At 41.4% G+C, this 72,089-nt stretch overlaps 1 long non-coding RNA gene and 1 pseudogene across 1 annotated transcript; one reads left to right on the forward strand and one right to left on the reverse strand.

Annotated features, from left to right (window-relative positions):
• The first annotated feature begins 9,579 nt into the window (after positions 1–9,579).
• Positions 9,580–58,277, forward strand: LOC115670816 (oligopeptide transporter 1-like; annotated as a pseudogene).
• On the reverse strand, positions 36,352–37,881 carry LOC130138255 (uncharacterized). Its single transcript, XR_008816649.1, has 2 exons — positions 37,746–37,881; positions 36,352–36,989 (listed from the first exon to the last, which is right to left on the reverse strand). It is a non-coding gene; the product is annotated as an uncharacterized LOC130138255 (long non-coding RNA).
• Positions 58,278–72,089: the final 13,812 nt, after the last annotated feature.

A 72,089-nucleotide genomic window follows, 5' to 3' on the forward strand; every position in this document is an offset into this window, starting at 1 on the left:
ATTTTCACAATTATCAAGGTTCTCTATCACGGAAGCATCCATATTATTATAGTCTTCATGTTGTTACAGATGACTCATGCACTTCAATTTCTTCATGTTATATAGTTACTATATTTCCTTACTTGCTCATTCCCCTATATTTAAGTGTCTTCTTACCGAATGAATTTCAGATGCTTGTGACACCGCCCAAGGGAACAAAGGGCTATGAGCCCATCCGTGAACGATATATGGCGTCTTACGTGCATTGGACGTGGCCCATTCGTGCATGGGACGTGACCCATTCGTGCATGGGACGTGTGTTGACACCTGACTTTTAGCTGATTTTTTTTTCATATTTTCAAAAATATCAAAATTAGGATTAGGAATCTTGGTCAAACCTAAAAACATATTTCTAGACCAAAAATAATTTTTTTAGCTTTTTCTGAATTTTTCTTTAATTTCTTTTAGTCAAAATGAGTGAGAAAATCAAGAAAAATGGCAAATGGAATCAGAAAAGTCAGCCGGCCGGCGTCCACGTCAGAGCCGGCCGGATGAACTGAATTGACACAATTGCAAAAGGTTTAGGATAGAATTGGCACAATTACAATAGGTTTATGACTTTTTTGGTAATTTTCCCTATCACACCCACTTAAAGAGCGAGTCACGTCCTAGAGACCAATCTTAGAGGCTGTTCCTACTTAATCATGCATTATGGATTTTAAGCGTTCTTTGAACGTTCACACTGTAAAAGCGAATATTTCTCAAACTGCACGATCGCAACAACCGACATTTTGTTGTGGACTAAATTGATTCATTAAAAGTGATAAAGTGATTCATTATGCATCTTCCCCACGCCACTTAGTCGAAAGCTCGTTCATCTAAATTAAATGCTAGCAAACCAATACTCTCCTCACTTGTGCATATTAGTATTAGTAGGTGGTTTTACCTATAGGCAACATTCTGGAGAAGATCAAGTGTACAGTGATTATTCGGACGAAGGGGCTTCAAACTGATCTTAGAAAGGATGGCGGGAATCGTGGTGGAAGGTGCAAAGTCTGCCGAAAAACTATCCGGTAAGCACATCGCCCGTCACCACCGAAATCATTTACATTTGTTGTTATGGTTTTGTGACTGAATGCTACTAACTTACCACGCGGGAGGAGACAGAATAACAGATGATTGCCACATCGAAGAGGTGCGCCTCACCGTTCCACCGACGGATGACCCATCGCTGCCCGTCTTAACATTTAGGACATGGGTTCTCCGCGTGGCCTCGTGCGTGATCTTGTCCTTCACCAACCAATTCTTCAGCTATTGGACTAACCGATACCGCATTTCGGCAATTTTAACACAAATTGTTACACTTCCCCTAGGACGATTGATGGCTGCAAAAATCCCTTCGAGGCCGATCTAGGTCCCGTTCATAAGATGGGCATTCTCACGAAATCCTGGACCTTTCAATTTGAAAGAACATGTCCTGATCACCATCTTTGCTAACCTTGGGTCGTGCGGAGCTTATGCAGTGCAAATTTTCACAATTACCAAGGTTCTCTATCACGGAAACATCCATATTATTACAGCATTCATGCTGTTACGGACGACTCATGCACTTCAATTTCTTCATGGAATCAGAAAAGTCAGCCGGCCGACGTCCACGTCTGCGCCGGCCGGCCAAAAGTGACCGGATGAACTGAATTGACACAATTGCAAAAGGTTTAGGACAGAATTGGCATAATTACAATAGATTTATGACTTTTTTGGTAATTTTCCCAATCTCACCCACTTAATGGGCGAGTCACATTCTAGAGACCAATCTTAGAGGTTGTTCCTACTTAATCATGCATTATGGATTTTAAGCGTTCTTTGAACGTTCGCACTGTAAAAGCGAATATTTCTCAAAGTGCACGTTCGCAACAACCGACTTTCTGTTGTGGACTAAATTGATTCATTAAAAGTGATAAAGTGATTCATTACGCATCTTCCCCATGCCACTTATTCGAAAGCTCATCAATCTAAATTAAATGCTAGCAGACCAATACTCTCCTCACTTGTGCATATTAGTATTGGTAGGTGGTTTTACCCATAGGCAACATTCTTGAGAAGAGCAAGTATACAGTGATTATTCGGACGAAGGGACTTCAAACTCATCTTACAAAGGATGGCGGGAATCGTGGTGGAAGGTGTAGAGTCTGCCAAAAAACTGTCCGGTAAGCTCCTCGCCCGTCACCACCGAAAGCATTTACATTTGCTGTTATGGTTTTGTGATTGAATGCTACTAACTTACCACGCAGGAAGAGACAGAATAACAGATGATTGCCCCATCGAAGAGGTGCGCCTCACGGTTCCACCGACGGATGACCCATCGCTGCCCGTCCTGACATTTAGGACATGGGTTCTCGGAGTGGCCTCGTGCGTGATGTTGTCCTTCACCAACCAATTCTTCAACTATTGGACTAACCGATACCGCATTTGGGCAATTTTAGCACAAATTGTTACACTTCCCCTGGGACGAGTGATGGCCGCAACAATCCCTTCGAGGCCGATCTAGGTCCCATTCATGAGATGGGCATTCTCACTAAATCCAGGACCTTTCAATTTGAAAGAACATGTCCTGATCACCATCTTGGCCAACCTTGGGTCGCGCGGAGCCTATGCAGTGCAAATTTACACAATTACCAAGGTTCTCTATCACGGAAGCATCCATATTGTTACAGCCTTCATGCTGTTAAAGACGACTCACGCACATCGGTTTCTTCATGTTATAAAGATACTATATTTCCTTACTTGCTCATTCCCCTATATTTAATTGTCTACTTACCGAATGAATTTCAAATGCTTGTGACACAGCCCAAGGGAACGAAGGGCTCCGAGCCCATCCGTGAACGTTATATTGCGTCTTACGTGCATTGAACGTGACTCATTCGTGCATGGGACGTGACCCATTCGTGCATGGGACGTGGCCCATTCGTGCATGGGACGTGTGTTGATACCTGATTTTTAGCTGATTTTTTTTTTCATATTTTCAAAAATCTCAAAATTAGGATTAGGAATCTTGGTCAAACCTAGAAACCTATTTCGAGACCAAAAATAATTTTTTTAACATTTTCATGAATTTTTCTTTGATTTCTTTTAGTCAAAATGAGTGAGAAAATCAAGAAAAATAGCAAATGGAATCAGAAAAGTCAGCCGGTCGGCGTCCACGTCAACGTCGACCGGCCAGAAGTGGCCGGATGAACTGAATTGACACAATTGCAAAAGGTTTAGGACAGATTTGGCACAATTACAATAGGTTTATGACCTTTTTGATAATTTTCCCTATCTTACCCACTTAAAGGGCGAGTCACATCCTAGAGACCAATCTTAGAGGTTGTTCCTACTTAATCATGCATTATGGATTTTCAGCGTTTTTTGAACGTTCACACTGTAAAAGCGAATATTTCTCAAAGTGCACGATCGCAACAACCGACTTTCTGTTGTGGACTAAATTGATTCATTAAAAGTGATAAAGTGATTCATTATGCATTTTCCCCACGCCACTTAGTCGAAAGCTCATCCATCTAAATTAAATGCTAGCAGACCAATACTCTCCTCACTTGTGCATATTAGTATTGGTAGGTGGTTTTACCCATAGGCAACATTCTTGAGAAGATCAAGTATACAGTGATTATTCGGACGAAGGGGCTTCAAACTGAACTTAGAAAGGATGGCGAGAATCGTGGTGGAAGGTGCAGAGTCTGCCGAAAAACTGTCCGGTAAGCTCATCGACCGTCACCACCGAAAGCATTTACATTTGCTGTTATGGTTTTGTGACTAAATGCTACTAACTTACCACGCAGGAGAAGACAGAATAACAGATGATTGCCCCATCGAAGAGGTGCGCCTCACGGTTCCACCGACGGATGACCCATCGCTACCCGTCCTAACATTTATGACATGGGTTCTCGGCGTGGCCTCGTGCGTGATCTTGTCCTTCACCAAACAATTCTTCACCTAATGGACTAACCGATACCGCATTTCGGCAATTTTAGCACAAATTGTTACACTTCCCCTAGGACGATTGATGGCCGCAACACTCCCTTAGAGGCCGATCTAGGTCCCGTTCATGAGATGGGCATTCTCACTAAATCCAGGACCTTTCAATTTGAAAGAACATGTCCTGATCACCATCGTTGCCAACCTTGGGTCGCGCGGAGCTTATGCAGTTCAAATTTTCACAATTACCAAGGTTCTCTATCACGGAAGCATTCATGTTATTACAGCCTTCACGCTATTGCAGACGATTCATTCACTTCAATTTCTTCATGTTATATAGTTACTATATTTCCTTACTTACTTATTCCCCTATATTTAATTGTCTTCTTACCGAATGAATTTCAGATGCTTATGACACAGCCCAAGGGAACGACGGACTCCAAGCCCATCCGTGAACGATATATGGCGTCTTACGTGCATTGGACGTGACCCATTCGTGCATTGGACGTGACCCACTCGTGCATTGGATGTGACCCATTCGTGCATGGGACGTGGCCCATTCGTGCATGGGACATGTGTTGACACCTGATTTTTAGCTGCTTTTTTTTTCATATTGTCAAAAATCTCAAAATTAGGATTAGGAATCTTGGCCAAACCTAGAAAACCTATTTTTAAACCAAAAATAATTTTTTTAGCATTTTCCTGAATTTTTCTTTAATTTCTTTTAGTCAAAATGAGTGAGAAAATCAAGAAAAATAGCAAATGGAATCAGAAAAGTCAGCCGGCCGGCGTCCACATCAGCGCCGACCGGCCAAAAGTGGCCGGATGAACTGAATTGACACAATTGCAAAAGGTTTAGGACAGAATTGGCACAATTACAATAGGTTTATGACTTTTTTGGTAATTTTCCCAATCTCACCCACTTAATGGGCGAGTCACATTCTAGAGACCAATCTTAGAGGTTGTTCGTACTTAATCATGCATTATGGATTTTAAGCGTTCTTTGAACGTTCGCACTGTAAAAGCGAATATTTCTCTAAGTGCACGTTCGCAACAACCGATTTTCTGTTGTGGACTAAATTGATTCATTAAAAGTGATAAAGTGATTCATTACGCATCTTCCCCACGACACTTATTCGAAAGCTCATCAATCTAAATTAAATGCTAGCAGACCAATACTCTCCTCACTTGTGCATATTAGTATTGGTAGGTGGTTTTACCCATAGGCAACATTCTTGAGAAGAGCAAGTATATAGTGATTATTCGGACGAAGGGACTTCAAACTGATCTTAGAAAGGATGGCGGGAATCGTGGTGGAAGGTGTAGAGTCTGCCAAAAAACTGTCCGGTAAGCTCCTCGCCCGTCACCACCGAAAGCATTTACATTTGCTGTTATGGTTTTGTGACTGAATGCTACTAACTTACCACGCAGGAAGAGATAGAATAACAAATGATTGCCCCATCGAAGAGGTGCGCCTCACGGTTCCACCGACGGATGACCCATCGCTGCCCGTCCTGACATTTAGGACATGGGTTCTCGGCGTGGCCTCGTGCGTGATGTTGTCCTTCACCAACCAATTCTTCAACTATTGGACTAACCGATACCGCATTTCGGCAATTTTAGCACAATTTTTTACACTTCCCCTGGGACGATTGATGGCCGCGACAATCCCTTCGAGGCCGATCTAGGTCCCGTTCATGAGATTGGCATTCTCACTAAATCCAGGACCTTTCAATTTGAAAGAACATGTCATGATCACCATCTTTACCAACCCTGGGCCGCGCGGAGCCTATGCAGTGACAATTTTCACAACTACCAAGGTTCTCTATCACGGAAGCATCCATATTATTACAGCCTTCATGCTGTTACAGACGACTCATGCACTTCAATTTCTTCATGTTATATAGTTACTATATTTCTTACTCGCTCATTCCCCTATATTTTAGTGTCTTCTTACCGAATGAATTTCAGATGCTTGTGACACCGCCCAAGGGAACGAAGGCCTCCGAGCCCATCCGTGAAGGATATATGGCGTCTTACGTGCATTGGACGTGACCCATTTGCGCATGGGACGTGACCCATTCGTGCATTGGACGTGGCCCATTCGTGCATGGGACGTGTGTTGACACGTGATTTTTAGCTGATTTTTTTTTCATATTTTCAAAAATATCAAAATTAAGATTATAAATCTTGGCCAAATCTAGAAACCTATTTGTAGACCAAAAATAATTTTTTTAGCATTTTCCTGAATTTTTCTTTAATTTCTTTTAGTCAAAATGATTGAGAAAATCAAGAAAAATAGCAAATGGAAGCAGAAAAGTGAGCCGGCCGGCATCCACCTCAGCGCCGACCGGCCAAAAGTGGCCAGATGAACTGAATTGACACAATTGCAAAAGGTTTAGGACAGAATTGGCATAATTACAGTAGGTATATGACTTTTTTGGTAATTTTCCCTATCACACCCACTTAAAGAGCGAGTCACATCCTAGAGACCAATCTTAGAGGTTGTTCCTACTTAATCATGCATTATGGATTTTAAGCATTCTTTGAACGTTCATACTATAAAAGCGAATATTTCTCAAAGTGCACGATCGCAACAACCGACTTTTTGTTGTGGACTAAATTGATTCATTAAAAGTGATAAAGTGATTTATTACGCGTCTTCCCCACGCAACTTAGTCGAAAGCTCATCCATCTAAATTAAATGCTAGCAGACCAATACTCTCCTCACTTATGCATATTAGTACTGGTAGGTGGTTTTACCCATAGGCAACATTCTTGAGAATAGCTAGTATACAGTAATTATTCGGACGTAGGGGCTTCAAACTGATCTTAGAAAGGATGGCGGGAATCGTGGTGGAAGGTGCAGAGTCTGTCAAAAAACTGTCCGGTAAGCTCCTCGCCCGTCCCCAACGAAATCATTTACATTTGCTGTTATGGTTTTGTGACTGAATACTACTAACTTACCACGCAGGAGGAGACAGAATAACAGATGATTGCCCCATCGAAGAGGTTCGCCTCACGGTTCCACCGACGGATGACCCATCGCTGCTCGTCCTGACATTTAGGACATGGGTTCTCGGCGTGGACTCGTGCGTGATCTTGTCCTTCGCCGACCAAGTCTTCAGCTATTGGACTAACCGATACCGCATTTCGGCAATTTAAGCACAAATTGTTACACTTCCCCTGGGACGATTGATGGCTGCAAAAATCCCTTCGAGGCCGATCTAGGTCCCGTTCATGAGGTGGGCATTCCTACTAAATCCAGGATCTTTCAATTCGAAAGAACATCATCTTTACCAACCTTGGGTCGCGCGGAGCCTATGCAGTGCAAATTTTCACAATTATCAAGGTTCTCTATCACGGAAGCATCCATATTATTATAGCCTTCATGTTGTTACAGATGACTCATGCACTTCAATTTCTTCATGTTATATAGTTACTATATTTCCTTACTTGCTCATTCCCCTATATTTAAGTGTCTTCTTACCGAATGAATTTCAGATGCTTGTGACACCGCCCAAGGGAACAAAGGGCTACGAGCCCATCCGTGAACGATATATGGCGTCTTACGTGCATTGGACGTGACCCATTCGTGCATGGGACGTGACCCATTCGTGCATGGGACGTGTGTTGACACCTGACTTTTAGCTGATTTTTTTTTCATATTTTCAAAAATATCAAAATTAGGATTAGGAATCTTGGTCAAACCTAAAAACATATTTCTAGACCAAAAATAATTTTTTTAGCATTTTCCTGAATTTTTCTTTAATTTCTTTTAGTCAAAATGAGTGAGAAAATCAAGAAAAATGGCAAATGGAATCAGAAAAGTCAGCCGGCCGGCGTCCACGTCAGCGCCGGCCGGATGAACTGAATTGACACAATTGCAAAAGGTTTAGGATAGAATTGGCACAATTACAATAGGTTTATGACTTTTTTGGTAATTTTCCCTATCACACCCACTTAAAGAGCGAGTCACGTCCTAGAGACCAATCTTAGAGGCTGTTCCTACTTAATCATGCATTATGGATTTTAAGCGTTCTTTGAACGTTCACACTGTAAAAGCGAATATTTCTCAAACTGCACGATCGCAACAACCGACTTTTTGTTGTGGACTAAATTGATTCATTAAAAGTGATAAAGTGATTCATTATGCATCTTCCCCACGCCACTTAGTCGAAAGCTCCTTCATCTAAATTAAATGCTAGCAAACCAATGCTCTCCTCACTTGTGCATATTAGTATTAGTAGGTGGTTTTACCTATAGGCAACATTCTTGAGAAGATCAAGTGTACAGTGATTATTCGGACGAAGAGGCTTCAAACTGATCTTAGAAAGGATGGCGGGAATCGTGGTGGAAGGTGCAGAGTCTGCCGAAAAACTATCCGATAAGCACATCGCCCGTCACCACCGAAATCATTTACATTTGTTGTTATGGTTTTGTGACTGAATGCTACTAACTTACCACGCAGGAGGAGACAGAATAACAGATGATTGCCACATCGAAGAGGTGCGCCTCACGGTTCCACCGACGGATGACCCATCGCTGCCCGTCTTAACATTTAGGACATGGGTTCTCCGCGTAGCCTCGTGCGTGATCTTGTCCTTCACCAACCAATTCTTCAGCTATTGGACTAACCGATACCGCATTTCGGCAATTTTAGCACAAATTGTTACACTTCCCCTAGGACGATTGATGGCTGCAAAAATCCCTTCGAGGCCGATCTAGGTCCCGTTCATGAGATGGGCATTCTCACGAAATCCTGGACCTTTCAATTTGAAAGAACATGTCCTGATCACCATCTTTGCTAACCTTGGGTCGTGCGGAGCTTATGCAGTGCAAATTTTCACAATTACCAAGGTTCTCTATCACGGAAACATCCATATTATTACAGCATTCATGCTGTTACGGACGACTCATGCACTTCAATTTCTTCTTGGAATCAGAAAAGTCAGCCGGCCGACGTCCACGTCGGCGCCGGCCGGCCAAAAGTGACCGGATGAACTGAATTGACACAATTGCAAAAGGTTTAGGACAGAATTGGCATAATTACAATAGATTTATGACTTTTTTGGTAATTTTCCCAATCTCACCCACTTAATGGGCGAGTCACATTCTAGAGACCAATCTTAGAGGTTGTTCCTACTTAATCATGCATTATGGATTTTAAGCGTTCTTTGAACGTTCACACTGTAAAAGCGAATATTTCTCAAAGTGCACGTTCGCAACAACCGACTTTCTGTTGTGGACTAAATTGATTCATTAAAAGTGATAAAGTGATTCATTACGCATCTTCCCCATGCCACTTATTCGAAAGCTCATCAATCTAAATTAAATGCTAGCAGACCAATACTCTCCTCACTTGTGCATATTAGTATTGGTAGGTGGTTTTACCCATAGGCAACATTCTTGAGAAGAGCAAGTATACAGTGATTATTCGGACGAAGGGACTTCAAACTCATCTTACAAAGGATGGCGGGAATCGTGGTGCAAGGTGTAGAGTCTGCCAAAAAACTGTCCGGTAAGCTCCTCGACCGTCACCACCGAAAGCATTTATATTTGCTGTTATGGTTTTGTGACTGAATGCTACTAACTTACCACGCAGGAAGAGACAGAATAACAGATGATTGCCCCATCGAAGAGGTGCGCCTCACGGTTCCACCGACGGATGACCCATCGCTGCCCGTCCTGACATTTAGGACATGGGTTCTCGGAGTGGCCTCGTGCGTGATGTTGTCCTTCACCAACCAATTCTTCAACTATTGGACTAACCGATACCGCATTTGGGCAATTTTAGCACAAATTGTTACACTTCCCCTGGGACGAGTGATGGCCGCAACAATCCCTTCGAGGCCGATCTAGGTCCCATTCATGAGATGGGCATTCTCACTAAATCCAGGACCTTTCAATTTGAAAGAACATGTCCTGATCACCATCTTGGCCAACCTTGGGTCGCGCGGAGCCTATGCAGTGCAAATTTACACAATTACCAAGGTTCTCTATCACGGAAGCATCCATATTGTTACAGCCTTCATGCTGTTAAAGACGACTCACGCACATCGGTTTCTTCATGTTATAAAGATACTATATTTCCTTACTTGCTCATTCCCCTATATTTAATTGTCTACTTACCGAATGAATTTCAGATGCTTGTGACACAGCCCAAGGGAACGAAGGGCTCCGAGCCCATCCGTGAACGTTATATTGCGTCTTACGTGCATTGAACGTGACTCATTCGTGCATGGGACGTGACCCATTCGTGCATGGGACGTGGCCCATTCGTGCATGGGACGTGTGTTGATACCTGATTTTTAGCTGATTTTTTTTTTCATATTTTCAAAAATCTCAAAATTAGGATTAGGAATCTTGGTCAAACCTAGAAACCTATTTCGAGACCAAAAATAATTTTTTTAACATTTTCATGAATTTTTCTTTGATTTCTTTTAGTCAAAATGAGTGAGAAAATCAAGAAAAATAGCAAATGGAATCAGAAAAGTCAGCCGGCCGGCGTCCACATCAGCGCCGACCGGCCAAAAGTGGCCGGATGAACTGAATTGACACAATTGCAAAAGGTTTAGGACAGAATTGGCACAATTACAATAGGTTTATGACTTTTTTGGTAATTTTCCCAATCTCACCCACTTAATGGGCGAGTCACATTCTAGAGACCAATCTTAGAGGTTGTTCGTACTTAATCATGCATTATGGATTTTAAGCGTTCTTTGAACGTTCGCACTGTAAAAGCGAATATTTCTCAAAGTGCACGTTCGCAACAACCGATTTTCTGTTGTGGACTAAATTGATTCATTAAAAGTGATAAAGTGATTCATTACGCATCTTCCCCACGACACTTATTCGAAAGCTCATCAATCTAAATTAAATGCTAGCAGACCAATACTCTCCTCACTTGTGCATATTAGTATTGGTAGGTGGTTTTACCCATAGGCAACATTCTTGAGAAGAGCAAGTATACAGTGATTATTCGGACGAAGGGGCTTCAAACTGATCTTAGAAAGGATGGCCAGAATCGTGGTGGAAGGTGCAGAGTCTGCCGAAAAACTGTCCGGTAAGCTCCTCGCCCGTCACCACCGAAAGCATTTACATTTGCTGTTATGGTTTTGTGACTAAATGCTACTAACTTACCACGCAGGAGAAGACAGAATAACAAATGATTGCCCCATCGAAGAGGTGCGCCTCACGGTTCCACCGACGGATGACCCATCGCTGCCCGTCCTGACATTTAGGACATGGGTTCTCGGCGTGGCCTCGTGCGTGATGTTGTCCTTCACCAACCAATTCTTCAACTATTGGACTAACCGATACCGCATTTCGGCAATTTTAGCACAATTTTTTACACTTCCCCTGGGACGATTGATGGCCGCGACAATCCCTTCGAGGCCGATCTAGGTCCCGTTCATGAGATTGGCATTCTCACTAAATCCAGGACCTTTCAATTTGAAAGAACATGTCCTGATCACCATCTTGGCCAACCTTGGGTCGCGCGGAGCCTATGCAGTGCAAATTTACACAATTACCAAGGTTCTCTATCACGGAAGCATCCATATTATTACATCCTGCATGCTGTTATAAACGACTCACGCACTTCGGTTTCATCATGTTATAAAGTTACTATATTTCCTTATTTGCTCATTCCCCTATATTTAATTGTCTTCTTACCGAATGAATTTCAAATGCTTGTGACACTGCCCAAGGGAACGAAAGGCTCCGAGCCCATCCGTGAACGATATATTGCGTCTTACGTGCATTGAACGTGACTCATTCGGGCATGGGACGTGGCACATTCGTGCATGGGACGTGTGTTGACACCTGATTTTTAGCTGATTTTTTTTTTCATATTTTCAAAAATCTCAAAATTAGGATTAGGAATCTTGGTCAAACCTAGAAACCTATTTCGAGACAAAAAATAATTTTTTTAGCGTTTTCATGAATTTTTCTTTAATTTCTTTTAGTCAAAATGAGTGAGAAAATCAAGAAAAATAGCAAATGGAATCAGAAAAGTCAGCCGGCCAGCGGCCTCGTCAGCGCCGACCGGCCAAAAGTGGCCGGATGAACTGAATTGACACAATTGCAAAAGGTTTAGGACAGATTTGGCACAATTACAATAGGTTTACAACTTTTTTGATAATTTTCCCTATCTCACCCACTTAAAGGGCGAGTCACATCCTAGAGACCATTTTTAGAGGTTGTTCCTACTTAATCATGCAGTATGGATTTTAAGCATTTTTTTAAACGTTCACACTGTAAAAGCGAATATTTCTCAAAGTGCACGATCGCAACAACCGACTTTCTGTTGTGGACTAAATTGATTCATTAAAAGTGATAAAGTGATTCATTACGCATCTTCCCCAAGCCACTTATTCGAAAGCTCATCCATCTAAATTAAATGCTAGCAGACCAATACTCTCCTCACTTGTGCATATTAGTATTGGTAGGTGGTTTTACCCATAGGCAACATTCTTGAGAAGATCAAGTATACAGTGATTATTCGGACGAAGGGGCTTCAAACTGAACTTAGAAAGGATGGCGAGAATCGTGGTGGAAGGTGCAGAGTCTGCCGAAAAACTGTCCGGTAAGCTCATCGACCGTCACCACCGAAAGCATTTACATTTGCTGTTATGGTTTTGTGACTAAATGCTACTAACTTACCACGCAGGAGAAGACAGAATAACAGATGATTGCCCCATCGAAGAGGTGCGCCTCACGGTTCCACCGACGGATGACCCATCGCTACCCGTCCTAACATTTATGACATGGGTTCTCGGCGTGGCCTCGTGCGTGATCTTGTCCTTCACCAAACAATTCTTCACCTAATGGACTAACCGATACCGCATTTCGGCAATTTTAGCACAAATTGTTACACTTCCCCTAGGACGATTGATGGCCGCAACACTCCCTTAGAGGCCGATCTAGGTCCCGTTCATGAGATGGGCATTCTCACTAAATCCAGGACCTTTCAATTTGAAAGAACATGTCCTGATCACCATCGTTGCCAACCTTGGGTCGCGCGGAGCTTATGCAGTTCAAATTTTCACAATTACCAAGGTTCTCTATCACGAAAGCATCCATGTTATTACAGCCTTCATGCTGTTACAGACGATTCATTCACTTCAATTTCTTCATGTTATATAGTTACTATATTTCCTTACTTGCTCATTCCCCTATATTTAATTGTCTTCTTACCGAATGAATTTCAGATGCTTATGACACAGGCCAAGGGAACGACGGACTCCAAGCCCATCCGTGAACGATATATGGCGTCTTACGTGCATTGGACGTGACCCATTCGTGCATGGGACGTGTGTTGACACCTGATTTTCAGCTGCTTTTTTTTTCATATTTTCAAAAATCTCAAAATTAGTATTAGGATTCTTGGCCAAACCTAGAAACCTATTTCTTGACCAAAAATAATTTTTTTAGCATTTTCCTAAATTTTTCTTTAATTTCTTTTAGTCAAAATGATTGAGAAAATTAAGAAAAATAGCAAATGGAATCAGAAAGTCAGCCGGCCGCCGTCCACATCATTGCCGGCTGGCCAAAAGTGGCCGGATGAACTGAATTGACACAACTGCAAAAGGTTTAGGACAGAATTGGCAGAATTACAATAGGTTTATGACTTTTTTGGTAATTTTCCCTATCTCACCCACTTAAAGGGCGAGTCACATCCTAGAGACCATTCTTAGTGGTTGTTTCTACTTACTCCTGCATTATGGATTTTAAGCGTTCTATGAACGTTCATACTCTAAAGGCAAATATGTCTCAAAATGCACGATCGCAACAACCGACTTTCTGTTGTGGACTAAATTGATTCATTAAAAGTGATAAAGTGATTCATTACGCATCTTCCCCATGCCACTTAGTCGAAAGCTCATCCATCTAAATTAAATGCTAGCAGACCAATACTCTCCTCACTTGTGCATATTAGTATTGGTCGGTGATTTTACCCATAGGCAACATTCTTGAGAAGAGCAAGTATACAGTGATTATTCGGACGAAGGGGCTTCAAACTGATCTTAGAAAGGATGGCGGGAATCGTGGTTGAAGGTACAGAGTCTGTCGAAAAACTGTCCGGTAAGCTCCTCGCCCGTCACCACCAAAAGCATTTACATTTGCTGTTACGGTTTTGTGACTGAATGCTACTAACTTACCACACAGGAGGAGACAGAATAACAGATGATTGCCCCATTAAAGAGGTGGGCCTCACAGTTCCACCGACGGATGACCCATCGCTTCCCGTCCTGACCTTCAGGACTTGAGTTCTCGGCGTGTCCTAGTGCGTGATCTTGTCCTTCACCAACCAATTTTTCAGCTATTGGACTAACCAATACCGCATTTCGGCAATTTTAGCATAATTTTTACACTTCCCCTGTGACAATTGATGGCCGCAACAATCCCTTCGAGGCCGATCTAGGTCTCGTTCATGAGATGGGCATTCTCTCTAAATCCGGGACCTTTCAATTTGAAAGAACATGTCCTAATCACCATCTTTGCCAGCCTTGGATCGCGCGGAACCTATTCTGTGCAAATTTTCACAATTACCAAGGTTCTCTATCACGGAAGCATCCATATTATTATAGCATTCATGCTGTTACAGACGACTCATGCACTTCAATTTCTTCATTTTATTTAGTTACTATATTTCCTTACTTGCTCATTCCCATATATTTAATTATCTTCTTACCGAATAAATTTTAGATGCTTGTGACACGGCTCAAGGGAACGAAGGGCTCCGAGCCCATTCGTGAATGATATATGGCGTCTTACGTGCATGGGATGTGGCCCATTCGTGCATGGGACGTGTGTTGACACCTGATTTTTAGCCCTTTTTTTTCATATTTTCCAAAATCTCAAAATTAGGATTAGGAATCTTGGCCAAACCTATAAAACTATTTCTAGACCAAAAATAATTTTTTTAGCATTTTCCTGAATTTTCTTTTGTTCAAAATGAGTGAGAAAATCAAGAAAAATAGTAAATGTAATCAGAAAATTCCATAAAAATAGTCATTAGTCTTATTTTAAATCCAATTTCATTAATACATCATCAATTTTGAAAAATTTCAATAGGGTATGTGTTTTTCCGAAAATTGGGCATAATCAAACCCGAATTAAATCAAAAATGCAATTAAATCTTTTCTAGTCACTGTTAAGTCATAGTGTCTTCACAACAAATGATTTTTGGGCCTTGAATTACATGTTGGTCTATCCAATTGCACATTTTTTAAAGAAATCAGAAAACCCCAAAATTCAATTGAAAATTAGAAATTTTGAGCCCAATTTGGGAATCGTGCCGAATTCGAAATTGTCGAACCATGAGACCATCATTTCTAGGGTTAATCAGATGTGGGTAATTCAATTTTGGTACCAATTTTTCCGAATCAGGTCGTTAAGGTATTGAATTGAACAAAACCCTATTAACCCGAGTACAAAAATTTAAAAATCTTGGACATGATTATGACAAAAATTGGGGAAAATCACATATTTGGGTTCAAAATGTGATGAGGAATTCAATTTTGGGGTTTAATTTTTAAAATTGGATCAAAATCGAGCTTAATTTGCGAATTTAGTCAAAATCGGGCTTTCCCGGTCGATCGGGTCAACCCGACCCGACCCGGGAACCCATCTTCTTCGCCCGACTTGCCCAGAATGCATTAAAACCCAGAAAAAACAGTTCAAACCCATGACTTTATTGACTAAATTCCTGATTTCCGTCACGTGTTAAACAAGATGGACAGTTGGAGATTCTCCAGCTGTCCATCCTTATCATTCCTAACCGATTCTAAATCGGTTAAGAGTGATAAACCGACTCGAAATTGATCAATAAAAGGAAGAGAAAAAAACTGATCATTGAGAAGAACGTATTCGACGAAATGCCAGAGAGAGAAAAGAGAGAGAAACGAGCAAAACTAAAGACAAATATCTAGAGAGAGAGAGGGTCGAGGGTCCCCTCACAAGTGTCCGGCACTGCCGTAAACGGCGGAACGCCGGCGAATCGTGGATAGGCCGTGAACCTCCCCTCATCGTTCTGGCCGAACCAGCTTGTCACGAAGGCCTGAAACTCAAGCTCAGTCGGTGTGATTAGGTGTTCTTCGGCGAAGCCAAGCTTACCAGTCTGAAGTTCAAGTGATGAGGAACAATTCCGCAGGCTCCGATTAGCTTGAAAACCTCATCTGATCATCAAACAAAACAGGTAAAGTATGATCTTCATCATATTTTTCCAGAAATTCCAGAAAACGAAAATGAACTTGATATTGTCAAATCGGTGATTTCTTTGTTGATCTTGAGTACCTTGATGTCAAAAACGAATTTCTGATTATGTTTCTCTTGTTTGATTGCAAAACATGGATTGAATATGCATCGAATGAGTCGGCCTCCATTTTTAAAACATGCCGGAACTTGAAGAACCCTCGCCGGAGCATCGCCATGGCCATAGGCCAGTCAAGTTAGCATTCATTTACCTTGTTTGATGTTTCTTTAAATGTTAGGATCGTTGTAGATGGCTAAGGCGATCAGAATAAGAGTTTAAGTTTTAGAAGAAATGGAGTAGGTCAGTTCTGATCTGGTGTTTTCGAGATCGGTTTTTCGCCGACCGGCAGAGGTCCGACGGCGAAGCTATAGACTAAGATTGATAGACGGTAATACAAGGAAGACATAGGATCATAATTCAAACAAAATGGTCATCGGAAGGTCGCCAGATAAGGGCTTGAAGTGGCGGCCTCAAGAACTTAGAACTAGGATTCATGCACACCATGTGCTTGGCGAAATGCGGAAGAGAAAATCGCCAGAAATGGCGCCGTTTTGGCGCTTTTTGGGGGCTTTCGGGATATGCGCGCTAAGGAGGTATTTCCGTGTAAGGGTCTCTCCCAGACCATACCTCACATGACAGTGGAAGGTGATTTCTAGATTTTGTGATTTTGGAGTCGACACTAGTCATTATTGGTAGGTAGACTAGAAACCTAATCGAGATACGGAAGAAATACCACAATTCTATGAACCAGAGATTCTGAGTACAGGGACTTGGTTACGTTATTGATCCCGAATCGAGATCCCTAACGCCCTTTCAGTACTTAAGAACGATATGATGTCTAACGTGTCATACGAATTACCGAGGCTCACCCACTAATCCTATCTGTTCTAATTGCAGGAAAGACCAAACAAGTATTAAATGCACAATCAAAATCAATCAAGTCAATCAATCCTAAGTGGTCTCTAAAACGAAAGTCAATCAAAACACCCAAACCCTAATGAATCTCTAAAAGCTTATTCATTTCATGATTTACACATTTTTAGGGTTTTAGGGTTTTTTAAGGGTTATAACCCCTGAATTTGGAATTTTCTAAAAATGCCACTTGCGCACTTCAGAATATTCAAATTTCACATTTTATGGCTGGCCACGATGATTTTGGACCATTCTGTGAATTTTCAAAATTTTTGATTTTTTTCTTTTTTTTCGAAAAAGTTTTATTAAAGCCTAGAATTGATTTTTTATGGTTTTCCGAAAATTTTTATGAATTTTCCAATTTTTCAATTTTTTATTGATTTTCCAAATTTCTCAAAATTTTTATTTGTATTTTCCAAATTTTCGGAATTTTTATGAATTTTCTGAAAATTTTTGGATTTTTCTGAATTTCCTGAAAATTTTTGAATTTTTCTGAATTTTCTAATATTTTGATTTTCTAAAAAAATTCTAATTTTTTTATGATTTTTGTGATTTTATATATTTTTTTTTAGAATTTTCTGGTTTTTTATTTTTTTAGAAATTTTTTAAATTTTCCCGCTGGGGACGATCCGGACCGGCCCGATTCAACCCGGTTCAGCTTGGCCGAAACGGCGTCGCCGGCGCCGGTCGCCGGTCATCTTCTCCGGCGAGACCAAGACCAAAAACGGCGCCGTTTTGATTGATTTTCATTGAGGCATTTTCACAAACACCTAATATGCACAATTTCCAGTTTAAGGTTTTCGAGGCCGCCGGTTTGAGCTCGTCGCCGACAAGCCTCCGGTGACCTTTTGACCATTTTGACAATCCACGATGAAGTCCATGTTACCTATTACCAATCTAGCCTAATCGTTGTGCCGTCGGACGTTCGCCGGCCGGCAAAAGACCGATCAGAAAATGTCAATTTACTATTATTCCTGACCTAACCTTACCAGAAGCTCCGAGTTCCTATTTTCATCGCCCTAGCCGTCTACATCGATTAAAATGATTTTCAGAACATTAAACAAGGTAAGAACAAACTGACTTGATAGGCCTATGGCCTCAGCGATGCTCCGGCGACGTCACCTGAGCTCCGGCGAGATAGTTCACGGGGGGGGCCGACTCGGTTCATGCATTTTAATTCCCAAAAATGCAATTAAACAAGATAAAAAATGATCAGAAATTGATTATAAGCATCAACAAACTCAGTTTCACAAAAGAAAACACATAAACATGCATATCAAGATTGAAATTGAATTCTGGAAAATTTTAAAAAAACTGACCCTGAACCGACTTTACCTGCTTCGTCCGATGATCAAACGAAATTGTCGAAGTGATCCGCGCCCCAAGGGTTGTTCCTCGACACTTGGTCTTCACCCTGGTGGCCTTGGCCTCGCCGAAACAGGTTTGGATCGGCTGAAAAATACTCGTTTTCAGGCGTTCACAGTCAGCTTCGTTCTGGTCTACCCGAGGAGGAGATCCTCCCTAGATTGTCAATTTGCCGGCGCCGATCACTCGACCTGGGGATCTCCACTCCTCTTTCTCTCTCTAGATTTCCGGTTTTTCCTCTCTGATTCTCTCTCTCTCTCTCTCTCTAGCAATCTATCGAACACCATTCTTTCTCTCGGGTCAGTTTTTTTCGTTTTTTCTCTACGATTTTTCCCGCTCAAAATTTGTTGGAACCGAACTCCGATCGGTTGGGATGAATAACTGGTGCCAGCTGGATATTTTCCAGCTGGCCAAATCAATTAAAACGTGCTAATTTGATCGGGAATGATCGGTGAAGTCACGGGTTTCATTCGTTTTTTCTGGGTTTAGTGCACGTTTTGGCAAACCGGGTGAAGAAGATGACCTACCCGGGTCGGGTCGGGTGGACCCGGTCGACCCGACAGACCCCGGTTGGTCTAAATTCACAAATTCGACCCGATTTTAACCCAATTTTCCAAATTTAATCCCAAAATTGAATTCCCTATCATATTCCGAACCCAAATATATATTTTGCCCCAATTTTTATTATAATTGTGTCCAAGATTTTCTCATTTTTATATTCGGGTCAATAGGGTTTTGTTCAATTTGATGTCCTAATGACCTGATTAGGCAAAATTGATGCTAAAATTGAATTACCCACATCTGATTAACCCTAGAAATGATGATCTCATATTTCGAAAATTTCATATTGGGCACAATTCCCAATTTGGGTTCAAAATTCTCAATTTTCAATCAAATTTTAGGGATTTTTTATTTTTATGTCAAATTGTGCAATTGGACCGACCATTATGCAATTCAAGATCCCTGAATCAATTGTTGTGAAGACACTATGACTTAAAAATGACTAGAAAAAACTTAATTGTATTTTTGGTTCAATTCGAGTGTAATTTTGCCCAATTTTGGGAAAAACATATACTCGATTGAGATTTTTCAAAATTGACAATGTATTCACGAAATTGGATTTAAAATAAGACTAATGACTATTTTTATGGAATTTTCTGATTTCATTTTCTATTTTTCTTGATTTTCTCACCTATTTTGACTAAAAGAAATTAAGGAAAAAAGCTAAAAAATGCTAAAAAATTATTTTTTTCGGTTTAGAAATAGGTTTCTAGGCTTGGCCAAGATTCCTAGTCCTAATTTTGAAATTTTTGAAAATATGAAAAAAAAATGAGCTAAAAATTAAGTGTCAACGGATGCCCCTCTTTGAGATTGAGCTCGTTAGAGGTTGATCTCAAAGACAAGGTGACACCTGAATTTTTAATCGACTCACTGAACGAGATAAGATGGAATTTTCACAACAACTGATTAGGGATCTTGCTTTTAAAATCCGTGATCTAATCCAAAGGTTCTCTTTTGAAGACGTATTTTGAAAGATTCTTAATGATTGAGGAAGAGAAAGTTACCTGTTTGTGAGAGTTTCTTTGTTGCTTATCCAAGGGCATGAATTGATGGTGGTGATGATTCTGATGGTTATTCGGATTTCGTGGTTTAAGGACGAACTCACGAACCATGAACGCCTGAGGCTCTTCGCCTGAGGATTTTGAAGACTTGCCAAGTGGTTCCTCACCCATAGGATTTTGGAAATTGCCTAGGGACTCCTCGTTTGTAGGACTTTGGATTTGTCTAGTGGTTCCTCACCAGTAGGACTTGAATTTGCCTAGTGGTTCCTCACCAGTACGACTTTGGATTTGCCTAGGGGCTCCTCGCCTGTAGGACTTTGAATTTGCCTAGTGGTTCCTCACCAGTAGGACTTTGGATTTGCCTAGGGGCTCCTCGCTTGTAAGACTTTGAATTTGCCTAGGGGCTCCTCGCCTGTAGGACTTTGGATTTGCCTAGGGGCTCATCGTCTGTAGTACTTTGAATTTGCCTAGGGGCTCCTCGCCTGTAGGACTTTGGATTTGCCCAGGAGCTCCTCGTCTGTAGGACTTTGGATTTGCCTAGAGGCTCCTCGCCTGTAGGACTTTGGAAATTGCCTAAAGGCTCCTTGCCAATAGGACTTTAATTTTGGAGACTTGCATGTGGTTCCTCACCCGTAGGATTTTGGAAATTGCCTAGGGGCTCCTCGCCAATAGGACTTGAATTTTGCCTAGTGGTTCCTCACCAGTAGGACTTTGGGAAGACTTCAAACAATGAATGTCTTAACCGTAAGTTTTGTGATTTTGAGGTTTCACTAACCTTTGTATGGTTTTTTAGTTGACCAAAAACTATTTTGGAAAGTAGTTTTGAAATTGATTAAAACTGTTTGAAATGTGGTTTTTTTTTCTCCTTAGCTTACCACAAACTGTTTGAAAATTTGATTTTAAGTTGACCAAAAACTTTTGAAACCTGGTTTTGAAATATGCATTATTTGTATCAAATGCATTTCAGGCAATCAAATTTCCTTTTCGAGAAATTATTTGAACAAAATGCTTTGCAATATTTCAAGAAATGCTTGAAATAATCGTTTGGAAGACCTTCATTAGAAAGGATTTGTTTCAATCTATGAATTTGGTCTTTTCTTCATTTGATTGAAAGGAGACTGATATGATATCCCTCAATTTTATCTCTCGTAACCAATCCTTAGGTGTTCGGAGATGTTCGCAATGTATACAATCCAATTGATCCGATAAGGTCTTTCGGAGGACTGTAATGTGTCGCGACCTACCTCTCGAGGGCCGAACTCGATAAGGTGGGTTTAGAGGTAAGTGTTCATGAAACGGTCCATACAGTACATCATAAAGATGGTTCATCCGTACAGTCCATTATTCATGAACGTGAATCTTCCCTAATTCATACCTCGCGTGACAGCGGATCAATTTTATCTTTTTTAGGAGTCGCCACTAGCCTAGGTCGGAGGTCGGCTAGAATACCTAACCAATACGTGGGAATTTCGTATTGGTTTCTACGAAAACCAGAGATCAAAGGTTCGGGGACTAGCTTACGTTAATATTTCTATTAACGCCCTTTCGGTACCGCTAAACTTACCATGGTTGTTATCTAAGTTATCATGCATTTGTTCTTTACCATTTTCATGTCAAATTTTTAGTCCACAATGTGATTATGCATCTTGTTTTTTGTGTTTTCATTTAAGATTCTAAACTAATCCTATCTTAGTCTAGAAAAGAAAGAAAGAAACGATTGTATTGAAAGGCATTACGTAAAGTAAACACTCAAAGTATTGAAAAGACGAGCTAATTCTAAGTGCGACAAAGTAAAAAACCCGCAACTCGTTGGGTGTTTATTACAACACAAATTGAAAACCCGAGACATGATCGGGGATGAATGAATTGAATACGAATTGAAACCGGATCGGACATCGGTCTATCGCCATCATCAAATGAATACAAATTGAGACCGGATTGGACATCGGTCAATCGTCTTGGTCTTTTACAACTTTGGATTATCCTCCCATGGACCGTCTCTCGGGTGTCGGCATTTATATTCACAACATACATTCATGACAAACAATATCCAAAAGAACAACCAAAGAAAAACAATGGTGCAAACAATTCACTAATCAAGCACGGGCCTCGGGATCGGCCTTTGTTTTTCATGCATTTCGATTCACCACCCACCTAATCATCTAATATTATTTGATTAATGGTTAACGATAATGGGCTACCATTTGCATTCACAAAACGGCAACTCATATCAATTAACCCCTAAAGTCGGGTTCTAAATGACCATAATGGGCTACTCGCCGAACATGCACCGGGCCTAAAATTCATCTAACAAACATATGCATAGCAATGAAATAAGCATGCATGCAGGCCCATGGGTCTTATTTCAAATCCAATCAAACAATGAGAAGTGGGTTTCATAAGGAGACCACTTATTCAGTTATTATCTAATTCGAATTGCTTCTGTTCAGATGTGATTAACTAACCTAATGATGTCCAAATGAAGTGATTCATGTGTCATTAGAAAGCTTATGACATGAGGATCAAAAGTTAAGAAGACCATTTTTTTCTAAATCCTCACTGATATTCACGAAAATGACAAATTCACTCTCGGCGACAGACTGGACCCGGTTCTGTTAGGGATTTCAAAATAATGGTGGGAAAAATAACAAAACTTATCAAAACCGTGTGAAAATTTTTATGCAGTTATGATTCTCCGTTTGTAACAACTTTCATGTTTTGATTTTTTGCTAAAAAGTCCTCCAAATGTTTATAAAATTCGGTTTTCACAGAGGACTCAACTGCAAATCAAATTTTAACTCGAGAAGACCTTTTATAAAATTTTAAGAAAATTGACCCTCTAATAATTGCTATTAGGCCCTCAAAATTTTCAGTCAACATAATGAGACCCCAATGAACAACTTTGTAATTTTGATTTTTGTCAAAGTAGTACTCTAACTTTATCAAATTCGGAAAAACATCTTTTGGATTCCAAAGGAATGAAAATCAGATCTGAACACAGATACTGATTAGATCATAAAAATTCCTTTTGAAAATCCAAATGAGCTCTGCTTTTGATGAAATTAGTATCAATGAAAATATCTCGATCTCAGTGTGAACTTTTGTGAAGAAAACGTTTTCATATTTCGAACACATGAATTTATGAAAATCGAAGAACACACGAAGGTCAGTCAGAAACTAGTCTGTCACCAGATTTATGCATAGATGACGTTGCAGATCGTACAATGCTAACATGCTTGGAATTTTATGAAAATTTTATGATGAACAGATTAAGATGTGCTTTACGACTTTCGTGAAGAAAGTTTTTTCATAAAAACGATTGTAGAAAATCAGAAAAATCATAGAACAGCACAACGTCAATCAGGAATACATCAGAACAGACTTGAACATCACATTCCAGATTCTGATCCTAACTTTCGAAAGAGTTTTGACATAGCAAACTAAGTCCGATTGAGGCATGCAATATATCAAATCGAAGCTTGAGACGTGTTTTACTATTCTCTAGTTCGTCACTTCGCAAGATTTCGACATAACGAGCTGAAATCAGCATCTCAAACATGCAGGTTTCTCTGTATACGAATTTACAGAACAACATCCAAGTTTACTTACCTTGTTTAACGATGCTTCGACGCGCAATCGAGCGATCCGATCTCCGTATTCAGATCAAAAACAGCATGGAGAAGTCTCAGAAAGCTCGACAAACCTATGAGAATAGATTGCACAAACTATAGTGAGAATCGATTCGATTTCGCACTAATGAACTAATAACAGAGAATCAAGTCAAAAGATGCGATCCGGTTGCTGTTCAACGAGAAGCCGGCCACCACAGCGACATGAAGACGCCAAGGAATGCTGCTGGAGGTTCAGGATCGCCGGAGGGAACGCCGATTGGCCGGTTCAGCTGCTTGAACCGGCTGATTGAATCGCCGGCGACCAAGTCGGTGATGCTGCCGTGGAGGAAATCTCACCGGAATGAGGAGCTCCGGCCACCAGCAAGCTTGGCTGATCTTGCGGCTGGCTTTGTCTCACCATGGGGGACGACGGTGAGGCAATGGTTCGCCGGAAAATGGTCGGCGAAGAGGCAAGATGGCCGGCGGCCGAGAGAGAGAGAGAGAGAGAGAGAGAGAGAGAGAGAGAGAGAGAGAGAGAGAGAGAGAGAGAGAGAGAGAGAGGAGAGAGAATTCAGATCTGAAAATGAGAGTCCCCCCTAATTTTGGAGGGAAAAAAACTATATACTCCCCTCAACTTTGAATCTTAGCCCTTAGATTAATCCAATGTCCCAAAATGCATCCTTAATGATTAAGAATATTCTTTAAGGGCTAAGGATTAGTGACATGGCATCATGGATGGACATGATCAATTCTAAATGAATGGCCATGATTGATTTGCTTATCCCCTAATTAATTTGCTTAATCCTTAAAGAATGGCATTTTAGTAATTTTACTTAGGGGCATTTTCGTAATTTTCAATCAAGGCCATTTTTGTCATTTTTGGGCTCAAAAGGATGTGGCCAGCCTTGGCTAGTCGGAATGGACCGTCGATCGCCGGATTTTCGACCGGAAAATGGCTAGTCCGATCGAATCGGTTTAATTCGAATCAAACCGGGTTGAACTGGTTGAATGGGTTCAATCCTTGGTTCCATTTGTTCTAATTTTGTACAATTTGATCTCTATCATGATTAATTGATCCCATTAATATTGAATTCGATCAAATTGGATTGAACCGATTTGAAATTCATGCACAAATTGATCCAATTTAACTTGTTTAGCTCAATTGTTCTTAAATTTGGGTAATTGCATGTCCAAACTAGACTGACTAATTTAATTGAAGTCCAATTAGCCAAATTGAGTCTCAATTCATCAAATTGAATATTAGTCTAGAGTGGGTCAAGTTGAATTGCACTAATTGAACCAATTACTCTTAGACTTCTCAATCGTTGGATCACTAAATTGACCAAATTGACTCAAATTCATGTGAATCTTCCAAAATTGATTTTGAATTTGGATTTGATATAAGAAAAGGCTCATTCGTGTCTCAATTGCGCAAATCATGAAGAATCGATCCAAATCACTCATTGTGGCCTAAATTGGGGGGTTTTTGTGTTTGGCTTGGAATTACAAAATTTGTTCCAAAATTGAATATAAGATGACCTCTAGATCAAATGCCGTGAAGAAAACTAACCTAAAAAATGACTAGAAATGAAGTAATTTCATTTTTGACCGATTTGAACCAAATTCCGTAAATTGGGAAAAAGTTGATTTTAAATCGATTTTTGTAAAATTTCAAATGCCAAAGGTAAATTGAATGTAAAATAAGATGATTTTTGGTCTTTTGTATATTTTCAATTTTTTTGGTCAAAGGTTTGACCAAAAGTCAAACTCTAGTTGACTTTTCACTAGGAGTTTGATTTTATGATCAAATCTTTGAATTTTCTGGAATTTTCACTTCTAAAGTGAAATCAAACTTGAAAGGAATCTTTTTATGCAAAAAGCCCCAATTTGACTCGGGGTTGACTTTTGGTCAAAGGGTTGACCAAAAAGTCAACGCGAAAGTCAACCGTTTGACTTTTCGGGTTTTTGCATGAAATGAATAGAAAAACGACACTTTTTATTCAAGAAACGGGTTCCGTCGCGATCGAAAACCATAATCTCGAATTTTCTGCTTTTAATGATGGGTCGGCTAAAAATTAGGTGTCAACATAATGTTGGCTTGGTCAATGGCTATTCAAAGGATAGGCATTCTGAGACCAAGAAAAAGGATTTCATCATATCTGACTTCGAGTCTACAAGTTAAGAACCTCGAGGATAAGACAAGATATTATTGCATACACTTCTTTGAGTGATGGCTTCTTGTCATAAAGTCATGTTTCTTCTCTCAACATCCCAATCTGAAGAGTCTTTGGGGAGAGGTTGTATTGTTGGTATTGGGTAGGCTCAAAAGGCTCATTTGTTTGAATTCAGGGTTTTCATGAAATTGTTGATCTTCTTGGCATCACCACCTTTCTTTTCTTCTTTTTTCACTAGAGATCTTATCTTCTATGAACATCATAGTCCTCTAAACATTCATCACAATCTCTTTCTTTTGATCTTCTTGGCATCACCATCTCTCATGATATTGACTTTGCTTTATCACGACCTTTTGTCGTTTTGAGCTTTCTTTTGCACTCTCTTTTCTTTCTCATTTTTCTTAGGCATTTGGCCTTGCTTTTACCAGGCACACTGCTTTTTCATGCCCCAGACTCCTTTGTCTTTGATCTTTTTTGAATTCTAAGGACTCTGTGTTCTGCCCTTTTGTTTTCTATCTATTAAAGTGGATCATATGCTCATGCTCCAGTGTGAAGAGATGATCGCCAATTTAGGGTTCTGAAATGAATATTCAGGCTCAATTGGGCTTTGCCAAAGGTAATGTGTTTGGGTATAAGAAATGAAGTGCTCTTCTTCCTCTTGGGATGTTTTGAGCTTCCATATGACTTAATATGAAGTTATCACAGAAAGATTGATGCAAGAGTATGCAATAAAATCTTTATTGATTCTATTCTCCATAGCTATCAATCCACAAACCTCCTGATTTGCCCCAATGTGGGGTAGTTCTTAACAGGGTTGTTTTGGGAAAACTTCTCTACCGTTTTGGCTCAAATTTGGTTTGCAAGGGATAAGCATGTGTTTGAGATAGTGAAATGATTGCCTTTCATCATTTCAATCCATGTAATCATTACGAATATCCCCTATTTCCTTTGGATGAGTTTTTCTCACTCACTTCAACACTTTGACTTTGAGTGTATAGGGGACGTGTTTGGATATGGCTTACCTTTCATCATTTGAAGGTCTTTCCATTCGATTTAATCCAAACTTTCTCTTTGAAATTTTTCAAAGCCTTTTGTCAAATTATCCCTCTTAGGGAATTTTGATGCTTAGTGCATTTTTCAAAGAAAGCGTGTTTCAAAATTTTTGATTGAAATATTTATGAGGTATTTTCCTTTTCAAAACAATTTGTTTTGTTTTGCTCAATTTAGTGTCATTCCGCTTGGGGAAGAAAAAGTTTGATTTTTCTCTTAGAAAGGTAACCTCTTTAGCACATGCCCTCACGATTTAGGGATACCTGTCTGATCAATTTATCAAGATCTCTCTTGTTTGCATGTTTTTGCTTTGGTTACACTGGGGATTCTTCTATTGTTGCTCCCTTTCTTTGTCTCTCTGGGGATGATAAAAATGAAAGCACATTAAAGGATATCAATGGAAAATAGAATTGGAAATGACACTTCCCTTTACTATTTGATAACTCCATTGGGAATTCTGAAATCATCAACTGGTTCAGATTCTTTTTGCTTTCTTCTGCAAAACAAATAAACATGTTCATGAAATGCATGGCGTGCGTGATATGCATGATATGCACATGTTCTAAAGTGACCCGAATCTTTTCTTGAATGTTTGTCTTCATTTCATGGGTAGAAAATCTTGATAGCATCTGCTTTTACAGGATAGGCCAATTCTATTCCTGCCATATCTAGAAGAATCAATGTTCCTCCCGGAAAAACCTTCTTGACAATATATGGACCCTCATAATTCGGAGTGAATTTGCCACGAGGATCTGAATTGCTGAAGATGACTTTCCTGACTACTAAATCCTCTGTTTTGAAATTCCTCGGTTTCACCTTTCGATTAAAGGATTTAGCCACTCGTCTTTGATAGGCTTGTCCATGGCATATAGCTCTTAATCTTTTTTCATCGATCATGTTGAGTTGCTCATATCTTTGTTAAATCCACTCAGCTTTTGAAAGCTCTAACGGGGATAGTATCCTTAACGAAGGAATTTCTACTTCAACGGGTAGCACTACTTCCATTCCGTAAACCAAGGAAAATGGGGTTGCTCCAGTTGATGTTCGAATTGAAGTTCGGTATGCCATCAGAGCATACGGCAACCTTTCGTGCCAATCACGATAATTTTCGGCTGTCTTGGCCAGTATCTTCTTGATATTCTTATTTGCCGCTTCAACTGCTCCATTCATTTGTGGACGATATGGAGATGAATTCAGATGTCGAACATGGAAGTGCTCAAGTAAATCATCTACAATTCTGTTGTTTAGATTTGAGCCATTGTCCGTAATTATTGCTTCTGGAACTCCGTACCTAGTAATGATGTCCCGCCTGATGAATCTTGTGACATTCTTGGCAGTAACATTTGTGGAGGAGTTTGCTTCAATCCATTTAGTGAAATAGTCAATAGCAACCAGGATAAACCGGTGTCCATTTGAAGCCTTGGGGTTGATTGGACCAATCATATCATTGCCCCACATTGAAAATGGCCATGGCTCGGACATTTGACGCAGCTCATTTGGCGGTGCATTGATTTTATCTCCATAAACCTGACATTGATGACAACATCTCACGTGTTGTCATCCAATAATATCCTAATCTCATAATCTTTCGGGCTAGAAGATGTCCATTCATGTGCGGTTCACATTCACCCTCATGAATTTCTTTCATGATCTGTTCAGCTTCTATAGCATCCACACATCTTAACAGGGTTGAATCGAATGATTTCTTATAGAGGGTTTGACCACTGAGGAAGAATTTGTTGGCTATCTTCCTTCTGTCACCTTGTTGGCTTTCTTCAGGGAATTCTCCTGATTGAAGATACCTTTTGATGTCATGATACCATGGTTCGTTGTCGAACTCTGCTTGGACCATCATGCAATGAGCTGGTTGTTCGAGAATATTGATTCTCAATGGTTTTATATCCATACCATCTTCAGCTTGTAGTAAGGATGACAAAATTGCAAGAGCATCTGCAAAATGATTCTGAGCTCTTGGAAGATAATCGAATGTTACCTCTTCTAAACTTTCTATCATCTCTTCTAAATATCTGTGATAAGGAATCAGCTTGGCATCTCGAGTTTGCCATTCACCAGTTGTTTGCAATATGATGAGCATAGAATCTCTATATACTTGCAACCTTTTTACTCTCATTGAAAGGGCTAATTGTAAGCCGTAAATGCATGTTTCGTATTCAGCGATGTTATTAGTGCATGGAAATACCAATTTCGCAGATACCGGATAGTGTTGGCCTTCTGGGGAGATTAGTACTGCCCCAGTTCCTGATCCAGATAAGTTGGTTGCACCGTCAAAATACATGGTCCATTTATCGTCGACTAATGTCAATATGTGGTCATCAAGTCGTTCTTCAGAACTGGCGTTATTCTGCGAATTTTCTGCCAACATATCTGCTATCGCTCGTCCTTTAACTGACTTTTGGGATGAACTTCTGATATCGAATTCTGATAACAAGACTTGCCATTTTGCCAATTTCCCGACCAAGGAGGATTTCTCAAAAAGGTATTTGATCGGATCATTCTCGGTCACTAGCAAAATTTAGTGATAAAGGGTGTACTGTCTTAATCTGTGTAATACCCAAATCAATGCAATGCATGTCTTCTCAACTGCTGGGTAATTCACTTCTGATGTTGTGAATTTCTTGCTCAAGTAATAAATGACTTGTTCTTTACCATCATTTGGTCTTCTTTGTACAAGCACCGCTCCTAGCGACTCATAGTGAATTGTCAAATATAAGATCAATGGGACTCCAGGAATTAGTGGTACCAACACTGGTGGGCATACCAGATATTCTTTGATCTTGTCAAAGGCTTGTTGACATTCCGCATCCCACTTTACTTTGGCATTTTTCTTCAACAGTTTGAAGAATGGTTTAGCAGTCTCAGAAAGCTGATATATGAAACGAGCAATGTAGTTTAATCGCCCCAACAAGCTTCTCACTTCTTTTACCGTAAAAGGAGTCTTTAAGTCATATATTGCCTTGGTGTTGGAAGGATCAATTTCGATTCCCCTGTTACTGACCACAAATCCTAGCAGTTTGCCAGATTTTGCCCCAAATACACACTTGTTGGGGTTCAGCCGCAACTTGTACTTTCTAAGTCTTTCGAACAATTTGTGAAGCACTTCAACATGATCTTCTCCTTGTTTGGATTTTGCAATCATGTCATCCACATATACCTTGATTTTTTTGTGCATCATGTCATGGAACAAAGTTACCATTGCCCTTTGATACGTGGCACCAGCATTTTTCAAACCGAAAGGCATCACCTTATAACAAAATGTGCCCCATGGTGTTATGAACGATGTTTTCGCCTTATCTTCTTTCTTCATGAGGATTTGATTATATCCTAAGAAGCCATCCATGAATGAAAATGTTTCGAACCCAGCAGTGCTATCCACTAATACATCGATATGTGGAAGCGAGAAACCATCCTTAGGGCTTGCTTTATTTAGGTCGCGATAATCAACGCACACTCGTACCCGACCATCTTTCTTCGTTATGGGTATTATGTTGGCAACCCATTCTGGATATGGTACTACTTCAATGAAACAGACTTTGAGTAATTTCATCACTTCTTCTTCTATTTTCTTCGTCAATTCCGGCTTTGTTCGCCTCAGTTTTTGCTTCTTCGGTGGAATATTTGGATCAATCGGCAAAGCATGTTCAACTATGCTTGGATCAAGGCCTGGCTTGTCAGCATAAGACCATGCGAATATATCTTGATATTCTCTGAATAAATCTGTGATTCTTTCTGCTTCTGTTGAGGGAAGACTTTCTCCAATCTTAACCTCTTTGGGATTCTCTTTATTACCCAGATTAATAGTGATTATTTTCTCTAACGTGAGTGGCTTTGATTCTTCATGACGGATCCATTCCCTTCTGATCCATTCCTCATCTTCATTATCCACTTCAATATCGCAAGTGATCTCCTCGGAAAGATTTGGGTCACATATGAACCTATTATGGATATGTGAATGCTCATGCCTGACATGTAACAAACATGATTAGTAATTGCATACAAAGTAGGTAACATACATGGTCTTATGAAAAAAAATTTGGAAATTCATTTTGAAACTTGTTTTGAAAGAACATAAAGACAGAGCTAGTCCTCATATACTCAGACTTCCTTGCTCTTAAAATCATTTTCGCAATGAGGAGCAATATGGAAACCCAAAGCCTCATGAATGAGGATAATGTTCATCATAGGTTTGGTTTTATTTCTACATGTCCTTAACAAAACATTTGATCCATTTTATTGAATTGAAAAACATGATTACATCTACATCAAAAGGAATGAAATTGTAGCTGAACTGAAATTGCAAATGAAATCACAAGAAACTTGAAATTGCAATTAACAAAATGCAATGGAAAGAAAAGTTTGTAGCAAAAGTTCAAGAGAATCTTCCTACTCCAGTGCGTAGGTATTTTCTGCCTCAGTTATGATAACGTTGATGGTATTCTCCTCGAATAAGCTTGGCAGAACAGATTCTTCCTCTGCATGTAAGTCTTCTTCTTGAAGTAGCTTGGAGGGTCCAGGAAAAGTTTCCTTGATGTGGATCTGATGATAGGGAAGCTCTCTAGCTTTGCCCTTCCATATGGACGGATTAATAAGGCGATCACCTCGGCCTCTACAGCCTCCATGGTTCTTTCGACCTTGGCCTTGGCATCCATGGTGATCTTTAGAGTTATTCGGAATATAACCTATTCCGTACTTCATTCTTGTAACGAGAGGAGTGATAGGTTCTTTGATTCCTTAAGACTTTGATCCAAGACTATTACCGGGAGTAAATCCATATTGGCATAACATTCTTCCAGACATAATGGATGACTTTGAGAACTCCGGGGATTTTATGATGCAACCGGCAGGAATTTGCACCATTGAGATCATTTCGAAGGAATGATAACTTGGTTCTTCTTTCACTTCGGGTTCGACATACGATATTGCACTCTCCTTGTAAGTGATGAAATCTGTCTCCCCGTGTACGGTGATCATTTTGCCATTAATGACAAATCTGACCTTCTGATGGAGACTTGAAGGAATGGCGCCAGCCATATGAATCCAAGGTCTTCCGAGTAACAAGTTGAAAGTCTTTAGAATATTCACTACTTGGAAGACGATCAGGAAAGGCACAGGGCCTATGTTTACCTCGAGCTCAATATCACCAATAACGTCTTTCTTCATTCCATCGAATGAGCGCACGATTACCATAGAAGGTTTGATGAGCTCCTCACTAATCCCCATGCGATGCAGTGTGCTTAGTGGACACAAATTAAGTGCGGAACCATTATCGATCAGCACCCGTGACACCTCCTTGCCCCAGCATCTGACGGCAATATACAGGGCTTTATTGTGGGAATGCCCGTCAATTGGGAAATCTTCATCAGAGAAGGCAATTTGATCCTTCAGAAGAATAGTACCAACAAAGTCTTCCAATTGTACTTCATTAATCGTCTCCGGAACGTGCACCTCATTGAGAAGCTTCATAAGCACCATTTTGTGGCTTTCTGAAGTCTTGAAGAGATCCAACAGAGAAATTTGTGCTAACATCTTTCTTAGCTATTCAATTACCTCGAATTCGCTTGTCTTCATGACTGAGAATAACTGTTTAACATCTTCTTCAGTCACTTCTTTCTTTTCGTGTTCACTTTCCTTCGGGACATTACATCTCCCTAATCGGGTTATGGCATCAACTTCTTTGGAAGAGTAATCCCAAGGTACACACTTAGTGTCAAACTTTTCTTTTGGAGGGAAAGTGATGATCACAGGCTGCGTTTCTTCTTCTTCAATCTTTAGCTGATCAATGGGAAGTTGAATAGTGATCGGTGTGACGGGATTTTCCTCCTCCTTATATTTATCTACCTCATCAAGCTTGATTAGAAATGGTGTAATCATGGGTACCATGCTTCTGTTGGCTCCGTCAGCATCCATTCCACCCCAACCATCATGTGTGATTATTTCATCTTTGAATGCCATGAATGAGGTGTATATTTGACACGGTAATTATAGTTACCGCTGTCTTGACCCAGATAATCAATAACTTCACCTTGTCTTCGTGCTTTTTGAACAAATCGCCTATCACCTCGGCGAGTCTTTTTCTTCTTTTTCTCTTTCTGATTTTCATTTTCCTCGAGATTCAATTGGTTGATCGGGACCTCATCTATGCCACCCCATCCGTCCGGTACAATGTCTTCATTTTTTAACGCCCATGGTGGTGGTGTATATTTGACACGGTAATTGTATTTACCGCTGTCTTGACCGAGTAAGTCTACAGTTTCGCCTTCCTTGGCTATTTTTCGGGTGAAACGCCTTTCACCCTGACGGACTTTTTCTTTCTCCTTTTCACCCTGATCTATTTCATCTTGAAGCATTTCTTTCTTGGGTAGAGCCTTCTCCTCAGAACTGGTTTCATCGTCCATACCACCCCAGCCATCAGGCACAATTACTTCATTTTTGAAGGCCCATGGCGATGGGGTATATTTTACTTGGAAGTTATATTTTTCGGAGTCTTCTCTCAAGTTGTCTACAATCTCACTTTTTAGGAGTGCTTCTTGACAAAAGCGAGCATCTCCTAATCGAGAAGCTTTAATCTTGACTTCAAATTCATCCTCATTATCGGTCTTGATCACTATTTCCTCATCATTGATCATGTTTACTGTATTGTGCTCAGGAAGAGGATTCTGATGTACATTTGGCTCGGGCTCTTGAAAGTTCAATATCTTCTTGTCAATGAGCTGTTCAACCTTGTACTTTAGAATAGGACAATTATCCACATCATGTCCCCTTTCTCCCATGTAATAGGTGCAAGTTTTTGACTCGTCATACCAAGAAAATCTCGTAGGATTGTCTCTCGATACTTCCTTGGCCATCAAATGCCTTTCCAGAAGCATTGGTAATAGCTTTGATAAGGGTCGGGGCAACGGTGTATATTGCCTCACGGGACTTTTATTTGGCTCGAATTGCCTTGGAGTTTTCCAAGCAACATTTGATTGCTTCGAAAATGATGCTTGATGAGTACTTGGGCTCGACACCATAGCCACTTCTCGGATGGGTTCTCTGTCTTTTTTCCAAGGGTAAGGCCTTCGTGCTGCTGTTTTTTGAGCCTTCTTTTCTTTCAAACCCCATTTAATTCTCTCACCTACTTTGACCAACATGGTGAATGTCTGACAGCCTGATACATGAAGCTTGTCATAATACTCAGTTGGCAATGATTTTAGAAAGAGCTCAATGAGCTCATCTTCACTTATGGCGGGCCTTACTTGTGAGGCAACGACTTTCCATCTCTGAGCATAAGCTATGAACCCTTCATTTCTTCGTTTCTCAGTTCTGATGAGATCTTATCTAGTTGGGAGTACTTCAACATTAAACTTGTGGCAAAAGAACACTACAAGTGCCATAACTTATGTACGGCACTCACTTTGGTGCCATAAGTTTTTTTTGGATCAATTTAGTGCTAAAATTTTTGAAAAACGATCACTTAAGTGCTAAAATTTTTGAAAAACGATCACTTAAGTGCCAGCTCCGGTGCCGTACACAATTTTTCGCCGAAAATCCGACGTGGCATTTTTTTTATTAATTTCTGAAGCTGACGTGGCTCGCCGGAGATTGGCACTTAAGTGATCGTTTTTCAAAATTTTTAGCACTTAAATGATCGTTTTTAAAAAATTTTAGCACTTAAGTGATCGTTTTTCAAAAATTTTAGCACTGAAGTAATCCAAAAAAAACTTATGACACTTAAGTGATCGTTTTTCCTCCGACTTGGCACCAAAGTGATCCGAAAAAAAGTTATGGCACCAAAGTGATCTCCGTACACAAGTTATGGCACTTATAGTGTCCTTTTGCCTTAAACTTGTACTGGCAAAGAAATTCTCCCGCCAAATGATCCCATTCAGTGAAGTCTTCTAGGGCTATATATCATGCAAGGGCTGCCCCTCTCAAACTATCTTGAAATGTGCTAATAAGAAGTGGCATGTTGTCCGAATATCTTGCCATCTTACAGAGATAATACTTCAAATGGCTTTTGGGACAACCAGTGCCATCATACTTGCTCACGAACTCCGGTTCTTTATAGTTTTCTGAAACAACCACATTTGCGTACGGTGAGAACTTGTCGAACCTTTGAAGCTCATAGCCCTGACTTGCTAGGCATTCTTCAATTTTGGCCAATCTCTTGGGTAGCGAATGATAACCATTCTGTTCCGGAATGAGTTCCTGAACCAGAAATAGATTTTTCTATTTCTGATTCCTGGATGAGTTTCTGAGGAAAAAAACCTGTTTGATAACGACCAAAAATTTTTATTTCTAAACAGAAACCCGTTTAATAACAGCACAAAATTTCTATTTCCTGAAACAAAAACCCGTTTGATAAACAATAGAAAATTCTATTTCCAGGAACAGAAATCCATTTTTTTAGAAATGGAATAAAAATAATTAAAAAATCCGAAAAATTCATAAAAATCTCAAAAAAAATTCAGAAAATCCCAAAAAATTGAAAAATTCCAGGAAAAATCATCAAAATGTCGAGAAAATAAAAAAAATTTAGATTTCGGGAAAATAAGAAATTTGTTTAATTTTTTCAAAAAAAATCAAGAAATCAAAAATTTCAAAACTTCACAGAATTGCTTAGAATACCTGTAGCCACCCACTTTGAGTAAAATTTATATTTTTTGAGGTGCCCAAAAAAATAAAAAATAAAAAAAAATTTAAAATTTCACAAAATGGCTTAGAATACATGTGGCCACTCACTTTTTGAGTAAATTTTAATTTTTTTGAGATGCCCAAAAAAATTTTAAAAAATTGAAAATTTCAAAACTTCACAGAATGACTTAGAATACCTTGGCCAACCATTTCAAGAGAAATTTAATTTTTTTGAGATTCCCAAAAAAAAATAAAAAATCTAAGACAGCCCCTCGTCACTTGATGTTTGGTGAAGAAATTAATGTTCAAGAACTTTAATCACATCCGTACGTGGTGGTAATCACTGAAAAAAAAAGAACGGGTCACTGGCTAATGATAACGTATTAAGGCATGCTTTAATTTACTCAGATGGCAATTGAGGGTGTTCAGTGTTTGCATTTCCCGCAAAGCAAAGGATATGTTGGTTACAAAGGTCTAAAGCTTGTCTTTGAAACAAAGCTATCAACTGTGATTCATCCATCTGTAGTTCTCACTCCCATACTTCTGCATTACGTCGAAGCTTGCCTTTTCTTTTTCTGTTTTATTTTGTGGCAATTTGTGAAGAAGATTCCACAATCTATAAATAGGACTATGGCTTTTCTGCTACTATCCGAGTGGATCTCACTTCCGAGGAGTTTTTGGTCTTCACCAAGGTCAGAGACAAGTTACTTCCTGATTCAATTTTCTCTGTTCCTGATAATTGACTATGGAAGGAGCACTTTTTTGCTCATTACATGTAGAATACGACAGAAGTTTCAGAAATATAACCCAGGAACATATCAAGGTAGACATGATCAAGCGAAAAGAAAATTTGCTATGAGTCAAATACTCGAGTCAGTTGCCTCAATTTGCAATATTCATGCTTTTGCATAAGATAGCAGCATGCACACAAGATTTAAGACCTCTATAGACTATACACAGTCTCTCAGCACAAGAGATCCCGACTTCCGCCATATAAAGCTCAAACTGATGAACATTTTAATCATGCACGGTTATTGCAGAGCTCATCTTCTTATTCCTCTCAGCAAAACCGCCGTATGAAGACAATCAGGGGAGGCCACAAGTCACAGTTCTATCCGGTTTCTGCTCCTCCATCACATGGTCTCCATTAGGAGTCCTTTCGCCGCTACACATGAAAGTGGGCTTAGAGATGGAAGGCGTTCCTTGATCAGAGATAAGAAGAACATCGAGTATAGTTGGCTTGGCTTCAGCCTTTTCTTCTGCCATAGCTTTGTGAGCCGAAGCATCATGATCGGCAACATCTTCTTGATCCCTGAGGCTATCTCGGAAAAGTTCAGCGAGTTTCTTTTTCTTACTTGTTGGGGAAGGCTTGGGAACAAGGACAGGTGCTTTGTCCCGAGGGGCATTCTTAACCAATTGTGTTCCCCTGAATAAGGATGGGTGGATAGGAGTGTTTCCACGGGAAGGAGTACTCCCACGAGAAGGAGTGAAATCTGCAGTAGAAACAAGAATGAGCACACAAATAATAAAAAGAAGTATTATAGAATGATATAAGCCAGGAAAGAAAATGATGACACAATAAACAGCATATCTCGTGAGTAAAGCAAAATCTTGCTCCTTCTCTTGTTATTTTTCTTCCTTAGGATTGAACAAATATAAGAGTCAGGAAAATCTGCATAGCTAAAATAAGTGCCACGACCTCAATGACAGAATTTGCCATGCAGTTGTTAACTTTAAGGCATATGATGATTAAAAGCAAACTCATAAAGATGATGAGAGACTTCAGGTAAGTTCATGATGCTATATCAGGTATGGAGTTGGACAACTGCACTTTGGCTGGACAATTATCAATCGATTAGAGATCAGTGCTAGTTGCAGCCCCTGTTCTTAATGTCAAGATGGTCTCAGGTACATTTTTGAAGAGACTTCAATTGATTTCCATCAATTCGCTCAATAGAAGACTGAACACCCAATTCATCGCCCCCTACCCAGAGAGAGAGAGAGAGAGAGAGAGAGAGAGAGAGAGAGAGAGAGAGAGGAATTTGTGAGTGGTGCATACTAATTAAGTGAGAGTGCTAAGATTGTTGTCTAAACCCTGCCATTTTTTAGAGGGGAAATCAAAGGAGTGGCGGTAGCTTAAAAGCGTCCTCCTTAACCAAGAGCAACTTAAATTGATAAATGAAGCAGGCAACTAAAGAAACAATAAACAAACCACGAACCACCACACATGTCACCATTGACACTGAAAAAAACATCTTCACAGTCGGACTCTAACCAGGGCTTCGAATCGAAGAAAACATCCTCTTTACTGTCGGCATTTGACAAAGATATATTGTTCCAGTTCAAGCATTGACAATATAAGAAAATTAAACCACACCTAGGAAAAACACAAAGCACGCATTCAGATTTAAGCATCAAGAGAAGCAAAGCGCATTGACCCACTCAGCTCAAAGATCAAAACCAGTAATTACATGATAGTTTATTCCTTTAGTCAGCTAATTATAAAGACAACAAAGCAGAAAAACTAGTGCTGCAAACATCATCACCGCTCTCTAATAGAGCAGGGGAGGCCAGATCTGGGGGAGGCCGAGCGGCCTCGCCATGGCCGCCGGTCGACCTCGCGGTCGCCCAGGCCGAGCGGTCATGGCGGGGTCGCCGGTCGACCTCGCGGTCGCCCAGATCTGGGCGACGGCGAGGCCGACCGCCGGCCTGGGCAAGGCCGAGCGTCCTCCCCCAGACTAGGGGAGGCCGAGCGGCCTCGCCCAGGCCGGCGGTCGGCCCAGCCGTCGCCCAGATCTGGGGGAGGCCGCTCGACCTCGCCCAGGCCGACGGTTGGCCCAGCCGTCGCCCAGATCTGGGGGAGGCCGCTCGACCTCGCCCAGGCCGGCGGTCAGCCTCATCGTCGCCCAGATCTGGGTGACGGTGAGGCCGACCGCCGGCCTGGGCGAGGCCGAAGCTGACCCCCCTGATCACGACGACTTCCAAATCCAGAAAAGAGAGCGAGCGAACGAGCGGAGGATCGGAGCTTACGTGGAGCAGGAGCGAGCGGCCCTGGCTTCCTCTCGGTCGGAGCGAGCGAACGAGCGGCCGGCTTCCTCTCGACGGCGACGAGAGAGAGTTCGGAGAGAGACGGCAGATCAAAGAGATGAGAGGAGACGAGAGACATGTTTTGAAGAGAACGACTTCCTCGTAAATGGTTCGAGTTTTGTTCAAGAAATGAAAAACCAACTTTTTTTTGGTTCTGATTTCTGGTTTCAGAACCGGTTCTGGGACAAAACTTGTCCCAGAAATAGAAAAATAAAATTACGTTACCAAACGGGTTTCTGGTCCAAAACTGATTTCGGGAACAAAAAACCAGTTCTGGACAGAACCAGAATGGTTATCATGCGGTACCTTGGCCTCTTCTTCATCCTTTGTTTTGGATGCCTTTTTGATTTGATCATCCTCTTCCAAATTCACTACCTCAGGTGTAGTCTTTGGAGGATTTTCTTGAACCGGTTCTTTGTTTCTGACTGGGTCTTCAATCGGTGTTTCGGTAGCATTTGAAGCTCCTATATTTGGAGTAGTAGGACAAGATCCTCAAGATACGAGAATAAAGGCCTTCATTTCTGCCATCATTGCAACCATTTGGATCATTTGATTCTCGACTTCAGTTAGTCGAGTACGGGTTTCTTCTTCCACCATTCTAACTTGTAGGCTAGTCCGAGGTCTTTTACCCTCCGTTGCTAAACAACCTATTTTGCCAAAAAAAGACCTGATATCATCATAGTAAACTGATTATGAAACCCTACATTCTTTTAATTGTATGGTTTCATGAGATCGTCAAGGATAAGAAATCCTATACAAGTCTTAGCCTTGTATAAAATTCTTCATCAATGTCTTTCTTAAAGAATCATACAATTCAAAGAATTGCAATCTATGGTGATTTATTTATATTTTGAAATCATGTTTTGAAATTATCTATGCATGTTTAGAAAATGATCAATCCATCATTGCATATAAAATTTGAAATTGTTTGACATCATGATTTTAAACTCAAATGGGAATCTAAATCATCCAATCCTAGGCTTCTTGCTAGCTAAGATAGCTTCCGCCTTTTGATATTCTTCCTATTCCTTGGCTCGAGACTCCCATTCTTTCACATCGATCACGTGTCACACCCCGAACCCTATGGCGCGCGAGCACCCCAACAGTGGTCGATATAATTGCGACATCCCAGGAACATCGCCGACCCAACACCCAACACAGAGATCATTGCACATGCGGAAGCAATATAAACACCCGTACAGTTAACACACGTGACCTAGGATAGCTCAAACAGCAAACAACAAGATTGTAAAATATACATATGCATTAACCAGGAAACATATACATTACCAACGAACCGAGCATTCAACAGCTTTACAAACAAGCTTAGCAAGACGAGCATCCAAAAACCACCGACACAACAAAAAGGGACAGGTGGTTGGGTTAACTTAGCTCCACTACAGGTCGACCTATCTTTCAAAAAGTGACCGGTCAGACCCACTAAACATAACCCCTAAACTAGCCTTATGGCACCTAAGGGTCATCCTCCACCTGACCATCTCCTGAGTCCTCTGACTTGTTCCCCGGAGGAATCTGAGGATCGCGGTACGGACAAATCGCCTGCAATGGTTGCACAGCCTGCGGCTCCTTAACCGGCTCCTTGAGATCAACGATCTCACCATCAGGAGGAACGATCGCCGAAGGGTCCCACTCGCCAACGCCATCAAAGGGGATGTCAAAGCTTCTCAGCGGACCGGTCTCCTCTAAGCCATCTCGATAAGTCCACGCCACATACGAATAAGGCTTTAGGTGTACTCCGCCCTCATCAACCCAAACAACGCTCGAGTACTTGACATAAGCTCGATCGTCTCCTAAATGATACACCACCTCTTGCTTATCCATGTGACTAGGAATCCCAAAATGAGGAGGCGGACTTCCTGGGTTCATGGCTGGTGTCTGAAATATTGGGTTTTAACAATAATGAGACGAATCTCAGCGAGTAAAACCCCCTAAACCTAAACTAGGCTAACATGCACCTCCTGATAGGCAAACGAAACACATACAACGGTATATCAATCAATTAGCCTAGGCCCTCGGGCCTAGGTCGGTCACACCAATGACCCTACAGGTTAGGCATAATATACTGGTACCCATGGCACATACGCGATCACACTTAGTCACACGTATGCCATACGCATGCTCACACTTATCAGTGCCTGCCTCACACACGAATCACCGGTACGCACATGCTCGCACACTTGCCCGTGCACTCTTACACACATATGCCACCAATATGCCATGCTCATGATCTGGCTCAATAATGCACACTGGCACACTGCTCAATTTCTCATTTAGAGCTCGACCCGCGTAAAATGCATCAGGTCTATATCAATTCCAACACTTCCTGGCCCGCGTAAAACGCATCAGGCCCAGTGTCTCTAGCCCGCGTCAACACGCATCAGGCGTAACACCGATCTCCTTACGGACCAAAACCCGCGTAAAACGCATCAGGCTAGCCGTCTTCCGGACGAACCGGGCATCGTCCCGCGTAAAATGCATCAGAACGGTTTCAACCCCGCGTAAAATGTATCGAGGCTCTTAGTGATCACACATACACAGCCAGTTTTATCTGAACCCCGCGTAAAACGCATCAGGGTAATTAGGGGTGATCACATGCTCATGCCAGGCACGCATACTCGCAAACTTCTCATTTCAAGCCAATGCTCAGCATGCGAAATGCGTGGCCATGCAGTCCCGCACTCGGGTAATGATGCAACGTACAATGAGCATCAAATTCCAATCATAGGCACAGAGACAATTATGCCAATTCAATGTGCATCTCAACATGCCCAATTCACATCATGACGTGCTCAAATGCCACCAATAATTTGATTAAACGCTCCGACAACTGAATCCAACATTCGAGCAACGACACAATACATAATGAGCACTCAATTCCAATCATAGGCACATAAATAATTCATGCCAAGGTCAATGTGCGATACAACGTGCTCAGTGCCACCAAGAGCTTGCTCACTTCAACCACACGTGCCCAATTAACATGCTAGCAAGCCCAATTATTCAATGCAATACAATCTTGCATGGCACGACTTTGACACACACAAATCACATACTTGGGCAATATAATTCACGCCAATTATTGGCCAATCACACGCCGCACTAATCTGCCACACGAAAACGCAGCATGGCAATATACAATTGAGCACAATCAAGCACAACTAATCACCAAAACCACCAAACAAGGCATGCTCGGGAATTATCCTCATTAGACCCCAAATCGCCCAAACTTAGGCCAATTAATCCCCGGTATGAACAGCCATGAACCAGGTCTGTCTAGGCCAATAATTCTCCACATACACGGCCAGTTAATCCACCAAAATCATCACAACACCAGCCACTAGGATCGGCACCATAATTACCCCTAAATTAGTCGAACTTGGTCCCAATCAATCCAGATAAGGCAGCCACCAATTATCACATTCTCGGTCAATAAATTACCCTCAAATATTCCATTAAGCTCCCCAAATTACTCCCAAATCAGCCACTAGTCCATAATCCAATAATTAAGCCCTAACGGTCTAATTAACCCTTAAATTGTACTAATCAAACACTAAATCACCCTAAACCCGTCTAGAAATGCATAATCGTCCTAATTAGGGTTTAGAGGATTATACTCACTTAATCCTAAGCTGAACCGGCGGTGCTCGGCGGCGGGCATGGTGGCGACGAGCGGCGACCTTCGGCGGTCGGTCTTCCACGGCGGCGGCTCCGGCGTGGTCCTCACGCCGAACGAGGGAGGGAGAGAACGGCGAGAGAGTGAGGGGGTGATCGGTGAGGGTGGCGGTGCACGGCGAGTGGCGGTGGCGCGGACGGTGGCGCTCCTCCGGCGAGCGGCGGCTCTCGGCCGAGAGAGAGAAGAATGGGTGAGATTGAGAGGGAGAGAGAGATGGCCGACGAGAGGGGGAGGGAAAAATGAGGAGAGAGAGAGGGTGAGAGAGAATATAAATTATTGGGGGTGTAATGATGAGGTTTGACCAATCTTTGGTTAATGCCCATCTTGCCCTTACAATCAAAGGTTAGGATTAAACCTTATCAAAATATCCAAGGGCATTTTAGTCCAAAATATTTCTAAATTATTGGGCTGAAATATCCAATTAAATCCCCAAATTGCCCTCCAATAATTCTCCCAAAATTCGGAATACCAAAAATAGGCCTAAGGGCAAAATCATAATTTTCCGGTTCCGGACCGAATTTCCATTTTTCGACCGTACCAATCCCAAATATGACTGGCCACACTAAAATGACGTCGTCCTCGCAAAATAGTCGCGTACGCCCACGAAATTTGACGCCCAAGTCCGGATCCAATTTCGCGATAAAAATTGCTCAATTACAATTTTAGGGTCTCTCACTAACGGGCGGCTGTTTAGGAGGTTACGCGTATCGACCTAGGGTTACTCGAGTCATGACGGTCTCGATTATCGGGAGAACGCGAGGAATTATCGCTAGTTCCGGAGGTCGCAATCGTTCGGGTTAAGTTCGGGATTTGCTCGCCACACGTACCCTCGGTCGTGCGGAATCACCCGCAATCCGATCGTATGTCATTGGCCAAACTAAATCCGTCACCTTCCTAGGATCGGCCCACATTGGCACAAAATATTTTCTCGTCATTTCTCGGAATCGGTGCTCGATTCGCGATCGGTTCCCTGGTCCACGTACCGTTTTCCTAGTTAGCCATTCCCTATTGGTTAGTATCCCGTGAAGGATCCGTTCCGGGCGAGACTCACTAAAATTAATTGAGGAATAATATCAATATCATTGATCCCGGAAATGGGTCAAAATTCAGGATGTTACATCACGACCTCTTCCGGGACGTAGGGTTCCACTCCAGGCATGCTTGGAACAATGTATTCTGGAACATACTCCTCCATAGGATCCGGTACCACGCTCAACGGGACATATGGCTCGACATCAATTGGACGCTTATTTCCTATCCATTTGATGTATTCTTTAGAGGCCATGCAAATCTTCATGTCTTCTTCTAAGCTTTTTGGCCACTCGATTATTTGTTCGAGTGGGTTATCCAAAGATAAGATGATGTTGTGAATTTTGGCTTGAAGGACATTCTTCTCCTCTTCGGGTATAATTCCACTTGGGATGTCAAAGGCGAACTCTTCGGGATTCCATACCGGCGGTACTTGTTGAAGTATCCCAAATTGTCTAATAACCCTTAGAGGGCAATAAACTGCTTCTCCACTCAAACCAAGCAATGGTACCGTATTTCCCTCCCGGCTCATGATCTTCACCTTATTAATTTTTAGCCAATTGATCCGCCATTGGATTTAATCAGGAGTTAAGGCCCTAATGAAATTGGCCCAATCTAAGAAAGATTGTTTGGGTAATTTGCTTTGGATACGAATATATCGTTCAATTGGATTTATCGCCGAACAAATTTCGCGAATGTTCATGAAACGGCACCAAGGTCGAATGTGTGAGATGAACCATAATGACAAAAGACCAGTAGAAGCTTGAAAGATACCTTTCCCATGATTTTGGTATGTGTTTAAGGAGATGATGGTTTGGGTAAGAAGCATATTAGAGAAGTCCCATTTAAGACATGCTTGTCTTGCGATCATAGCCACTAAAGGGTCTAATCCCGTTCTAGACACGGGGAATAGAACAAAGCCGAAGAAAGCTAGAATGAATACCCGAGCTGAAGCGTTTCCCATTTCCCTAGGAAGTTTTGAAAAGTTGTCAACTAGGAAGGATAATGGAAATCTACCCGTGTTTGATTTGATTAACTTTTCGATTTTGGAAGTTTTGAAGTTGAGGAATTCAGCTAAGATGCTCACAGGATTAAGTCCAAAAGGTGGCTCTACGACCCTAGGTTTAGAATTAATTCCAATGGCGGCTTGATATTCTTCTAATGTTGGCACCAATTCATGCTCTCTAAGATGGAATATGGCGGTGGAAACCTCCCAAAAATGCGCCAAAGCTTGGACTAAACTGACTTTATGTTCCACATGCATAAGTTCGAGAAGGTATCCAAGTCTTTCTTGGACATAAGTTTGGTTATCCTTGGACATGCCTTTCCACCAAGCAACAAGTTCCTTTCGAGGAATGGGAATTACTTGGATGTCTAGTTTCCTCATTGAGCCTAATCATGCAAAAAGATTTGTCATTAATCACCATGAATTGCGAATCAATTTTAATGGCTCCATTTCATTCATATGTCCTTTTGAGATAAAACGGAGGTAAAGTACACTTGCATGCCTCGAAAGTAATGCAAATATCATTTTAAGTCCGTTTAAACCTTAAAAGGGCATATAGTTGAGCTTATGGATCAATTCAATATGTGATGTAAATGCCCATTTTATCATACTCCATTTAGGCCATAAAGTCCTAAACTATAGTTTGCAACTTCAAACACATTGAAATAAGCATTTGAATTACATGAGAAATCCGCCATGGACCTATACATTTCATCTAAAAATGAAAGAATGGTCAAATGGAGTATGACGCTTTAATCATGCATTCTAAAATGAAAGGGCATTTAGACCAAGCATTGAATGTCATTTAGGCATTTTTTTTTGAAAATGTGCCAACTAACATGCATAATTGTAAAGGAATGGAATGGAACGATACTTGCTTACCATGATATTTTGGTTTGGTTTTAGGTATACCAACCATAAAGACAAGCGAATGCAATCAGTGATGTTTTGACGCCTAAAAAGGGTAGGATATGCCAATAAGCAATCGGCCTAAAGCAATGGAATATTATTTCACCTCGGTGATCGGCATTGTATTTAAACGATCTCATGAGCAATCAACCTATAGTGTCGCCTAAACACATACCTCCTAAAGGTAATCCTAAATGTAGCCGGGGTTGGGCCACGGGTGGTGTGTGCTAATGGTATAGTGCTAAAGCAATTTAAAAACGTGCATAGCAATTAATGACCAAATAACACTTCTAAAATTCATTCAAAACACATTCAATCCCAACACCAACCTGCAAAACAATGGTTAACAAAGACAACACCCCTTATAACACCTGCCTGCAAAATCATTTAACACTATCATTAGCGGGACGTACCTGGGATCCTTGCAAGCACAAAACACAAGCATATCATTCTATCTAGGGCTAAGTCCACTTAGAAAAGGTTCATTATCCCCAGCGGAGTCGCCAAGCCTGTCGCACCGCGCTTTTTGGGGGCTTTCGGGATTTGCGCTCTAAGGAGGTATTTCCGTGTAGGGGTCTCTCCCAGACCATACCTCACGTGACAGTGGAAGGTGATTTCTAGATTTGTGATTTTGAAGTCGCCAATAGTCATTATTGGTAGGTAGACTAGAAACCTAATCGAGGTACGGGAGAAATACCACGATTCTACGAACCAGAGATTCTGAGTACGGGGACTTGGTTACGTTATTGATCCCGAATCGAGATCCCTAACGCTCTTTCGGTACCTAAGAACGATATGATGTCTAACGTGTCAAGCGAATTACCGAGGCTTACTCACTAATCCTATCCGTTCTAATCGCAAGAAAGACCAAACAAGTATTAAATGCACAATCAAAATCAATCAAGTCAATCAATCCTAAGTGGTCTCTAAAACGAAAGTCAATCAAAACACCCAAACTCTAATGAAGCTCTAAAAGCTTATTCATTTCATGATTTACACATTTTTAGGGTTTTAGGATTTTTTAGGGGTTATAACCCCTGAATTTGAAATTTTCCAAAAATGCCACTTGGGCACTTTCGAAAATTCAAATTTCACATTTTATGGCTGGCCACGATGATTTTGGACCATTATGTGAATTTTCAAAACTTTTGATTTTTGATTTTTTTTTTCGAAAAAATTCTATTAAAACCTAGAATTGATTTTTTATGGTTTTCCGAAAATTTTTATGAATTTTCCAATTTTTCAATTTTTTATTGATTTTCCAAATTTTTCAAAATTTTTATTTGTATTTTCCGAATTTTCGGAATTTTTGTGAATTTTCTGAAAATTTTTGGATTTTTCTAAATTTCCTGAAAATTTTTGAATTTTTATGAATTTTCTAATTTTCTGATTTTCTAAAAAAATTCTAATTTTTTTATGATTTTTGAGATTTTTTTATTTTTTTTAGAAATTTTTTAAATTTTCCCACCGGGCAGGAACCGGACCGGCCCGGTTAAACCCGGTTCAACTTGGCCGAACCGGGTGTCACCAGCGCCGGTCGCCTGTCGTCTTCTCCGGCGAGACCAAGGCCAAAAACGGCGCCGTTTTGATTGATTTTCATTGAGGCATTTTCACAAACACCTGATATGCACAATTTCCAATTTAAGATTTTCGAGGCCGCCGGTTTGAGCTTGTCGCCGACGAGCCTCCGGCGACCTTTTGACCATTCTGACTGATCCACGATGAAGTCCATGTTACCTATTACCAATCTAGCCTAATCGTTGTGCCGTCGGACATTCGCCGGCCAGCAAAAGACCGATCAGAAAATGTCAATTTACCATTATTCCTGACCTAACCTTACAAGAAGCTCCGAGTTCATATTTTCATCGTCCTAGCCGTCTACATCGATTAAAATGATTTCCAGAACATCAAACAAGGTAAGAACAGACTGACTTGATAGGCATATAGCCTCGGCGATGCTCCAGTGACGTCACTTGAGCTCCGGCGAGATGGTTCACGGGGGGGCCGACTTGGTTCATGCATTTTAATGCCCAAAAATGCAATTAAACAAGATAAAAAATGATCAGAAATTGATTATAAGTATCAACAAACTCAGATTCGCGAAAGAAAACACACAAACATGCATATCAAGATTGAAATTGAATTCTAGAAAATTTAAAAAAAACTTACCCTGAACCGACTTTACCTACTTCGTCCGATGATCAAACGAAATTGTCGAAGTGATCCGCGCCCCAAGGGTTATTCCTCGACACTTGGTCTTCACCCTGGTGGCCTTGGCCTTGCCGAAACAGGTCTGGATCGGCCGGAAAATACTCGTTTTCAGGCGTTCACAGTCAGCTTCGTTCTGGTCTACCCGAGGAGGAGATCCTCCCTAGACGGTCGATTTGCCGGCGCCGATCACTCAACCTGGGGATCTCCACTCCTCTTTCTCTCTCTAGATTTCCAGCTTTTCCTCTGATTCTCTCTCTCTCTCTCTCTCTCTCTCTCTCTCTGTCTCTCTCTCTCTCTCTCTAGCAATCTGTTGAACACCATCCTTTCTCTCGAGTCAGTTTTTTTCGTTTTTTCTCTACGATTTTTCCCGCTCAAAATTTGTTGGAACCGAACTCCGATCGGTTGGGATGAATAACTGGTGCCAGCTGAATATTTTCCAACTGGCCAAATCAATTAAAACATGATAATTTGATCGGGAATGATCGGTGAAGTCGCGGGTTTAATTCGGTTTTTCTGGGTTTAGTTCACGTTTTGGTAAACCTGGTGAAGAAGATGACCTACCCGGGTCGGGTCGGGTAGACCCGGTCGACCCGACAGACCCCGGTTGGTCTAAATTCACAACTTCGACCCGATTTTAACCCAATTTTCCAAATTTAATCCCAAAATTGAATTCCCTATCATATTCCGAACCCAAATATATAATTTGCCCCAATTTTTATTATAATTGTGTCTAAGATTTTCTCATTTTTATATTCGGGTCAATAGGGTTTTGTTCAATTTGATATCCTAATGACCTGATTAGGTAAAATTGATGCTAAAATTGAATTACCCACATCTGATTAACCCTAGAAATGATGATCTCATATTTCGAAAATTTCATATTGGGCACGATTCCCAATTTGGGTTCAAAATTCTCAATTTTCAATCAAATTTTGGGGATTTGTGATTTTTATGTCAAATTGTGCAATTGGACCGATCATTATGCAATTCAAGGTCCCAGAATCAATTGTTGTGAAGACACTATAACTTAAAAATGACTAGAAAACACTTAGGCTCCGTTCGTTTGGCGGAAAATATTCTCCTTTTGGAAAATATTTTCCCGGAAGTCATTTTCCTGAAAAATGTTTTCCTGGAACACAATTTTTTGGTGTTCGGCTAAAATCTGAAAAAGTCTCGGAAAATATTTTCCGTTATTCGGTATAGAAATGATTTTCCTTCTTGCAATACTTTTAATATTTTTAATATTTTCTTTTTTTTTCTTTTCTTTTGCTTCTTCTCCCGTAGGTCGCCGCAACAGCTGCGGCCGCGGCGACCGGCCGGGCGAGCTCGAGCATCGCCCCAAGCCAGTGAGGCTCGAGCTCGCCAGATTCCGGCGAGGTCGAGCCTCGCCGGCCTGTGGCGAGGCTCCGCCTCGCTTGATCCGGCGAGGCCGGCGAGCCCGACCTCGCCAGATCCGGCGACCTGGGCGAGGCTCGAGCCTCACCCGAGGTCGCCGGAGCCTCGCCGATGTCTGGCGACCTCGGGCAAGGCTCGAGGTCGCCGAATCTAGCGAGGCCCAAGTCGCCGCTGGCGATCAAGCAGCCCGAGGAGCCTCGCCCACGAACAAGAAGAAGAAGAACCCACAAACAGCAACACCAGAAAACAAAACAATCAAAGCATCAGCAGATCCGGCGACCTCGAGCCTCGCCCGAGGTCGCCGGAGCCTCGCCGACGTCTGGCGACCTCGGCGCCCGAGGTCGCCGGATCTGGTGAGGTTGGAGCTCGCCGACCTCGGGCGAGCTCGGCCTCGCCGGATCTGCCGACCTGGGCGAGGCTTGAGACTCGCCCGACGTCGCCAGACGGCGGCGAGGCCGAGGTCGCCTGAGGCCGGCGAGCTCGGGCCTCGCCACTGGCCGGTCGCCGGCCACAGCGCTGAGGAAAGAGAAGAACGAAAAAATGAAAAAAAAAATTAGTGAAGAAGAAGAAGAAGCAACAGCTATGGAAATTGATTTCTGCTTTTGAAGAAGCGGAAGTGATTTTCCATAGGCTTAGGCTATTTTGTGAGGGGGGAAGGAAAATGGTTTCCCACGGAAAACGTTTTCCGCCCCCCGAACACCGGAAAATATTTTTCGGGACAATATTTTTCCCGAAATGAACACAGCCTTAATTGTATTTTTGGTTCAATTCGGGTTTAATTTTGCCCAATTTTGGGAAAAACATATACCCGATTGAGATTTTTAAAAATTGACAATGTATTCATGAAATTGGATTTAAAATAAGACTAATGACTATTTTTATGGAATTTTATGATTCCATTTGCTATTTTTCTTGATTTTCTCACCTATTTTGACTAAAAGAAATTAAGGAAAAATGCTAAAAAAATATTCTTTTTGGTTTAGAAATAGGTTTCTAGGCTTGGCCAAGATTCCTAGTCCTAATTTTGAAATTTTGAAAATATGAAAAAAAAAATGAGCTAAAAATTAGGTGTCAACAAGAAGACGACCGGCGCCGGCGACACCTGGGTCGGTCGAACTGAACCGGGTTGAAGCGGGCCGGTCCGGTTCATTTTCTCAACGAGAAAATTCAAAAAATAATAAAAATTTCCAAAAAAAATAAAAATTCAGAAAAATAAATAAATAAAATTCAGAAACTCGAAAAAAATTCAAAAAAATAGAAAATTCATAAAAAAACAGAAAATTAGAAAATTTCATAAAAATTAAAAAAATTTCAGAAAATCCATAAAAATTCAAAAAATTTAAAAAATACAAATAAAAAATGTGAAAAAATTTAGAAAATCTAAAAATTTGGAAAATTCAAAAATTCACAAAAACTTTCAGAAAATCATAAAAATCAATTCTCGGTTAATGAAATTCTCATAAATTCAATTTTCAAAAAAAAATAAAAAATTTCAAAAATTCACAAAATGATTTCAAAACACTGTGGCCAATCTTTGAAAATGAAATTTGAATTTTTGGAAGTGCCCAAGTGACATTTTTAGAAAATCTCAAATTCAGGGGTTATAACCCCTAAAAAACCTAAAACCCTAAAAAGACACAAATCATGAAATGAACAAGCCTTTAGGACTTCATTAGGGTTTGGATGTTTTGGTTAGATTTCATTTTTAGAGACAATTTAGGATTGTTTGGTTTGATTGACCTTAATTGCGCATTTAATTCTTAATTGATTTTCCCCGCAATTAGAATGGATAGGATTAGTGCGTAAGGCTCGGAAACTTGCGTGACACGTTAGACATCGTATCGTTCTTAGGTACCGAAACGGCGTTAGGGATCTCAATTTGGGATCATTAACGTAACCAAGTCCCCGTACTCAGAATCTCTAGTTCGTAGAATCTTGGTATTTCTCCCGTACCCCGATTAGGTTTCTAGTCAACCTACCAACAATGACTAGTGGCGACTCCAAGATCGAAAACTTAGACTAAATAGGAAAATACTATCCATTGTCACATGAGGTATGGTCTGGGAGAGACCCTTACACGGAAATACCTTCTTAACGTACAAATCCCAAAAACCCAAAAAAAAAAGCGCGGCGCGACAACATGGCCCATCCTTGACTAGGCGCGAGCACCGTTTGCGAACCTTTAGTTGCCTTTGACAAACGACCCTGCAGCTTCCCTTGGCAGGCATCCCTTGAGCTTCCTCACACCCCTAGGGCCTCTGGAACTTCTTGTGTAGCTATGTAATGATTGTATCGGTTCAAATATCACCGTTAGATCATGAGGGGATCAACGGATCAGATTAGACCCACACTTATATATAGAGTGGATCCTCCCCCTTCATTTGTACATGCTCATTTGCAAGGAAATACTACTACGCTGCTTTCTCTCCATTCTTGTGAATCGAGTGTGTGTGTGTGCAAAGCTGACTTGTGAGTGATTCTAAGGCGGCACGGGTGTGGGATCATTGTGAATCGACCGACCCGTGACAAGTGGTATCAGAGCTTTTGTTCATAGCGCAATGGATGACCCACGTTCCAGTGCCGCGAATGTCCAAGGTGAAGACCGCGAGGATCGTGGAAGGGTGACCGAGAGAGTTGGCGTCCAAACCAGGAGGAGTCATGCTACCTCCAGCTCGAGGGATCAAATGGGTGACTTGGAACGTCGAATGACGACATTAGAGGGAACTGTCATGGACGTCAAAGGGACGGTCGATGACCTCCAACAAACCGTCGAAGAAGTAGAAGTCGAAAGGGGAGAGCTCTTGGCTGAGATGCAAGAGCTCAAAGCCGACATGGGACAGCACCGTGACGAGGTGTTACAGCAACAGGATGAGACCTGGTAGGCCACGATGGCAGCCATGTGCGCGGAGATCACCGAGCTCAAGGGGAAGCTCGCGGAGGTAGAAACAGCACGCATGAATGGGGTGATCACCGTGCAACCACGTATGAAAGCACCCAAGCCGAGAGAGTTCAAAGACTCGTGGGTGGCCAAAGACGTGGACAATTTCCTATGGTACATAGAGCGGTACTTCCAGGCCACGGGAATGAATGACAACACGATCCGGGTAAACACAGCAGCAATGTATTTAGCTAATAATGCTTTGCTGTGGTGGTGTCGCAGGTCAGACAATAGGAGTGGCGACCCTATTACGACCTAGGCCAAGTTCGTCGAGGAATTTCAGCGGAACTATTATCCCGCCTATGCGAATGAGGAAGCTCGCGACGAGCTCAAGCGCTTTGAACAAAAGGGCACCGTCCGTGAGTATGTGAAACGGTTCTCGGAGTTACTACTCTAGATTCCGTCAATGAATGACACAGAGGCGTATCATCAGTTCATGAGAGGCATTAAGCCGTGGGCCAAACAAGAGCTCAAACGGTATAACGTGAAAGATCTCACAATAGTCACTTCCGTGGCGGAGTCCCTAGAGGAACCTAAAGCTTCGTTTACAACCGAGACCGACTTTCGTCCGAGGGATAGGGCCAATGGCGAGGGAGACCGGAACAAATACAAACGTCCGAATGGAGGCAAGCCAACACCGGCACCATCTAGGGCCCAACCGGAGTCGAACGGTTGGGGACAACGGAAGGTAAGTACCTTTAAGTGCTTCTTTTGTGATGGGCCACACATGGCTCGGGAGTGTCCTAAGAGAGGCAAGCTGACGGTCCTATGCAAAGAAGATGAGCCGAAAGAGGAGGCACGGTTGGGTTCGCTGCGAATCCTTAGTTCCATTAAGGTCAAGAAGGCAAAGGAGTCCAAAGGGGTGATGTTTGTGGACGTGAAGATCGGGAGTACCACGATACGTGCACTCGTGGATACCGGTGTGTCCAACCTCTTCATATCCTAAGAGGTTGCGAAGAAGCTGAATCTTCGGGTCAAGAAAGGAGGAGCCGGGTGGCTCAAAACGATGAACTCCAAAGAAGTCCCGACTGGCGGTGTGGCTAGGGATGTGGAACTTCATCTTGGTCCATAGACCAACAAGGAGGACATCGAGGTAATCCCCCTTGATGATTATGATCTCGTGCTTGGTTTAAGATTCCTTGATCGTATAAATGCAAGCGTAATGCCCTTTGCGGATTGTATATGTATTCTGGACACGCGATGCCAATGCGTGGTCCCGATCCATTGCGAGTCGGGACGCGATCGGAAGATGCTTTTGGCTATGCAGCTTAAGAAGGGAGCGAACAAGGGCGAGTTAATCTTCCTGGCAACCTTGAAGGTCGAGGATATTAAGGGTAAGGGCAAGGAGAGTGAAGTTCCAACCGAAGTGGCCCACGTCCTCGATTCGTTCCAAGATGTGATGCCGTTCGAGCTACCTAAGAAGTTGCTGCCTCGAAGATAGGTGGATTATAAGATCGAGCTGGTGCCCAATGCTCGACCACCGACCATGGCACCCTATCCCGTGGCTCCACCCGAGTTGGAGGAATTACGGAAGCACCTCAAGGAGCTGCTCAATGCGGGATACATTCGGCCGTCCAAAGCTCTGTTCGGCGCCCCGATACTATTTCAGAAGAAGCACGACGGGTTCCTCCATATGTGCATCAATTACCGAGCATTGAACAAGCTCACTATAAAGAACAAGTATTCGACCTCCTTCATTGCAGACTTATTCGATCAGCTTGGTGAAGCTCGTTGGTTCACCAAGTTTGATCTTCGATCGGGTTACTACCAAGTACGGATCGCCGAAGGGGACAAGCCAAAGACCGCATGCGTAACACGATACGGGTCATATGAGTTCCTTGTCATGTTATTTGGCTTGACAAAGCGCCAACCACATTTTGCACTTTAATGAACAAGGTACTTCACCTGTTCCTTGACCGGTTTGTTGTGGTTTACCTTGACGATATTATTGTCTATAGCCGAATGCTCGAGAAGCACTTAAGGCGAGTCTTCCAGGTCTTGTGTGAGAACGATCTGATCGTTAAATGCGAGAAATAAGCCTTTACCCAACGGGTGGTACCGTTCTTAGAGCGTCTCGTTAGGGATGGACAAGTACGGATGGACATGGCCAAGATATGTACCATTGTCAAATGGGAGCCCCCGACCAAGGTAATTGAGCTGAAATCGTTTTTCAGCCTCACAAATTACTATCGACGCTTTGTTAGGGAATATTCAAGTATCACCGTGCCACTCATGGATATGTTGAAGAAAGAAAGGCCATAGGAGTGGACGGATCGATGCCAAGAAGCGTTCGATCGGCTGAAATGGGCCATGACCGAGGAGCCAGTGTTAGTGCTGCCCGATCATGTCAAGTCATACGAGGTAGAGATTGACGCTTCCGATTTTGCGATAGGTGGTGTTCTCATGCAGGATGGACACTTGGTGGCGTTCAAGTCTCGGAAGTTGAATGAGACCGAGCGATGTTACACTGTCCAAGAAAAGGAGATGACCAAGGTAGTATACTGCCTTCGTATGTGGAGACACTATCTCTTGGGATCGAAGTTCGTCGTGCAGACGGATAACCTGGCCACGAGCTACTTTCAGACCCAAAAGAAGTTAAGTTCGAAACAAGTTCGGTGGCAGCACTTCCTGGCCGAGTTCGATTACGTGCTAGAGTATAAACCAGGAAAGGCCAATTCAATGGCCGATGTCTTAAGTTGGAAGACGGAGTTGGCCAACATCATAAGTTGACCTAGCTGCCCATGGATCAACCCTATCAAGGAGGGGCTCAAGCACGATCCAATGGCTTGACAACTACTTGAGTACGCACAGGAAAGCAAAACTAGGCAATTCTGGTGGGAGGACGATCTCCTCTACACCAAGGGACGGCGACTATATGTGCCGCTCTACGGGAAACTAAGGAAGGAAATGCTGTAAGAGTGCCACGATTCTAAATGGGTGGAACGTTCGGGATCCACCGCACCATGGCGCTCATTGAGGACCAATACTACTGGCCTCACGTGTGGGATGATGTCGAGGTGTATGTGAAAACATGCCTCGTGTGCCAACAAGATAAAATCGAGCAACTTTCACTGTCGGGACTCCTCAAGCCACTTCCCGTCTCGGAACGTCCATGGGAGAGTGTCTCCATGGACTTCATTGAGAATTTACTCAAGTCCAAAGGATGTCGGACCCTCATGGTCGTAATGGACCAGTTCTCCAAGTATGCAACGTTCATGCCCGCAACAAAGGATTGTCCGACCGAGGAGGCAGCCAAACTATTCGTCAAGCACGTCGTCAAGTACTGGGAAGTCCCACGGACGATCGTGAGCGATCGCGATCCTCGGTTCACCGGGCGATTTTAGACCGAGCTCTTCAAGTTGCTGGGGTCGAACCTCAACTTCTCCACGAGTCTGCATCCCCAAACCGATGGACAGACGGAGAGGGTGAATGCACTTCTAGAAATATATCTCCGGCAAAATGTGAGCACAACGCAAGCAAATTAGGCGAGACTGATTGATGTAGCTTAGTTCTCGTACAACCTATAGCGAAGCGAGTCGACAAACTAGAACTCGTTCGAGATCGTGACGGGGCAGCAGCCGCTCACTTCGAGCACAATTGTCTCGGGCTATCGGGGATAGCCCATCTGCGTACAAGTTCGCCAAAGAATGGCATGAGCAATCGGATTTAGCGTGGGCATGCCTACACAAGGCCTCCAAATGCATGAAGAAATGGGCCGACAAGAAGCAACGGCACATGGAATTCCAGGTCGAGAACCTAGTATTGGCCAAGCTACACGCGGTCCTCCAATACAGGGACGTGTACAAAGGCTTGATTCATTGTTACGAGGGGCCTTTTCGAGTGCTCAAACGGGTTGGAAAGGTTGCATACAAGCTGAACTTACCACCGAAGCTCAAACTGCACCCGGTGTTTTATGTAAGTATGCTTAAATCTTTCCATGTAGATGAGAAAGACCCAAACAGAGGGAAGTCGCAGCGAGCATCGCTTCGAGCAAAAATCTCGTATGACTGAGATATCAAGTGCATCGTGGCTGATCGGATCATACAGAAGAAGTATCGGGCACCAAGGCGAGAATACTTGGTCCGCTGGAAAGGTCTTCCGGAGAGTGAAGTAAGCTAGGAACCCTCCAAAGCTCTTTGGCAATTTCGAAAGCACATTGATGTATTTCATGCCAAAGACGCAACGAAGGCGTCGCCCGATTAGGTGGGGGAGAATGACACAGCCCAAGGGAAGGAAGGGCTCCGAGCCCATCCTTAAATGAGACATGTCCCCTTAAGTGCATGGGACATAGCCCATTTGTACATGGGACGTGGCCCATCCGTGACTAGGCGCGAGCATCGTTCGCGACCCTTCAATTGCCTCTGACAAACAACCCTGCAGCTTCCCTTGGCAAGCGTCCCTTGAGCTTCCCCACGCCCCTAGGGCCTCTGGAACTTCTTGTGTAGATTTGTAATGATTGTATCGGTTCAAATACCATCGTTGGATCATGAAGGGATCAACGGATCAGATATATAGGGGACCCTCCCCTTTTTTTTTGTACATGCTCATTTGCAAAGAAGTATTATTACGTTGCTTTCTCTCCATTCTTGTAAATCGAGTGTGTGTGTCTGTGCAAGGTTGACTTGGGAGTGATCCTAAGGCCGCACGGGTGTGGGATCATTGTGAATCGACCGACCTGTGACACTTGGCTATGGATGGGCTGGTTTGTTCAGACAATACCTTGTGGACTCTCCCTACATGTGGTGGCCATCACACGTAGCAGAGGTTTCTCTTTTCAGGTACTTGTTCCCTTTCTTTTAACTCACATGTGACAAATCTTACCTTGATTCTTTCACGTTACCAACTTTTTATCTTGCATACAGGGCTTTGCATGAACACGAAAAGAGGCCCAAGGGAGGATTTACGAGGCTCCAATTTTTCCTGATGGTATTCATATCGAGCTTCGATTATTTTCTGGTGCCGGAATACCTTTTCCCAAAAATCGTTTACCTCTCCGTCGTCTCCTTTGCCATCACTTATGGGCTGAGTTTTGCAGCTTTGACCTCTACCCTCTTGCATGTCGCCCTTTACCATGGAAAGTAAGTTCATTTTTATCTGTTTTCCCCTTTGTCTTGTTCAATGTATCGTTACTTACATATACAGTGTAGATTTAGTACAAATAATTTTATATTTGTCAATTACTCAACTCAATGAAAAGATTTGGTTTTCCATGAATTATTTGATCAAGAACAATCTAGCAAATGTGGAAGAAAACGGCGGGAGGCGATCACCGCGGAGACGTGCACACAAGGCTAATGAAGCAAAACTATGAAGCAATACCTTAGTGGTGGTTTCACGCTATCTTGATTATAGTGTTTGGACTTTCTCAGTGGGTTTGTGAAGGTTTCGGCAAACAGCGCCAGCTGCCTTGGTGGGGACTCCTTCTAGAGTGTAGGATTGCGCTATTCTTCACATTACCAGTTAGGATCATCACAGCCACGACAAACATTGTAATTCACTTAGCTAGCAACACAAGAATGCGATTTAAATTAATAGGTAGACACCAAAGAAGAAACATTTCTGATACACAAAATATTTTGTCGTAGACGCTAGGGCTAAATGTGATCACGGAGTTGGCCATAGGATTTATGTATCCGAGGAAGCCTCTCCCCAACGTAGCCTTCAAGACGTACGGCTACATCAGCATGGCTTAAGCAATCTCATTTCTTGGAGACTTCAAATTAGGTCACTGCATGACAATCCCTCCGAAGTCGTTGTTCGTTGTTCAGGTTTATTACATCACAGCACGTTGAAACTTTTCAAACTCCTCCCTTTTCTCGCTTTGGACCTGCTCATAATATTGTGAACTGCCCAATTCCACAGTTGGTTGGGACGATCCTCGCTTCAAGCGTCTATTTCGGCACCGCATGGTGGCTAGTCACCAGCACCGACCACATATACGACAGGTCCCAGCAACCGCATGGAAGCCCATGGACATGCCCAGGCAGCCATATCTTCTACAGCGCCTCAATCAATCATCTGGGCAGTCGTCTGCCCGCGCGGGATATTTGGAAAGTCAGGGGTCTATCCCCAGATGAACTAGTTCTTCCTTATCGAACTGCTCGCCCCTGTGCCGGTCTGGTACCTATCGCAGCAATTCCCCAACAAAAAGTGGATTCAACGCATAAACATGCCAATCATCATAGACGGTGCATCACTCATTCCACCGGCCTCAGTCCTGAACTATACGACTTGGGGTGCGATCAGGATCTTCTTCAACTTGTATGTTTACAGGAGGTTCAAGGGTTGGTGGGCACGGTACAACTACGTCTTATCGTCCGTTCTGGATGCCGGAGTCGCCGTTATGGCAGTGCTCCTCCATTTCGCCTTTCAATCAATACAAGTCCACGATCCAGAGTGGTGGGGACTTGTGGGAGATGATCAGTGCACATTGGCTCAATGTCCTACAGTCCCAGGGTTCAAGGTTGAGGGTTGTCCAATTATAGGTTAGAAGTTTGCGTTGGATCATTCTATGCATATGGCTAAAACTGTCCTTAAACTCGATTCACCTGAAAATTCAAAGGACGTGATATCGGCGATTACCATACTGGAAATACATCATGTTGGGAGAATGAGTTAGATTATATATCAACAAATGTTATGTACTCAAAGAAGAAGGGACAATAGTATTTGGTTGCAGTAACCATGATAGATATTACACGGCCCTCTCGTGTGATAGCTATCACAATCAAATTATAGTAACTATCATCAAAATGGCAACGTCATTTCTCTCTCTCATTCGTTGATGCTAGATAACATCGACTATATTATAATTACTCAAATAGTTAACGCTTCCTGAGAAATTATTTAACTTATTGCAATTGAAATTTGAAAACATAACTACTTTGCATTGGAAATTGTTTGATGGCAAAAAGGCCAACCCAACCCGAGCTCGACCTAGGCGTGGCACGCCTCGCCAGGCACAGGACATCTGCCGAGCAAGATGTGCCTATGCACACGACTTGACCATGTCATGCCCGGCCGAGCTTTCAAATCCCTACCAAGTCAATGGCCGTTGGATCCTAAAAAGACGCTTGGCAACAGCAACTCACAGAGTAGCGATTGGGGCCAATAGGTATGTGGCCTTGAAGGTAAAGAGATTAGAATGGTGGGGCCGGGGAGTAACAAGTTCGGGGTTCAATCCCCATGAGCACCGCGCACATGTACGGGCTTTTACCAAATGAATAGTGATTGGGCAATTGAGAGTAGATTCTAAGGGCCTTAGGCCCAAAGCGAGAGATAGTGAAAAACAAAACCCTTAAGGGGCTATAAAGAAAATAGAAGCAAACATACGGGCTTTTACCAAATGACCTAGCCCGGCTCTGCCCTCCACGGGTCTAGGTCGAGACTGGCACGTCGAGGCAACCGTGTCGTCCTCAAGCCAACCCAACCGGTTTGCCAGCACCGCGGTAGACTGACGATAAAGCCGATCAAGGGGGATCCAAATTTACTTCTTCGGCGCACGACGATTAGAACTAGAAAGAGATTCGGCTCTGCATCAGCATTCAGGTAGCGAGGACGACAAGTAAAAAGCAAAAGAAAAGCCATCCGAACAAGCAATCAAAAGCAGTCATGATTGGGTTTTCCTCCAAGCCTACTAGTCAACGTGACCTCTTGCGCTCCTGGCACTTAGATTCGCTCTGCACCTTTCACATCCTCATAGCTATAACACCAAGGTGACGCGACCTCCTCGAACCGGCCTCGCCACCTAAGGGGTTTGGCTAATGGATTAGTAAGTTTAACCTAGCTCGGATTCTCCCAAGCCCATACTAATTCGTAAATTAGGTTTACGTTATTAACATGCAAATCAATTTCATTTAGGAGTCACCACTAATTAGTTTTTGGTGAGTCGATTAGACACCCAAGTAAAGCATGGGAGACTTGCTTCACTTCTACAAACCAAAGATTATAAGGGTTCGAGGACTTGATTACACTAATTAATCAACTAGTATCCTTTCAGTATCTAATTTTGTTCAAACACCACCTAACGTACTCATGCAGCAATTGGGAGTCTCGAAATTCCATCCCTAACCGAGGTAAGGGAAGCAACAATCAATACGTGAATCTAACATGCTTAATCCACCACATGCAAGATTAAATTAAACGCGCAATTCGAAATGAGTAAATCAAGTAACCTACAATCAAACGTGACACCAATCACACAAAAGGGTGAGAAAAGCCAATTCCAAATCCCAAACAATATTTTTTTGATTTTTCGAATTTTTGGAATTTTTCTGATTTTTTTTAATTAATTATTTATTTTTTTAATGTTCTTTTTTAAATATTTTTCAGAATTTTTAATATTTTTTGGATTTTTAAACATTTTCGGATTTTTTTGGATTTTTTTATTTTTAAAATATTTTTATTTTTAAAATATTTTTATTTTTTAATATTTTTATATTTTTATTAATAAAAATTCTGGACCGGGTCCCCTGACTCGATCCGCCCGACTGCTTGACCCAGATTACCGACCTGCCCGAGTTTTCAAATTTTGATCTTTTTATTCTATTTCTTTTTCAATTTTTTTTATTTCCTATTTTCCCTCTTTTCTTTTTTCTTTTCTTTTTTCTTTTCTTTTTCTTTGGCTTTTCTTCCTTTTGTTCTCTTCTGCCCAGGACGTCTTCTTCACCGAGACTCCTCTTCACATTGTTCTCTTCCTTGACGTGCGTCTTCTCTCGAGAGTTCTCACTAAGTAGAATCACTGGCGACCACTACGCCGAACCAAAACCAGCCTCCTCGACTGGCACTGACGCCAAATCTGCTCTGACTAGATTAACGACGCTACCATCACCGAACCACCATCCTTAATCCAGCACCACCAGCCACCAAAACGCCAACATTGACGACCGTTTTTTACTTTCCGATCACCAGACTTCCCGTGGTGACAATAAGTGCTAACGCAAACAAACAGGCATACAAGCATATGAAATGGAGATAGTGAACTAACGGTCGTGGCCTCAAACCGCGGGCCTCTTGGATGGGGAAGGAATTCTCCGGTGGGGATACGTGTACGCGCGACCGACTCAGACAATGTGCGAACTATGGCATAAACACAAAAAAAACACGTAGTCAATATTGATTTGATGAATATGAGTACTTAACAAGCACAAAAACCGAGTTCTAGGCACCGATTCCACAAAAAATCATTCGGACTTCCATTTAGACATTTCATCGAACATGTGGTATGCAAGTTGAGCTAAACGTTATTGGGTGAGAAGGGTGAGATTCAATGCGATTTCTAGCTTTACACATGATGTACACAACTCTAAACGACCGTGTATGACGACAAATTCATCTCAATTTACACAAAAACGTTCGAAACTTTCAAACCCAAACTCGGTGCTCAAAGCTTCTAATATCTCATTCAAGCATTTCGATGAACAGTTAGCATGTGACTAAGAACGCGAGGTCCAAATTTTATTTTGACGTGATTCTTGGCCTAACATGATACTTATAGACCCAAGTCGTCATTATACACTATGATCCAGCTTCGGTTTCACATGATTGGGTCACGACACCACCTAGTGAACTTGGTACATGAGACTACCGAGATTCAGGGGAAAGAAAATGGCAAGTAAGTACCTAGTTCAATCGCCGAGTTCCAGATCAGTCAAGCTAGTGTTGCCAGCGCGTAAAAATGCTCCTGATGATTGCCAATCTTCTTGCAACGAAGGGTTCTCCGTGGGTTTCTCAGCTCGATTGTGAGGAGCTCCAATGGCCAAGAATGAGAGAACGGTTGACTCGGGTGTTCGCAGGCTCTTAGTGCATGGTGGAGGGGGCTCGACGGCAATTGGGGCGGTCCTCCGACGAATGAGCGAAGCTTCATCTTCTCCGATTCCCCTCAAGATCTCTCTCGGTCTCTCCTCTCGCTCTCTGTTCTCTCTTTAAGCTCTCTGTTCCTTTCTCCCGCTCTCTCTCTCTTTTGGTCCCCCGAAAAGACCCCTCTCGGTCTCCCTTTTGGTAGAGAGTTCCCCCCTTCTTTTGCATCCGTCCAAAACGATCCCCGGGTCCGTCAATGGAGCCAGCTCTTTTTCTTTCTATTTCCAGCTTGAAGCTGCCACTGATCAGGCTGCCCTCACTGCTCTGCTTCTTTGTCTTGGTTAGAACGCATGTATGGAGGAAAGAGGAAGAGAGGCTAGGCTTGGGGGAAAAGAAGAAAAGAGATGGGCCGAGCTGGGCCTAGGTGCGAAGAAAGAAAAAAAAGGGGAGTTGGGCTGACACGGCCCCGATTCGCCCCCTTTTTATTTTTATTTTTAAAAATTTTTATAATGATTTTTTAAATAAAATAAAATAGATGAAATAAATTAAAAGGAAAATATGTTTCACTAAATTCTATAAATGTAAATGCGCCTAATATTTATGTGCCATGTAATTTAATGAAAATATTTTTGCTTAAGGATTAAAAATAAACCCCTTATTTTCTATGCACTTAAACCCTAAATGACTAGGCAAAATTTAGATGTCAACAACTGTCCCTCTTTGAATGGGAGCTCGAAGAGGTTCCCTTCAAAGATAAAAGACACCTAAATTTTGTTGGCAGAAGGCATGGAATGGCACAATGGCTAAGGCATGAGGAGTGATTTATTTATTTATAAATTTTGATTTGATTTTTTTTTTTTGATTTTTTTATAATATTTTATAATTTTGATTTTTTTATTTTTTTTTTACGAAATAAAACTAAAAGGACGCCTAGGGACTAAAACCCTATGAATGTCGAAAACTCTACGTGGGGACTAAAACTCTATGAATGGCTAAAGTGGAGGGAATAAAACCCTAAAAGCACGCCTAAGGACTAAAACCCTATGAACATTGAAGATTATGCTTAGGGACTAAAACCCTATGAATGATAAAGGGATTAAAACCCTGAAGATACGCCTAGGGACTAAAATCCTATGAACGTCGAAGATTCCGCCTAGGGACTAAAATCCTATGAACGTCAAAGGCTCCGCTTAGGGACTAAAACCCTATGAATGGCAATAGATCCCCCGCCTAGGGACTAAAACCCTATGAATGGCAATTGGAATAACACATTGAAGGAATGCCTAGGGACTAAAACCCTATAAACGTCGAAGATTTTGCCTAGAGACTAAAATCCTATGAACAGAAAAGGGACTAAAACCCAGAAAGTATGCCTAGGGACTAAAACCCTATGAACGTCAAAGGCTCCGCCTAGAGACTAAAATCCTATGAATAGCAATAGATCCCGCCTAGGGACTAAAACCCTGTGAACGACAATTGGAATAATACCTTGAAGGAACGCCTAGGGACTAAAACTCTATGAACGGCAATAGATCCTGCCTAGGGACTAAAACCCTATGAACGGCAATAGGAATAACATCTTGAAGGAACGCCTAGGGATTAAAAACCTATGAATGTGGAAGATCTCGCCTAGGGACTAAAACCCTATGAACGGCAAATTGCACTCAAGATTTTGAAATACCTAGGGTTTTGCACTCAAGGTTTTTGGGATACCTAAGGTTTTTCACTCAGGACTTCATGTTGTAAAAAACATGGTTCAAGGATAAGACCAGGAACCTTTTGAAATCGGGGTTTAAGAGAAAACCCGGAACATTTTGAAATTGGGATTTAAGGAAAGACTTGGAACCTTTTTGAAATCGGGGTTTAAGGAAAGACCTGGAACCTTTTGAAATTCGGATTTAAGGAAAGACTTGGAACCTTTTGAAATCGGGGTTTAAGGAAAAACCCGGAACCTTTTAAAATCAAGGTTTCAAGAAAGACCTAGAACCTTTTGAAATTGGAGTTTAAGGAAAGACCAAAAACCTTTTGAAATTAGGGTTTCACGTGGGGAGACCTATCATGTAAAGAAACATTCGGGGACAGTTTTCCCATTCATGACAAATGGAAGTACCTCTTTAGCGTGCCAATGGTGCGGCGCAACAATTGCTCTTTCTGCCAAATATCTTTGCAATGTTGTAGCCGGAAAGAAGACGGAGTACCCAAGTCCCACGTTACTTTGCTAATTCTATACTGTTATCTAAAGTGAGCACTTAAATATGGTGTCACGGCTTAAAAAGAAACGACAAATCCTGCAAATTATAGAAATACTTTTACTAAATTAATTATAGCATTGATTACGGACATGGGACGTCCTTTCAATAAATTATAGAGGTACCGGCGCTATGCCGCCAGAGTCGACCCTGATTGCATTTGTCTTCCGGCGAGTGAATTCGCCCTCGAGTGATGCCGGTAAAAGATGAAAGGTGAAGGTGGAGATGAAACAGCTGTTGCCGTTTGCTCTGAAGTTTTTATTCATGCATGTCGTGTATGTTTATTGATTTTTACCACAAAATCGAAATCGAAATCAAACCAGTCCTTTTACCTTTGATTTCCACTTAATTACAATTTCACACCGCAATAATTGATTTGTTTTTTAAATCCGAAATATCTGAAATTTCACGAAATACAAAAGATTCACATATGATTTTCTTCAAAAACTTGAAAAAATTTAATGATATTCTAAATTTCGATAACAAAGCAAAAAGGTTATTTCTTATTTTCATTTTAGCTCAAACAAACATACCCTGATAGTGTGTTTTTTATGTTTATTATGTTTGTCTCGAAATTATATTAGCTTGGTTAGTATGATTAAGAAATTATTCGTGTATTTATATAATTTGATATCTTTCTAGTCATCTGCCCTTGATTTGTTGATGATATTATCTTCTTGCATAACGTGCGATTTAACATACTAGTAGGTGTGCCTTTATACTATATTGAGTGAGTAATCATGGTACAATATTAATTGAGTTAACAATGTATAATGTTGGATGAGATGTAAAATTTTAATTGACCTATAAATTAAATTTCTAATACTTAAATTCCTAACACTTTTCGAATTTTAAATTTGAATCTTTATTATTCTTTCGGAAAGTTAAACCCCTATTATCTTATAAAACTAGTACTTATATGACCTTTGCCTCTGTTGTACAATTCTTTTATCGTGAAAGTCATGTTAAAAAATTACAAAATTATAAGACTACTTATTTCACTTGTCAATTAAAATATGATCTAAATACATCATAAAGTTCTCATCTGAAATTTAGTGAAGTTGTGACATCCTCGATTCGGACCCTATTTCGGCAAGAAAAGTAGCTTAAACTGTCAATGCACTAATAGCAGAGTTAGACCATGAGTCGATTCCCGAATTGTGCATGGGTCAATTATTCGATTAGGATGGGCAATTGAGTGTCGGGAAGTGCACTCGACTAGAGTACTCGACCATAAGGATCGATGCGAGACAACCTTACGCCGTCACGTGTCAATTAGTGAATGATTATGGATCGATTCGACAAGAGTATACTTAGTTGGATTGCGGGTGATTCCGCACAATCATTATATTAAACCCGAACGATCATAAGCTAATTTCACAAGATCACGTGCCCCGGGTAAATAAGTCAATTCCGCACGATTACATGACAACGAAAATGATCTATTGATTGACGAGACTCAAATATGGATTAATTGACGAATCAACCATAAGTCACGCTAGAGACACCCAAGAGACCGCCTAACTTGAATAGGCCGTATTAGGAGCACTTACCATTGAAGTTTAGCCACAAGCCTTGGTCATGTTATAAGTTTTCGATTAAGGATAGTTCAGAGACTTTCATTTCCGATTTAGTCGAGATAGACCCCCGGGAATAGCTTTGGGCACCGAAACTTTGAACAAAGTAATTATTGGGTCGAGAATGGAAGCCCACAAGTAGGCCGCCCAAGTGGGTCGAGATGGGCCTCATGCCCAAGGCCAAAGCCCTATGGACCCAAGGCAAGCCCATTAAGCCTTTCAAGCCTATTAACCTTTTCAAGCCCATTTCTCTCAAATTGGGCCCGTTCAAGCCCAAGCCCAAGTTTGTTGGCCCAAGCCCATGTGAATAGTGCTCGTGAATAGTGACAATGGCTGAAATTACCATTTTGCCCCTAAGTCTTCTAGAAGCCATCATTGGCTTGTCTTTGTCGCGCCACGCTCTCGCAGCTAGAATTGAGGTATTTTTCTACACGGGTCTCTCCCAGATCATACCTCACGTGACAACGGGGTTTATTTGATCTAAACTTGAACTTGGAGTCGCCACTAGTCATTTACGGTAGGTTGACTAGAAACCTAATCGAGGTACAGGAGAAATACCACGATCCTACGAACCAGAGATTCTGAATAAGGGACTTGATTACGTTAACGATCCCAAATTGAGACCATTAACGCCCTTTCGGTATCTAAGAACGATATGGCATGTCTAACGTGTCACACGGATTCCTAAGGTCAATTCACTAATCTAATCATGAACAAACAATTAAGCACCCAAGGATTAAATGCACAATCAATGGAAAATCAATCATAGCAACCCTAATTTGGCCACTAAAAATGAAAATAAAGCAAAACACCCAAACCCAAATGAGGCTCAATAGCTTGTTCATTTCATGATTTACACATTTTTAGGGTTTTAGGGTTTTTTTAGGGGTTATAACCCTTAAATTTGGAATTTTCCAAAAATGCCACTTAGGCATTTTCGAAAGTTCAAATTTCACTTTTTATGGCTAGCCACAATGATTTTGAATCATTCTGTGGATTTTCAAAATTTTTGATTTTTTTTTTCGGAAAAATTTTTAAACCGAGAATTGATTTTTCTTATGATTTTCTGAAAATTTTTATGAATTTTCCAATTTTTTCAATTTTTTGATTTTTTATATTTTTCTATTTTTTATTTGTATTTTCTGAATTTTCTAAATTTTTATGAATTTTCAAAAAAAAATTGGATTTTTCTGAATTTTCTGTAATTTTTGAATTTTTATGAATTTTCTGTAAATTTTCTGATTTTCTAAAAAATTCTAATTTTTTTATGATTTTTTTATTTTTTTTTAGAATTTTCAGATTTTTTTATTTATTTTTTTAAATTTTCCCGCCAGGGAACGAACCGGACCGAACCGATTCGACCCGGTTCGGCTTGACCGAACCGGGCTTCGCCGGCGCCGGTCGCCGGTCACTTTCTCCGGCGAGCCCAACGACAGAAACGACGCCGTTTAGGGATATTTTCATTGGGGCATTAGGTCGAGCACCTGGTGTGCACGAATCATGTGTTAGAGTCTTCGAGGTCGCCGGTTTGAGCCCTTTTCCGACGACCTTCCGGCGATATTCCGGTGCCAATTTTGGGTCCATTGTCATCCTCATATTACCATCTACTGTTTCGGCCTAATCAACTCGCCGTCGGACCTTCGCCGGCCGGCGAAAAATTGATCCAAATAACCTAACTTGTAAACTATTCTAATCATATAATTTCCAGAATTGCTAATCCTAATTCTAACCGCCTTAGCCGTCTAAATCGTTCAAAACAGACATCAAAACATCAATCAAGGTAGGAGATTACTAACTTGAGCGGCCGTTTGCCGCGGGTGGCGCTCCGGCGAAGCTTCGGGGCTTCCAGCGATGGGGTTTAATGGTGGCCGACTCGGTTTACGCAGGTTTTCCCATCAGAAATGCAATCAAACAATGTAAAATATGAGCGCTAGCAAGTTTTGAGTATCAATAATCAAGAAAATTGCATGATTTAGCTCAGTTGAGTCCATTTTTCAATCTGGAATTCTAGAAAAACCGTGCCTGTGAAGGGATTTTACCTTCTTCGTTCGATGACGAATCAGCGTTCTCAGGCTAATCGGCGCCTGTGAAGTTGCTCCCTGACACTTGGGCTTCAAGTTGATGGCTTTGGATTCGCTAGAGAGACTCCGAACGCTTCTGCCGAGGTCGATTTTCAGGTGTTCGTGGTCAATCTTCAATTCTGGTTCACCGGTGAGTAGACTCACCGGCGAGACCGATTTGCCGGCGCTTTTCCGGCTGGAAAAACGCCGGTCGCTTGGCCTCAGGGAGTCTCTTCCCACTCCTCTCACTAATTTCCTCTCTTTCGCGTCCCTAGTTCTCTATCTCTCCTTGGCAATATGTCGAACAGGTTCTCTTCTTCTCCGGTCAATTTTTCTTCATTTTTGTTAATTGATTTCGCGCTCAAAATCGGTTGGAACCGAATTCCAATCGGTTGGGGTCGTTAACCGGTGCCAGCTGGACATTTTCCAGCTGGCAAAACCAATTAACACGTGCTAGTTTGATCAAGAATGATCGGTGAAGTCGCGGGCACGAGTTGTTTTTCTGGGTTTAGTTTGGTCTGGGCAAAGTTGGGTAGGGAAGATGAACTGTTCGAGTTGACCCGTCCGACCCCGCAGTTCCGGTTTTAACCAAACACTCAAATTGGACTCAATTTCAACCAATTTTTCAAATTAAACCCCAAAATTGGATTCCCCATCATATTCTAAACCCAAAGATATAATTTTCCCCAATTTTTATCGTAATTGAGCTCAAGATTTTCTCTTTTTTTTGTACTCGGATTAATAGGGTTTTGTTCAATTTAATGTCCTAATGACCTGATTAGGTAAAATTGATGCCAAAATTGAATTACCCACACCTGATTAACCCTAGAAATGATGTTCTCACATTTCGAAAATTTCATTTTGGGCACGATTCCCAATTTGGGTTCAAAATTCTTAATTTTCAATCAAATTTTGGGGATTTTTTATTTTTATGTCAAATTGTGCAATTGGACCGACCATTATGCAATTCAAGGTCCCAGAATCAATTGTTGTGAAGACACGATGATTTAAAAATGAGTAGAAAAATTAATTGCATTTTTTGTTCAATTTGGGTTTAATTTTGCCCAATTTTGGGAAAAACATATACCCGATTGAGATATTTTTTTAAATTGACAAAGTATTTATGAAATTGGATTTAAAATAAGACTAATGACTATTTTTATGGAATTTTCTGATTCCATTTACTATTTTTCTTGATTTTCTTGCTTATTTTGACTAAAAGAAATTAAGAAAAAATGCTAAAAAATGCTAAAAAATTATTTTTTGGTTTAGAAATAGGTTTCTAGGCTTGGCCATGATTCCTAGACCTATTTTTGATTTTTTTGAAAGTATGAAAAAAATGAGCTAAAAATTAGGTGTCAACAGCTGCCCCTCTTTGAGATTGAGTTCGTTAGAGGTTGATCTCAAAGACAAGATGACACCTGAATTTTTAGTCGACTCACTAAACAAGATAAGATGGAAATCTCACAACAACTGATTAGGGTATTTTCTTTTGAAATTCGTGATCTAATCCAAAGATTCTCTTTTTGGAACACATTTTGAAAGTTCTTAATGATTGAGGGAGAAAAACTTACTTGTTTGTGAGAGTTTCTTTGTTGCTCATCCAAGGGCATGAATTGATGGTAGTGATGATTATGATGATTATTCTGATTTCGCGGTTTAAGGACGAACTCACGAACCATGAACGCCCGCGGCTCTTCGCGTTAGGACTTGAATTTGCCTAGTGGTTCCTCACCAGTAGGACTTTGGATTTGCCCAGGGGCTCTTCGCCTGTAGGACTTTGGATTTGCCTATGGGCTCCTCACCAGTAGGACTTTGGATTTCCTAGGGGCTCCTCGCCAGTAGGACTTTGAAATTACTTAGTGACTCTTCGTCAAATAGGACTTGAAATTGCCTAATGGCTCCTCGCCAAATAGGACTTTGAAATTCCCTAGTGGTTCCTCGCCAAATAGGACTTTGGAATTGCCTAGTGGCTCCTCGCCAAATAGAACTTTGGAATTTGCCTAGTGACTCCTCGTCAAATAGGACTTTGGAATTGCCTAGTGGTTCCTCGCCAAATAGGACTTTGGAATTGCCTAGTGGCTCCTCGCCAAATAGGACTTTAGAATTTGCCCAGTGACTCCTCGTCAAATAAGACTTTGGAATTTGCCTAAAGGCTCTTTACCAATATGACTTAGATTTTGGAGACTTGCCATGTAGTTCATCACCCGTAGGATTTTGGAAATTACCTAAAGGCTCCTTGCCAATAGGACTTGGATTTTGCCTAGTGGTTCCTCACCAGTAGGACCTTAGGAAGACTTTAATGAATGCCTTAACTGTGAGTTTTGTGATTTTGAGGTTTTACTAACCTTGATATGATTTTTAGTTGACCAAAAACTATTTTGAAAAGTAGTTTCGAAATTAATCAAAACCGTTTGAAATGTGGTTTTTCTTTTAGCTTACCACAAACTATTTGAAAACTTGGTTTTAAGTTGACCAAAAACGTTTTGAATCCTGATTTTGAAATATGCATTCTTTGTATTAAATGCATTTCAGGCAATCAAATTTCCTTTTCAAGGAATTATTTGAACAAAATGCTTGCACACTTTCAAGAAATGCTTGAAATAATCGTTTGGAAGACCTTCATTAGAAAGGATTTATTTCAATCTATGAATTTAGTCTTTTCTTCATTTGATTGAAAGGGGACTGATCTGATATCCCTCAATTTTATCTCTCTTAACCAATCCTCAAGTGTTTGGAGATATTTGCAATGTATACAATCCAATTGATCCGATAAGGTCTTTCAAAAGGTTGTAATGTTGGCTTGGTCAATGGCTATTCAAAGGATAGGCATTCTGAGGCCAAGAAAAGGATTTCATCATATCTGACTTCGGGTCTACAAGTTAAGAACCTCGTGAATAAGATAAAACAATATTGCATACACTTCTTTGAGTGATGACTTCTTGTCATGAAATCATATTTTCACTCTCAACAACCCAATCTGAAGAGTCTTTGTGGAGAGGTTGTAATGTTGGTATTGGGTAGGCTCAAAAGGCTCAATTGTTTTTGAATTCAGGGTTTTTGTGAAACTGGTGATCTTCTTGGCATCACCACCCTTTTCTTTGTCCACTGGGGATCTTTTCTTCTCATGAACACAAGAGTCCCCTAAACTTTCATCGAGATCTTTTCAATCATTGAATTGTTGTGACTTTCAATTTTTCACAACTTTTGCTTTGCTTTTGACTTGACTTTTGTCATTTTTTCTTTTGAATGTTTTTCTTTCTTTTCTTTTGCTCATTTTTTTGGGCATTGGCCTTGCTTTTACCAGGCACACTGCTTTTTCATGCCCCAGACTCCTTTGTCCTTGATCTTTTTGCATTCTAAGGACTCTGTGTTCTGCCCTTTTGCTTTCTATTTATTAAAGTGGATCATATGCTCACACTCCAGTGTGAAGAGATGATCACCAACTGAAATGAATATTCAAGCTCAATTGGGCTTTGTCAAAGGTAATGTGTTTGGGTATAAGAAATGAAGTGCTCTTCTTCCTCTTGGGATATTTTGAGCTTCCATATAACTTCATGTGAAGTTATCTTAGAAAGATTGATGCAAGAGTATGCAATAAAATCTTTCTTGGTCCTATTCTCCATAGTTGTCAATCCACAAACCTCCTTATTTGCCTCAATGTGGGGTGGTTCTTAACAGGGTTGTTTTGGGGAAACTTCTCCACTGTTTTGGCTCAAATTTGGTTTGCAATGGATAAGCATGTGTTTGGGATAGTGAAATGATTACCTTTCATCATTTCAATCCATGTAATCATTGCGAATATCCCCTATTTCCTTCGGATGAGTTTTTCTCACTAGCTTCTACATTTTAACTTTGAGTGTATAGGGGACGTGTTTGGATATAGCTTACCTTTCATCATTTGAAGGTCTTTCCATTTGATTTGATCCAAACTTTTTCTATGAAATTTTTCAAAGCCTTTTGTCAAATTATCCCTTTTAGGGAATTTTGATGCTTATTGCATTTTCAAAGAAAGTGTGTTTCAAAATCTTTGATCGAAACATTTTTGAAGTATTTTCCTTTGCAAAATACTTTGTTTTGTTTTTGCTCAGCCTTAGTGTCATTCCGCTTGGGGAAGAAAAAGGTTTTATCTTTCTCTTAAAAAGGTAATCTCACATGCTTTCACGATTTAGGGATACCTGTCTGATCAATTTATCAAGATCCCTCTTGTTTGCATGCCTTTGCTTTGGTTATACTGGGTATTCTTCTGTTGTTGCTCCCTTTCTTTGTCTCTCTGGGCATGATAAAAAGGAAAGCACATTAGAGGACATCAATAGAAAATAGAATTGGGAAATGATACTTCCCCCTACTATTTGATAACTCCATTGGGAATTCTGAAATTGTTAACTGGTTCAGATTCAAACTTGCTTTCTTCTGCAAAACAGATAAACATGTTCATGAAATGTATAGCATGCATGATATGCATGATATGCACATGTTCTAAAGTGACCCGAATCTTTTCTTGAATGTTCGTCTTCATTTCATGGGTAGAAAATCTTGACAGCATCTGCATTTACAGAATAAGCCAGTTCTGTTCCTGCCATATCTACAAGAATCAATGCTCCTCCAGGAAGAACCT

This window comes from Syzygium oleosum, unplaced genomic scaffold (assembly GCF_021117445.2).
Source record: "Syzygium oleosum isolate NSW1041296 unplaced genomic scaffold, Sole_v2.1 Sole_v2.05, whole genome shotgun sequence".
In the NCBI taxonomy this organism is placed as follows: Eukaryota; Viridiplantae; Streptophyta; class Magnoliopsida; order Myrtales; family Myrtaceae; genus Syzygium; species Syzygium oleosum.